At 28.6% G+C, this 72,089-nt stretch overlaps 4 protein-coding genes across 6 annotated transcripts in view; 3 read left to right on the top strand and 1 right to left on the bottom strand.

The window, feature by feature from the left end:
• Positions 1–18,841, top strand: part of LOC129958209 (acetylcholinesterase-1-like) — a 20,165-nt gene extending 1,324 nt beyond the window's left edge. Inside the window, exons 2-8 of one of the 3 annotated variants that reach the window (XM_056070490.1) lie at positions 627–757; positions 6,532–7,069; positions 11,636–11,947; positions 13,758–14,119; positions 15,657–15,925; positions 18,425–18,569; positions 18,684–18,838. In XM_056070490.1, coding sequence (XP_055926465.1) covers positions 6,535–7,069; positions 11,636–11,947; positions 13,758–14,119; positions 15,657–15,925; positions 18,425–18,566 — 1,620 coding nt within the window. In that variant the 5' untranslated portion in view covers positions 627–757; positions 6,532–6,534 and the 3' untranslated portion in view covers positions 18,567–18,569; positions 18,684–18,838. Of the gene's footprint in view, positions 1–626; positions 758–6,531; positions 7,070–11,635; positions 11,948–13,757; positions 14,120–15,656; positions 15,930–18,424; positions 18,570–18,683 lie in introns of those variants that run through there. The other 2 variants (XM_056070498.1, XM_056070506.1) reach the window with 2 other exon arrangements.
• A 9,915-nt stretch (positions 18,842–28,756) lies between these two features.
• LOC129957424 (flavin reductase (NADPH)-like) lies at positions 28,757–37,714 on the top strand. The gene is made up of 5 exons (XM_056069739.1): positions 28,757–28,922; positions 30,216–30,374; positions 35,183–35,272; positions 36,982–37,113; positions 37,270–37,714. The coding sequence occupies exons 1-5, from the start codon at positions 28,838–28,840 to the stop codon at positions 37,416–37,418; spliced, it is 615 nt and encodes a 204-aa protein (XP_055925714.1). The 5' UTR covers positions 28,757–28,837; the 3' UTR covers positions 37,419–37,714.
• On the top strand, positions 28,992–30,085 carry LOC129957416 (methylglutaconyl-CoA hydratase, mitochondrial-like). The gene has a single exon (XM_056069727.1). It carries the CDS (start codon positions 29,064–29,066, stop codon positions 29,961–29,963), a length of 900 nt encoding a protein of 299 aa, XP_055925702.1. The 5' UTR covers positions 28,992–29,063; the 3' UTR covers positions 29,964–30,085.
• A 4,636-nt stretch (positions 37,715–42,350) lies between the features above and the next one.
• Positions 42,351–49,863, bottom strand: LOC129961938 (ADP-ribosylation factor-like protein 2). Its single transcript, XM_056075582.1, has 5 exons — positions 49,719–49,863; positions 47,276–47,386; positions 47,023–47,185; positions 45,979–46,059; positions 42,351–44,403 (listed from the first exon to the last, which is right to left on the bottom strand). The coding sequence occupies exons 1-5, from the start codon at positions 49,781–49,783 to the stop codon at positions 44,269–44,271; spliced, it is 555 nt and encodes a 184-aa protein (XP_055931557.1). The 5' UTR covers positions 49,784–49,863; the 3' UTR covers positions 42,351–44,268.
• Between the last annotated feature and the right edge of the window lie 22,226 nt (positions 49,864–72,089).

Raw genomic sequence — 72,089 nt, 5'->3', positions numbered from 1 at the left:
ATTTTAATATCAAATGTTTTTGAACCAAATGTTTTCTCAAATCAAACTGTAAAAAATTTACAATTCAGAAAAGATTGCAAAATATCTACGTCATGATACATATTGAATTAAAACAATAATGTAATTTGATATTTTGAAAGATTAAATGAAATAACCTGAAAATGAAATTAAATCTTCAAAAGCAGCATCAAGAAATATATTAAAGACATTATTTAGAAAAACACACTGTTACAATTTTCCACATAATAAATTTGAGGAGGTGTAAACTTTCTTTTCCTTTTTTTCCAGTCGAAACATCTAATTAAAAAAAAAACGAATTATTTTAAGTGTGAAATTATTATGAAACTTAAAATCTTCTAATTAAATGTAATATGTTCATTACTTTACAACAAGAATCAATTAGAAGTTTATGCTAGAAAGTAACTTAGTAAATAATTCGTTGTACAAATTGTAGGAAGATGGCAACAATATTTTCTTCCCGTAATGCATGTGTAATGACGTTTGTCTTCTGAAGTTAGGTGAAATAATATTCTGTTTAATCTACCGAATGATATGTCGGTATGAATCAGCTTTGTTTGTTTCAGCAGTTGTTGCTTATTAATGTTACAGATTTTTCTGCTTTTCAGTCAGAATGCAGCTGCGTTTTGTTTACTCTCGAAATTCCTTGAAAACTTATCGAATGAACTAAAAATCACTTTATTCAATAAGCTCGAGCTAAGGAATATATTTTAAAGTGAGCGTACAAGAAACACCTCAGGTAAGCGAAAACTATTTTAGAATATAAATGCAGTAAATATATTAAAAGAAATAAACTCTATTAATAGCATAAGCTCTTATATATATATAAAGAGCTCATGCTATTAATAGAGTTTATTTGCGAAATGTATAAATATATATTATGTTAGGAAGATATTGCAAAATCTTGTTTACTTTTGATTAATTTTCGTATTTCGAAAAGTTGACACTATGCATAAATTAATCAATAAAGCCGTATCATTCTTCTCAAAATTATACTGTTTTCATCATGCAAAAACTTGACTGCATATTCACACGTCGGCGACTGATAAATGAAAGTTGATATACATTTCCAGTTTTTGATATGATATAAGTTTCCAATAGTCCAGTTGATATGCATTTCTGAAAATTCTTTGTGTAAATTATTTCGATGAATTTATCTGGAACTTTTTTAAAAAGGAATATGCAAAAAAAAAATTAGACTAGAATTTGTTTCGGTGTAAAGTCAAAATGGCCATCTTGGTTTTTTAGTTAAAATGCTTTTATTGAAACACTGATTTATCGCACAGCTTGTTCTTTTAAAATTTTGGACTTTGAAGAGGTTTCAGGAAATTTTGAGTAACCGATTATTTTCTGTTCATTCTGTAATAGAAAGAAAGTTCCTTTTTTAAAAGAGATCAAGGGGGTTGAAACCCAATACAGAACCAAGGGCGGTCGGAGATAAATAACAACAGTGCAAGGCAATTGCAAGCAATCCCCCGTAAGCCATTTTTAGCTACGTATCTATAATTTCTGCAATCTAAATGTCAAAGAAACTTTTATTTAGAAATATGCATGTCTTATTTCATAGATGATTTAATATTATTATGATGAGAATTTTTAAGCATTTTTTTTTTTTGCCTTTTTAATATCAGGATCTTTTATTATCTTATTACTTTCAATTTTCTGCTAAAGGTTCCTGTTTAATTGATGTGACTACAGAAGCCACTAATCGCTACTGAGATTTGATCAATCGTATATACGTCTTTAAAAAGTTTTAGTTAAGAAAAACTTGACTTGCCAGCAAACAGTGCCATTTTCTAAGAAATATAGATGTAGATAGAAATGAAATATCACTTTTTTTACTTTCTTGTACGCAGTATAGAGAAAGTATAGTGACTGACTGAATTTAGATAGTTTTGTTGAGTTCCAGTGCAAATGCACTTCTATTCAGAATGAGAAAAATTTTGGAACCTGATTAGACACGCCTGGGGAAAAGTGCAAATCAGCGAATTAGATTTGATCATGGAACGAGTGAGGTGACGATGGCATGTGGGTGAAGATGAAAGTAATTGTGATATTGTGAAATGATTAAGCAGGAAGATGAGCAGAATACCATGTGAAAAAGAAAAGAGCGTTAGGGCGGTTTGAGTGAAAAAGAAAGTATAATAATCGACAAAAAAATTCGAACTCGAGATTTTGGGAAATGTCCATCTGTTTATGATAAGAATAGCTAAAAATGCTTTCAATTAGACGGTTGAAAATTGGTATATGGTTCCTCACCAACTTTGTCGATTTCTATCAAATTTAGAGTAAAATCAGTTCAGAAGAAGTCCATCTGTTCGGATATGAATGTTCACGATAACTACAAAACGAAGAAATCAAGACAGATAGAATTCGGTATCCATATTTACCATCTATTGTGTAGACGCTTGTCAAATTTTGAGTCAAATAAATTATGGGTTGACTGTCTGTCGGTCTGTACTCTCAAAATATGTAAACGTAATAATTCAAACGCATGATTTAAATATATCAAATTTGATATGTATTTTGTGGCCACAAGTGCAGTTTTGTGTCAAATTTTTGCTACAGTCGGTTGCGAAAAGCGTGTATAAAACACAAATTCGTTTTTTGTGTATTATTAACGTATGCCGGAGATTAATCGCCAAATAAAACGCCTAGGATGATATGATTATGATATGCTTTAGTAAAAATGCTAAATTCACGTCAAAAGCTACTATTTCACTACTATTGTATGCCAATGTCATGTAAGATTATATGATTTATAAAGAGTAAAAATATTGTAACGGAAAAAATATTCCATTTCAAGATTTTAAATAATCTCCAATGCTTTAGAGATCATTCCCGTTCAAAAACCGAAGCAGTTAAAAGATGAAATTTGGTACAAAGTTTTCATACAAAATTTGATACAAAGAAATTTTGGAAGAAATCTTAAAAGTAATTCCATCTGCCTGTCTATATGCATCTCAGAATATTTTAGGAAAAGGTCGTTTATCCATTTGATCGAAGTAAAACCAGAAAAGCAGATTTCATTTTAAATATTTCTTTTTTTTCTAATAAGAAAAATGTTTGCCACTAGATATGTATTTATTTCATCTTTCAGTGGATTTTTTAATGTTCAGCAGTAATCATCTAAATTCTTATAAACGAGATTAAACAGCGTAGTAAAATAATTAACAAAGGGAGGGCACGGGGTTAAAATCTGGGATCGGGATGTGATTTAGTATAATGATAGTATACATTTAGAATGTTCATTCATGAAAATATTGAAACGCAATGGCCAGTCAATTTCGAGAAAATGGTCCTCAAACTTTTGATAAAGCTTATATAGTGATAACTTGACTCCCGTCCCGATGATTGCGAGGGCATGGTTGTCTAGGTAACCGTTTCGTATGCGGAAGGTCAGGATTCGAACCTGGTTAGAATTTTTTTTATCTTATTAACTTTTATTCAATTAAAAATTTACAAATATTCTTAATTAATATGTTTTTAATTTTTTTCATCCAAAATAAATATTTTTTATCAAAATACATAATAATAAAATTAAAATTTTAAAAGAAAAAATTATAAATGCAGATGTATTTTTAAACAAAATAAAATTATTTAAATTTAATTAACTACTTACAAATAGTTTAAATTAATATGCTACTTATTTTTATGCAAGGATAAATGTTTATTATTTTAATACTTAAATTGTAATTTAATATTTAAAAAATAGTAATAACTATAACATAAATGGTGATAATTATTAATTATAAATACTCACATCGTAAAAAAAAATTATTCTATATTTCTAAAAAATTATCCTATGTATATTTAATTTCGATTATATGCAAGAATCAGAATGGTAATTATAGTAAAAACATTGGAAACAAAATATGTTTCGACATCTTGCACAACTGATAAATGATGATTGTCCACAAGAGGAAGGTTTCTTTCAGAGATCTATGGTAAAACAAACTTTATTTGCATTTAAAAATCTCTCTCTTTCATCAGAAAATTGAACTGCGTACCATGCTTATCTTATCATCTTATTAAAAATTGGTGATGACAATTGATTGTGTACAAATGATTGAATTTTTACCCTATCTTCGCAAGAATTTATTTCTTGATCATGTTCGATTAAATAAGAATTTTTTATACGCTTAATACGCTTTGAACCATCTGCCTACGCATTCAATAAATTAACACCTGCTCTCTACTGTTTCTTTTGATTACTGCTGATGGGGATGTTTGCTTACATATTTAACAAATATCAGTTACTCCCTTCAACTTTTTATATAAATACAGATTCGTTGAGTTAGAATTGATAATTTATTATTATTAAAATCAAAGAATTTGAAAATTAATTTTTTGAGAATGATGCAAGCAAGCTAAATTATCTGTAGCCATTAATATAACGTTTTTAATTATTTTTCCTTTAAACATTAAATTATAATTTCAGTATTAAAAGAATAAACATTTATCCTTGCATAAAAATAAGTAGCATGTTAATTAACACTATCTGTAAATAGTTAATTAAATTTAAATAATTTTATTTTGTTTGAAAAATGCATCGGTATTTATATTTTTTTTCTTTTAAAATTTTAATTTTATTATTATGTATTTCGATAATAAATATTTATTTTGGATGAAAAAAATTAAAAACATATTAATTAAGAATATTTGTAAATTTTTAATTGAATAAAAGTTATTAAGATTAAAAAAAATTCTAACCAGGTTCGAACCCTGATCTCCCGCATACGAAACGGTTACCTAGACAACCATGCCATCGGGATCATCAGGACGGGAGTCAAGTTATCACTATATAAGCTTTACCAAAAGTTTAAGGACCATTTTCTCGAAATTGACTGGCCATTGCGTTTTAATATTTTCATGAATGAACATTCTAAATGTATACTGTCATTATACTAAATCTCATCCCGTTCTCAGATTTCAACCCCATGTCCTCCTCTTGTATCAATCCCTATTATCTTCAAGGCAATTAAAATTAACTGAAATCTAATAGATTTTATCAAAATTCTTATATTAAAAAATTCATCATCAAAGATTTAATAACTATCTTATTTACTGATTATTTAATTACTCAAAATCAATTAAAAATTGCATAATTTTAGCTCTGCAGTAATCATTACTACTTAATATAGGACTTAATAGTACTTCTATGGTGATTTTTACGAACATCCACAATATGTTATTATCGAATCCATAATCTAATCTATTTCTCTTGGTCTATATAAACAATATTTCAATTCAAAGAATGCTTATTCAGTAATTTTTTTAAAAAAATACAGTTTACCTACTGTTTATGAATACGTATCTAATTTTATTTTTGATAGCTGTATAGGTGATTCAAAAAGTAAGGTAACAAGTCAACTAAGAGAAAAGGATTATTCCTGGAATCTAAAAGACAGACAAAATTAGAAAGGCATTCTTACATATCATTTTTATATATAATCATCATAATTATTGAAACATTTGTGTCACCGGTGAACTAGCCGATTTAAACCGATATGAAAGAAATCAGAGTTTAGATCACGCTGTCAATTAACGACGGTTTTCAGAACTTCGTCATCGGTTCTGAAATGCTTTTTTTTTTAAGTGTTAGATGATACAAAATGTTCCATTTCTTGTAACGATACAATGCAGGAAAAAAAAAAACATCCACTTGATTAAGACTTAAATGTTGAAGAGTCAATTCCACCCAGGTGGCTTTATTGCCGTCTGAGAGTTGCTGCAGTCACAGCAAAAATACCTCTTCGATTTGGTCAGTTATTTGTGCACTGTATTCAATACGCTACCAATAGAGAAGAATTCATATAATTTCTCCATGCTGTCATCTGTGGTAGATGGGCTTGGCCGCTACTTTTGCTGGTCTGGCATATTTTCCCTGCCTAGCTCAAATTCCTCGCACAAAACTACACTTGTTTTCTTCACATCATATTCACTATATAACTTCCATTGACTGGCTATAAATTTCTGCTGGGGCAGTTTTTTAAAACGACAAATCTTATTAAACTATACCCTTTAACTGCCAACCATGTTTCTGTCAACACTGCATTCTTCTAACAGAAATTTCGGAGCTTTATTGCACAACTCGCCTCTTTTGCCGATGATGCTTGATTGTCTATATTATTTGTCATGGAATTTAATTCTAATTTTGAATTAGTGCAATCGTGAGAACTCTTGTCGCCTATTTTTTTAGTACTTATGTAATAAAGAATAAAACTTCCAATTCAGAATTTCTTCTTATGAAAAAACGTCAATCCAACTTTCTTTATCTTGATTTAAATGACATGAACAAATTGATAAGTATTATTCAGTATTTATCAATTATTTATTCTATAATAAATAATTTAAGTAACCATCTACTTAAAAATTAAATAACTGTTTGTTTATAAAAGAAAAAATACACATTTGCAGTTTTCAAGGTGTATTAGATATATTCATTTATAATTTCTGTTATTATTTCTTGTAGCTAATTCATTTCTTGTTTTTCCTTTCTGCACTGCATAGAAAATGCTGCATTTGTTTCTCCTCATCGTCGTTGTTGGTATAATTTCCGGACAGAACAATCAGCCGGAAATCAACACACCTTTTGGGAAGATCATCGGAAAATTGGTTTATTTTTACAACATTCCAGTAAATACATTTCAAAGCATACCCTATGCTAAACCACCAACGGGCGAGCTTCGCTTCAAAAAACCCCAACCCATAGAACCATGGCGAGAACCTCTTCTTGCTCATAAATTGCCTCCAGGTTGCGTTCAATATTCAGCGAATCCTTCCCAATGGTATGACGATCTACCTGGCAAAACACAGGATTGCTTATACTTGAACATTTGGACACCTCATACTGCCGGATTAGAAGAAAAGAAAACTGTCATGTTTTGGATTCACGGTGGAGCTTTCCGAATAGGTTCTAGTCGGCTGGATTATTATGATGGCACTGTCTTAACAGCTTTGGGAGATGTTGTAGTCGTCACGATGAATTATCGCTTAACTGCCGAAGGTTTCTTGTATTCTGGAACTGATGACGCTCCTGGTAATATGGGTAAGTATAATAATTTGAAGTAACAACATTTGCTTTCATTGAATAAGATTTCAGAAAAATCCGATCGTACAAAAATATTTAAAATTATTTTTCTCTTGTGTTCATTCCATTAAAATAACCATATTTCAAATATAAAAACATGAATCATTGTGATGTTGGCGCCTTTACATGACCTCTGTTAAGAACGAATACTATTCAATGAAATTCAATGAATATCTGTGTTTGTAACATAGAATATTTTATACATAACTATAAATAAATCAAAATATTTCAGAATTATACTAGATGTTTCAAATTTTCAATCGTGCTATACCCATATGATCTATGGTGGAAACAAAGTAAGATAAAGTGTATGAAAGATAACAGTCAATTTGTTAGGTATGGAATGATTGATATAATTTCTTTGATTTTAAATATTTAATGTCTGCATAGTAATTTCAGAAATGTTCTGAAGCAAATGATTTTTTTATCAAAAAAGTTATTAAAGACTTGGGTATGAACGTCTTTTAAGTCAATTTAAGAAATTTAAGAATTTTTTTTTAGCTAAATAATTTTATGATTTTTGACAAATAATCATAAATTATCAAATTTAGTGCAAGATAGACATTTACAGAAACTAATAAATAAACATTGAAATGAAAAAATTTTGAGAACTCTACGAATTTGATATATAATTTTAAATTAACTTGATATGATAGAAAAAAAATTCCATACCCCTAAAAGCACATCTTTGTAAACATTTTGCTGTAAATATATAAAAATATAAAATTTGAAAATATAATTGATCCGGAAAAAAAAACAGAAATAATATGGCAACGCCGTTTGATTCTTAAATATTTTATAGCTGCATCATATGTTACACAATCTCAGTCAATTTCGTATCTATAATGTAGAATAATTTACTGAACCTCCTCTATATTCAATTTTGACAGGTTTTTTGTTTCTTGGGTAATGGATAGTGGATTGCTTCTTTAAATGTAGCTAATATAACGATTAAGTGCTTCATATCGGAAGGATTTAACATTTTGCAATCCAAAGAAAATGTATGTCATGGAACTGATTGCCAAAGCGATTGACAAATTTATTAAATGGCTGTCAGTTACTTTGCAAAGGCATAAAACAATCAACTACTAAAATTTTTGAATCATATTTTGTAGTATTTCTTATTTGCAGAATAATTTTTTGTATAATCATGTAAATTTTTCATTCATTCATTTCAGTCACTGTATTTATAAATTATCGAGTTTATATGCATGAGAAAGTAGGGGGCCTAAAGACGGTCAGATGATTGACAGATGTGATTCAAAATTTCAAATAAATCTCTATTTTAGATTCTAAACATGTATACCAAATTTTATTTGTATAGCTTTTTACATTTTGTAATTATTGAGTCCAGTTGTATTCAAACAGTCAGACAGATTTCTCAACATTTCATCGAAATCTTCAAATATGGTGAAAAGATCGTATATGAAAGTTCATTTGTCTGTCTCAAAGCCATTTTTAGTTATTTTTGTCAATCACAGACAAATTGGCTGACTGGCAGACAGCCATATTACCAAAAATATATCTTAGTTCCAATATTAATTTTAAAAAGCTGGCGATATTTCCTCACCATATAATTCCCCCTTTCCAAAAAAAAGTGAAAATCATGCTATTCTGAAAGCTTTTTATTGTTTCATATCCTAAAATTATTTGAAAGAAAGGATTTGAAACAGCTATGTTATAAATCTTGCTCTTTCGATTGGCATCAAGATTTTTGTGTATTTCTAACTAGGAATTTTTATCTTGTTTATTAAGGGCACAGACTTGTTGATTAAGAGCTATAAGACACTTTTGAGAATTATTCAGTCAGGGTTATGAAATTTTTATGCATATTTATTAAAATAAAAATGCGTCAATTTTTTCAAAACATTTAAAATCGAAATATAATATTTTTTTTAAAATTTAAAAGATATATAATTTTTAAAAATTTTAAAATATTCCATGCGTCTTAATTTTTAATTTTTTCTATTATTTTTTTTATTTCCCAATGTAAATTTATTTGGAACAAAACTACGCATGATTTTGTAATTCCAATTAAATGCTGATTTTTTAGAAATATTTTTATGCATACTTACTGAATTTTTATAGGAATTTCATGTTTTTTTTAAACTAAAATTGACTTTTAACGAGCTAAAAAAAAGCGAAACATAAAATGTATATTCCAATTTCTTTTAATATTTGACCGAAATCTTTATTGGCAATTCCATTTAATTTCTTCAAAAATTAAGACACCTGGAACATTTCTAAGATATTTAAATCTACACTCATGTCCAAAATTAAGGTCACAAACATAAAATCTGCGAAAAAGGAAAAACTATTCACTGTGTTGCCACGAAATTTGGCACAGAGGTACACTACAATGGAAGAAAGAACACAGACACATAACAACAGGGAAAAGATTTTAATTAGGAATTAAGAAACAGGATATATCAAAAAGTGTTGCATTATGAATCAGAGAAAAAGCATTTATCTCGGGAAAAGCCTGTCTAATATGGAATGTAACCACCGTGCACTGCTATACTGGCTTCACAACGAGCTTTCATACTGTTTATGAGGGTGTCAATAAATGCTTGGAGCAACAAAGCCCACTCTTCCAAAAGCGCGGCTTTTAACTCTTGGAGGGTATTAGGAGGGGGGTTGCGCTGTGCAATGGTTATTCCGAGACCATCCCAAACATGTTCAATAGGATTGTCATCCGGAGTCCTCGAGGGCCAGTCCATACGTTGAATATCCTCTTCCTCAAGAAAATCCTCAACGATCTGGGCTCTATGTGGAAACGCGTTTTCATCCATAAACATGAAGTCTGGGCCAAAAGCACCCCGGAACAACCTCACATAGACTTCAAGGATCTCGGGATGAGATATATATCCCTATAGTGATGTACATCGACAGTACCCGCAGTGTAGTGGTGTACGACTGCCCAACATTATGCCACCCGAGATAAAGATTACTCTGCCACCAAATCTGTCGATTTCTTTTACGTAAGAGGGATGATGTCGAGTTTCTCGCTCTCTCCAGATGAAAATTTCACGAGTGTCCCTCTGTGTAGTAAATCTCATCACTGAAAAGAATACGCCCCCATTCTTGCTGTGCCCAAGACTGATGCGTTCGGCCCCACAACAACCGCGCTTTTCTGTTGGATGCAGTCAAATGGACGCACTTAACTGGTCGCGGTTCATAAAGGGCCCTCTCTGCTAGACGTCTGTATACTGTTTGTCTGGAAATTCTTATTCCAGACGCAGCAGCAAGGTCACGAGCAAGTTTAGGAGCCTTTGTCAGCCTATACCGTCGTGTGCTTAATGCCAACTAGCGATCCTGTGCAGGCATCTTTGCTCTGTGACGGCCTTGGCCGGCCTTCCTGGTTACAGTACCACTTGTTTGGAATTGATTCCACAACCTGGATACCACTTTCGGTGCCACTTGTAACCATCGAGACATCTCCGCTTGAGACTGCCCAGCCTCAAGCCTGCCAACGGCTCTCCATCTCAAGGAATCGTCTAAACAATTATGAGAACTCATTCCCACTTGAAACAGGTTAAATGTTTTGTTTTAATGCAATATTCACAAAATTGCAGGCAAAAATCCCAGATGCCTAAACGGTCTAATTTCAGTAGTTCCCCCAAAACTAATGCTAAATAACATTTTTTCTCACAAAAAAAAGGTTAATATCGTGTTAGCGGTCCTTCACGATATATTAAATATAATTTGTTTAAATTTTATAGGTAGCCATTTAGAATTTCTTTGAAAAACATGTTTGTGACCTTAATTTTGGACATGAGTGTAATTACAATATCATTTTGAGAAAAGTCATTGAGATGTACTTTTTTTCCTCTTAACCCTTCAAATATTTATTTTATTGAATCACATATCTCATAATACCATTTTAATTGAATATAAACTTATATTTTGTGATGAAACGATAAAACGATTGCACGTTTTCGTGCAACTTTTGCAATTCAATTTTGCTTATGTTATTGCTTTTGAAATAACAATTGTTACTGCTTTTGAAATAACAATTGTTATTGCTTTTGAAATAACAATTTTTGCTTATTTCAAATCCTACTATCCTCTTAAGCATTTTAATGCAAAATAAGAATTGTCGTCAATTTATCATAGAATTTTTGTCAACATTTCAATATATTTGAAATATATTTTTAAAAATTGCAACAATCATTTAACGCTAGGAATTCCAAATTTTAATTGCTTATAATTCATCAATCATTTGCTCAAACTTACAAACTTATAAGATTTATAATTATTTTAATCAGAATTTAAATATTTATATAAAATTGGATGTTGGTATTTGAAAAATAAATTTGTGTAAATCTAATTATGAAAATGAGCTTCTCATGGATATCTTTGATAAAGGACATATTTCAGTATTCTACATGTGTTTACAATTTTACTGTATGATTATTTGTTTCAGCTTAACGGACAGAATTTGGATACTTTTTTAACAAATTGCATCTTATATGTTTATTGTATATCTTATCTCGTATTTTATGTTTTCAACCATTTTTCCAGGTTTATTAGATATTTTGGAAGCTTTAAAATGGGTTAAATGCAATATAAAATTCTTTGGAGGAGATGAAAATAATATCACTCTTTTTGGACAAAGCGCTGGAGCCATAACGATCGGAATGTTCATGACTTCGCCTCTGGCTCGAGGCCTTTTTGTTCGGGCCATTTTACAAAGTGGATCACCAGCAAATCTGGATGCTGAGGACAATAGCAAAGATTTCAATTTAAGCCAAAAAATATCGGAAGCTGTGGGTTGCGCATCTGATGGAAATTCGCTGAAAAACAATCCTAAAGAAATTTTACGCTGTCTGAGAGGTGAGATTTTACATTCTCTTTTTAGTAAATAGGAACTCCTTTGATTGTGTAACTATTACTAGTGAGCTCAAAAATCTTACTAAAGCAACAGAAGTTTCATAATGGACTATTGAGATCTGAAAACCAAAAACTATTTCTAAACCATTATTTCTACTTGAAGAGTAGAAATTTGAACCAAATTTGAAACAGGAAATCTCTTCACTACTTAGCTGATAACTTAAAAAGGAATTTTCAAAATTTTTTTTTATTTTTAAATATTTAGAAATGAATTAAAATGTTAACATCATTTTTCAAACACGTCAAGCATATTATAGCATAAAATTATTTTTACTATCAACTTACTTTTAACTTTACTTTATATCAACTTAATTAAAAATTAGATTTTAATTGCTACAGTTTTATTTCCATTAAAATTTTTCGCTTATGAATTTTTCCAAAATTAATTTTAAACACAAATTACCAGCAAATCTTAGCGTTTTATTGCTTAAAGAATTTCAATTTCAAGTTTTACTTAAATTAAAAATTTTCACTGGCCTTTTTCTTCTTTTTTTTTTTTCATGTTGAATTTATTATTAAAAATGTTTTCTTAAGACATTAATTCTAAAATCTGAATTTCTATTTTCTTTTTTATGCATAGGTTAATAATTTCAAGACTTATTCTTTCTGTGAATTGCGTTATATAAGTATCTTTACGCACATAATACAATACTTTTCACAGCAAAGTCAAATGACGAAATGGTGAAAGAAACAATCCCAAAGTCTTATAGTACAACAAAATTTCGAAATAAAAACTCGAAATCCAAGTTTTTATTCTTTTTTAAAATTTTCATAATGTTCAAAGTTCTCTTATCATGTGCGTACAATTTTTTGAAGACTCTGCAAAACAATTTTTTTTTCAACTTTTGCAAAAATTCTTCAAAAATAATTGATAAATTCTTCATTACAAGATATTTAAAGAACATGCTAACAATTCTTATACAAAACAATATTTCCATCTTAACAATTTTTAATTAAAAGCATAATTTCAGATTTTTTCATCGTATTCTGTTATCAAACATCTCATATTTAAATGAAGCTAATGATCCCAAAATTTAAGTAATCACATTTAAGTTATTAAATAAGTACTCTTAATTTTTTTAATGAAAAACACATGGCTGCTGTACTATTTCTTCTCATACTTTTTGTTAGACCTGATTTTCAATTAAATAATTATATGTTATTGTAAAACATTTAAAAAAACAAATAGATTTGGAATTATTTCACATTTAAAAGTAAACTTTTCTTCCAGATTAATTAATAAATTTTTTTTTACCATGTTTCCTCATAAGACCATGTTTACCATGTTTCCTCATGTGTGTGTGTGTGTGTGTGTGTGTGTGTGTGTGTGTGTGTGTGTGTGTGTGTGTGTGTGTGTGTGTGTGTGTGTGTGTGTTTTATTTACTTGTCAAAATTTACTTAGTGATCTATTCATCCGGTTTGATGAAATATTTCAGATAATTTTTGATTTCGTCTTGCATTCTTCTCCTTTTTCCTCGGCGTAATCACAAATTATTACATATTCAAACCAATAAAAACACTTTCGCAATTATCACTGCTACACACGCAACCTTGCGGTTTGCGTCATTGTCTATGAAAGATCACGAATCACTCTTATTCGTAGCACAATACTTTACTGCTATTTCCTTATGCTCTATTATCGCCCTAGAATATTTCTACACAATTATGTTTCTTCAATATTTCAGAAATAACAATAGGATATGAAATAAAATATTTAATTATTGATATTTCCCTTTTATTTTATGTCTTACAGATAAAGATGCCCTAGAACTCGCCAGAATTGAACTAAATGTGAGTGACAATCCTCAACGTGGTCTGTATCCAAGATATGGAGATGATATTTTGCCTTTTAATGCTCGTGAAGCTCTAATCAAAGGCAAATTTGAAAATATTGATATCCTTATCGGTAATAATCATGATGAAGGTTCACTTTTGATTACTAAAGCAATGAGAGATACATTTGGACTTTTCGGTGAAAAGAATCCCAAGATCAATAAGACGTTCGGTGAACAAATAATAAGAAATAATTTCAAAAGTTTTGCAGATACAGATGCGGTAGTAAACCATTACTTAGGAAACTTAAATGAAGATGACTATGACAAAATCCTTTATCAGGTATGTCATAATCTATACATACATTTTAAAACTTTTATTAATTTGTCATTTTTTTAAAATTTTAAATCGGGATTATGACATATAATCATATATAAAACCACTTTAATTAATTTTTATTTTGTAATATAGAAATCACTTTATTTGGTAAGAAATGGGTTTTCATTTTTAAAGGATATTAAGTACGCGTTTATTCGCGGAAGCTGTTGAGATTTATATGTATACATATCTAAGAAGAGAGAGCAAAAAATTGAGTCAAAAAGTGGATCGATACATATTGGGTACATTCATATCACCAACATTCGGCAGAGATGTTCCATTTTAAAGAAGATAAGTATATGTTAATCTACAGAAAATACTTTTGAGATAAATAGTAAACGGAAAATGTGGGAAGAGGTGCGGATTCTGCTGCTCGAGAATACAAAACCGTACATTCTCGATCACTTCATACTTTTCCCCTGGAGTGATAGTTCACGAAAAACTAACTTCAATGTGAAAAGCAGGCCAATTTTGGTATAGTGTGGACTAGTGCAGAGAGTTGAGTATCCAACCAATGCTAATAGTCAGTTCATTTTTATTATTTTCCATTTGAATAGGAAATTTTTTGAAAGTAGGTGTCGGGACAATGTTGTGATGCGTAGAGAGGGAATACTTGCAGTGTATTCTAGTAAAAGACCTAGAATTTCACCTTGAAATTGGAATAAACGTGAGTTGAATTACCATCTTAAATAGTTGGACGAATAAATGGGTGGATGAGGAGTTCCATTATTCTCATTGATTAGGAGCAACAATGGAAAACTTTTACATTAATTTAATTTATTTTTTCTGGTTCTTTGATACAGACAATTGAAGTTTTAATGGCGAATGGCTAAGACTTATTATATACTCTTGTATCGCAGGAGCCTAGTAACTAAGTCTCAACTTCGAGAACTTATATCATGAAATAACGGCTGTGTATACGGGTTCCGTGCACATTAAATCTGTAGAGAGTCAATCATCCTCTCACCGAATCCTACAGGTAGGAAGTTTAAACTCAGATGCCATTCTCGTCAAATGATTAAGATCGGCCCCAGAATGTAATACTTCAAAATGGGACGTTAATCTAGTTAAATTAGACTTGAGTATTGCACAAAAATTCGAGCTATAGTTAAGTTGATCATCTTAATATTATAATATTCTACGCATTATTTCACTAGAATTATTCATTGAAATTTCAATGTAAAGGGAAAACTGTATCGATATCAGGCATATCAGCAATAAGCATTTCAATACTCATTCAATACAATACAAAATTTATTAAAACATAGTATAGCTTGATACAGCTCATCAAAAGGTGACTAGATTAGGCACCCAACGCAGAATTGAGTTTCAGCTATGAAAGATTTGGGATTTGCTATTCTATCGTAAATCCTGATATTTAAGAAAATGATTGGAAAAAAATATATCCGTAATTTTACATTTTCTCCTTTTGTTTTATATAGAAGGTTTTCATTTTATATTCATTGTTTCCCCCCTCCCTAAAATTATATTATTTTAACAGGTGCACACAGCAAGTGGGGACTATGCAAGAGTATGCCCATCAGTTTACATGGCTGAAAGCGTTGCTAAGAAAGAAAATACAGTGCTATACTATTATTTCGTCCATAGAACATCCTCTGCACCTTGGGCACCTTGGGTGGGTGTCCCGCATTCCGATGAAATTCAGTACGTCTTTGGGTTCCCATTGAGATATCCGTCTAATTATACTGAAAGTGAACAACTTTTGAGCCTTCAAATGATTAAAGTGTGGACATCTTTCGCCAAAAGTGGGTAAGATCCAGAGAATATTGGAATTATGTTCCAAAGTTATTTAAAAGCCTTTCGACTTTCTGAATTTTTTTTATATTTGTTACATTAACACATGTAATTTTTTTAATACAAGTTGATTTGAGGATCACTTGATTCGCCGGGGATATAGGTTATATCTAATTTTAATTAAATCACTTACATATAATTGCTTTCCAGTAATTCCTTCGAATAAACAGGCATTAAATCTGTGCTATTTTAATTGCCTTACATATATTCTATTCATTGGGTAAATGAATCTTTTTAATGGGGACCAGTCTAATTGCACCACAGCGTTATTGAAAACGCGAATGTCCGTTCATCTATCTCCTAACTTGCGCTGAACTAAGCTAGTTTTACGATTTCATTTATTTATTATAAACTATACAGATATTCTTCTTCTCTGGTTTTCAATAATGGAAAGAAAATCACGTGATTAAATATTTGATGAAGAATGAAAACGATTTGAATTTCAGGTTAATAATCATTAAATATTCGAATTTCAAGGTAACTAGGGTAATCAGATTTTTTAAAAAAAATTCCAAATCTAGGAAAAATTAACACGCCTGTAAAATTGGTATCATTAAAAAGACAATTTCATAAATTTTGAAACTAACATTTTATTCTTTTGTCATTACCTCTTTAGATTATCATGTTTATATACCATTCCTTTGTCGAATTAGGTTTAAAATTTGATATGAATCTACGCTTAAAATGATAAATTTGTATAAAATTTCATATATCTGGCTTTCATCGTTTTGCAACATTATATATTATTGCCTTCGGACAGACAGTTTTCCTTTGAATGAATTTCATTTATATTTTTATAGAAAGACTTATGCCAAAATTCATCTGTCTAACTCTTATCATTTTTGAGTTATCATATTCAGAGACAAACATAATTCTCAAAAACATGTGTTTCTTGGAATGTCTGAAGCGTGGATATTTATCAAAATCTCGAGTTCAAATTTTTTTGTCGATTACGATACTTTCTCATTGTACACTTCACACATAAAAAAACTAAAAAAAAATGATTTAAAAAAATAATTTAACTTTTTTTTTAAGATGCATCGAATGCAGGTCTGAAACAAAACACAAAATATTGCGATTCATGTCTAATTCCTACATGCTAAAGAATTCAATAGAAATCACATTATTGTCTAAAGTAACAAAATTGATTTATCCAAACTAGAAATAATAAATAACCAAAAGTTTAAATTGCATAAAATATAATATAATAAAATAAACAAAATTGAACTTACTCCTGTATACAGGTGATTTTCTTCTTTTGATTTTTAGTACAAATCCTTTTGGCATATATTTAAATACATTTGGTAGGCTTTGTTTGCATTTATATTTGATTTCCAAACTTATTTAATATTTGAAATATTTTGTTTGCTAAATTAGTAATTTTATTTTTTTAACGGAGGATTCTATTGTTAATGTGTTATGTATTTTAATTTTTGTCTTCTGAAAACCTCGATTTTTTTTGGAATTTTAAGGTTACAAGAGGCCAATACTTGAACGAAAGTCAGACCCCTCATAGAAAAAATCTCTGCTGCTGACCCTTGATAAAGTCTTCAGGGTTCATTTTTTAGTTCAATTTTTATTCTATTTTATGCAATTTAAACTTATTGAAAATTATTGAAAACTTAAGTTATTGATTATTTCTAGTTTGGATGATTTCATTTATGTTTTAGATATAGCAACATTGGCGCACCCTAGAAGCAAAGTATCTTCCTCTTAAATTCTGTTTTTCCCTCGGGAAATTTTTTTTCTTAATAAGTTAGTTTCTTAAAATATTGCTTTTAGATTTATGGTTTACATTTCCATAAATCTGATTTATGCGATTTTTATAAGCTTAGAATGTGTTATATCTACATTCTCGACTCTTAATTAATCAAGATTTATCTATGTAAAAGAGAAGCCTGGAAACTTTTAATGCACTGCCTAGAATTTACATGAAAAAAAATTAGACATTGCCTTGATTTTGAAAAAAGAAATCTTTATCTGTTTACGCGTGTTAATCATTTACAAATTAATTCAAAATAATATTTTATAGACAAAAACTTACTATTTTATGATGATGTATTCTCATCAACATGCTACAGTACAATATTTATTGAAGGATAATTTTTTTTTTTTTAATTTAGTGATGAAGGACAATTTTATTATCTTCCGCCAATCTCCATTATCGTCATTAATTCCATAATAAGAGTGCACAGTTTATGGCCTGAAATAAGAAATATCCCTTTGATGTGATGATAGAAATAAACTTTCTACATAGCAGTATAAACGAATTTATTCCTGGCACATTGCCAAATAGTATTAGAACCAAATTTTGTAATAAGCGTAAGTTTAGATTAATCATTATGAATTGTATAATTTTGACATTGTATTTGAACAGAAGAAGTAATTATAAATACATTTCTAAACATAAAGTTTTCCGTATTTACAAATCAATATTTTAATAAACTTTTGTAGGCCGAAGGATCTATTGAAATCCTGGCCGCAATATACAAGACAGCATCATTATTACTTTACTTTTGGTAACAGCCTAAAATATGAAGGAACAGGACCGCATTTAAGAAACTGTGAATTCTTTCGACCTTATTTTGGATTTTGAGTGGTAAGTATCATTGAACAGTCTGATTTCTTAAATTACTATGTTTTTCTAAACGTTATTGTTTCCGTTTTTTGTTTTTGTTTAATAATTTGAAAGAGAAATTTTTTATTTTGCAAGACTTGAGAAGACTCAACAAAACAGCTTGCTTTTAATAAACAAGACAGAAAGACTGAAAAGAGGAAAACAAAATCCATGCCTTGGCTTATTTTGCATATTATTTAACTGTTCAATAAACTATTTATTTGTACTGAAATACTGTATTATTAATGTGTGTTTTTTATACTTAAAAAATCGTAAGAAAGCACCGAAATGTAATTTATCTATGGCATTATGTTGATTCTCAGATTTAGAAATTTCTTCTATTCAATATAACATTCTACATGTATTAGAAAAGAATTAAATAAAAAAAATCATATCAAAGATATATATTATCATAAAATAAAGTTGTAAAAGCTATGACTGTATAATCCATGATTTTATTAATAAAATACATTTTTGCTAGTATTATTTTTAAATTTCTACTACAAATAACTGTTATATCAATTAGACTTCTAATTTTAGGGTTAAAAATTGGATCGATTCTGATCCAAGTAAAATACCTATTAAATAAAATAATTTATGAGCAAAAATAAGCACCTAACTCTTAAACTCTAAAATATCTTGCCTCATACTTTGATTAGCGGCTTGAAATTAATTAATCAGTATTTTACCGGTTATATTATGAATATAAGAAATATTCATAGATTGGCTGAATGTTTTTTTTTTAAATAAGTATGTTTGTATAACACTGGAGAATCGATGGCTGTCGAACTAAAAAATTAAGAAAAATATCGCACTAAATTTGAAGTAGCTCTAGATACGATTATATCTGCTTTCATTTGAATCAACTTTATATAAAATTCAGCTTTGTGAAACAAGCTAAAGGCTTGCATTGCAATTACTTTCCATTAGTAACTTTGATTATCATTATTAGATAGTGTATATGTGTGGGTGGGTGTGTACATGTGTGTGTGAATAGGAGAGACCATTAGATTTAGACGAAACCTTAAGTTTACCAAATTCTGCACAGATATTAGACATTAGAAAATAAAAATATTTGGTTCGGAGCGATTTATTTAAATTTTTATTCAAATTTCAGTTAATTAAAAGCCAAGGAAAAATGTTCCATTTTTGTACATAACTTCCGAAAGTATAACAGCTCAAAATTATTTTCACATCATCTTAAAATTGAAAAATTTTATGATTTCTATTTTGCTTATTTAATAATTAAATTTTTCTGAATTTCGACGATTTTTTTTGCATTATTTTCAATTATAAGTTTTATATGATGAAATTCAAATTCGCTTTTATTCTTTCAGTATGTATTAAATCTCATGTGGTTGCTTTCAATTTTTGAAAGCTAAAGAAGAAAGATTTTGTTTTTTAATTTCGTAATTCACATGGAAAATCAGAAAATGGAATTAAATTACTAGTAAATGCAACATATATACAATTTGAAGTATATTTTCCAGCTACTTAAATTTTAAAAGCACTGTGATATCATAGACTTGATTCCATTAGGAAGGCTTATGTATATAATAAGCAGATTTAAGCTTTTTAAAATATCACAGTTTTAAATTTAATGCTTACAGATACTTCGTTGAAAGGAACATGAACAACAAATTATATATAAAATACGTAATTGAAATTCATCAATAAGTATTATAGAACCAACTGAACGTCATAAGTAGTATAATGATATAAATTTTGTTTTAAAAGTATAAAATAAATTTGCAATACATTCAGTGGAAGATGAATATTTTCAAAAAGAAAATGCAATTTTTTCAACACCTTTAACTCTATCAAAAACACAAAAGATTGCTTTGACCTTCAAAAATTATAGAGGTGAACTAGGACTAAGAAAAGTGTGATTTAAATTTTACATTACAATAATCAAACTTTTAAAGGTTTTAATAATTTTTTAGAATTTTTTTTCCAAATTAACTGAATATTAAAAAGGCTTTGCATTATGCGAAAGCGAATCGATTTGAATTCAGTTATTCATTTTTTAGTTTAATATACTAATACAGTGAACGTATGTCACTGTCTTTTATATGTGATATTAACGGTTATCTTATTTGTCACACGCAACTTTTTTTAGAGTACATCAGCAGAGCATATGAGATAGTAGAAATGATGTAATTCTCTTGGAAGAAAAATAATAATATGTTGATATTATTATTTTTTTATATTTCTATCATTGTTTTAATGATTATTTTTCAAAACTATTTGTAAATTATTTATAAATATGTTTTATGTATATTTTATTCGATTTCAGAAGAAAAAATATCTGAAAACTTTGCAAATAACCATTGTGATTCAATCCGTCCTTCCGTTTCATTTTATTTTAAACATTACGGACAACCAATAACAACGCTTCTAGTTTAAAAGAAGCTATTGGCTAAATTTGGCATTAGCAAGTGAACGGCCGATTAACTACATCAGGGCCGCTAGTTGTTTTATCCATTTTGAAAATATTGTTCTCAGTATTTTATTAATTGAAGATTGTTGTTCTGGTTGTTCTTTTTTAAACGATAGTAGAATTGGATATAATAAAAAGAACATTAGACAACAATAAGCTTCGTTAGTCACAACATTACATTTAAAACATTAGACAACCTTCACAAAAGCGTATAAAAATTATAACTATTAATGAATATAAGAATTGATAATATAATATAAGTTTGCTTTCGAATCATTAAACAAAAAGCAAGAACTTTAGAGCACGCACAAAATAATTATTCGATGTTGAAATCTACTTAATTCTTCATCTTCATATACCAAAGGATGTCAAATCGGCAATCCAAACAAACTAGATGACTACTAAGATAAATATTGCAATGAATTATCCCCAATTATTAACCAATTTCTAATTTTTACTTGAGAATTAAAATATTTATTGAATTTATTTATTTAAATATGAATTTTTATTTCTTGAGATTATTCTAATTTCTAAACTCTGCTTTATGAATCTTTAAAGAGAAAATTCAAAGGAATCAGAGCAGTGATTGCTCTGGATCCTTTGAATTCTGAAATTAAGAATTCCTTCAACCTGAATTGACAATTTTCGTGGTAACATAGCTCGTTATGCCAGCAGGATCTCAAATGGATGCCGCGCAAAAAAAAATTTTAGCTTAAAAAAATGCCCTAAGTTAACCAGAGGAATGGGAATATAGTAAGTCATTCAAAAAAGAAAAGGAATTTTTAAAACTGGAAAGAACAAATATAAAAAGAAAAAATAATATCAGATACTAGTAACTTCGCATTTTCCTTGACACCATGAATTTTTTTTAAAATTTCACTCACCGTTCATCCATTTCTCAGCAATCAATTATATGCCGAAATATTAAAGAAACTGTAAAATTAGGTTAAAAGGAACGAAAGAGTTCTAAGAAATTCGTTGAACAGAAAACTTTTTTTATTAAAATGTAGTTTTGCGAAATAAAATAGCAGACGATCTTTGTTGCGATAATAAATTTTTAAAAATTCATTTGTGAACAAACGAAAATTTTTCAGAAAAAAAAAAGAACTTTTCGAAATTCGTTTTAAAAAAAATAACAAAATTCTATAATTGTTTAAATAAATCTTTTAGTCTCACAAATCAATTTTTTCAGTCACAAAAAATCATCTTTTATTTATTCTTTTACCTTAAAGTTCGTGTAGTATACGTACAACTCAACAATGAAAAACATTAGCTAAAGCGTTTCTAGTAAAATTACTTCACTTGATCATTTGGGTTACAATACTAGAGATCAATGGGCACATTAAAGTAAATTTAAACTTCTTTCGATGACGAATTTGAGACGGAATTATCTTTGGCTGAAGAATATACAGTAAAACAACATAGATAAAATTAGATTATCACAATTGAAAAATTATATAAAGAGAAACGAAATACTACTTCCGCGAACATCAAAGCGTTCGATAATAATCTATATTAAAACTTGCATTCACGGTCGACTGAAATGACAATTCTTTAAATTTAAAAAAAATTTAAAAGTTTGACTTTTTTTTTTTTTTTTTTTTTGGAATAAGTACAACAGCATTCAAGAAAACGCATACCTAATTTACACTTATTTGAAAGATACAGAAAAGGTAACGGATCTAGGAAAAATTTTTCAAGCATAAATTTTCTTCTTTCGCACCTCAAAGTTGATTAATTCAGAAAAGAAAATTAAATTAATTCAATCTACCTTTTGTTCTCTTCCTATAGAACTATTCGGAATTCAGAAAAAAAATTATATGCCTGCATCAAACTTAGTCTTTTATGAATCTGGAAGAGTGACATGCATTCTTTAGATGAAGATTCGTTTAACTCAGTTTTGCAGAAAGTCTTTTAAAAATTTTGACTCTGAAAATTTAAGACCGATGAAAAACAGAATTAAAAAATGCATAAACGTCTATATATCCAAATTCTCACAGAGAGTAAAAAAATTATATTTCAAAATTGTTATTCTACTGTTTCAAGTAGTTTTATAATGATCTACTTTTGTTTTTAAAAAGAAGCTTTAAAAGAGAACAAAATTATAGCTATTGGTCATCAAAACATTAAATTTCAAGATCTTTGGTATTTAATATTTTGCTTTTCTCATGGTGTTGATTTTGTCCCTTTTTGTTAGTGAAAGACAGTCATCATTGGTTCAAAATTTCATTAAAAAATAAATACTCTGAGGATTTCTTTTTGAAAATCTAAGCGATAGTTTTTATTTGGACAATTGTATGATGCCTCTTCGAGATTTTTCAAAACTGGAACTCTTTACTCAAGCAGCTACTGAAAACAAGCATATTTTGATCTTAGGAGATGGGAACGGATTGAAATTACTTCCTTTCCCTCTTCAAATTTTATACTATGAGCTTTAAGTTCAATATGGCACAAAATTTTTAGTATACTGAAAACTGATTCCGATATTTTAAAACGTGATCAAACAGGAAAGTTAACTAAAAATAAAATTCCTTCTATTGTTATACTTTCTTAGATTCAACAGTTGTGTCCACTCCAATTCTAATAAGATTTTGTTTCATTTTTCTTTAAATAAGGAAGACAAAAGTACCTTGGAATTCTGAAGTAAATGATAAAATCAAGGAAAAAAATCTTAAATCGTTTAAAATTTTGCATTTGCCTGAAAAAGATTTTTTTAGATGGTTAGGTATCACAGAACTGCATTGTCTAAGTTTGTATATTTTTGCGGATGGAAGTCAGATGGTTAATTCAGCATATACTTTTCTTGAGGTTGAAAATAAAATTGATAACCCAAAAGACCCCTATCTCCGCCCAGTTTTTGCATCAGAAATGATGAATCGTAGTTGTCACGATAGTATTGAGGTGATAATTATAATAAAGTTTTAATGAACATCACTAATAACTGTACAATTCCTCTCTTGGGAAGTGCCTCCTGTCATCGGAGGGTAGGATCCCATACCTCACTTTATTCAATAAGTAAGCGAGAGCCAACTACCATACAGGAAGTTCCTCATCTCCATATCTAGATTCTGTGGTAACTCCTAGTGGAGTAGTTAAAAATGGTAAGTATACTTAAGCCATCCCGATATTAAACCATTCGATAGCCTATCGGAAGGTACATAGTTAAAATGGATTATCAGAAAACTAAGACAGCAATAGGCGATATCTGTGATTGAATCCTTATGATTATCACTGTCCACGGTACAAACCTTCCTTTAGGAGGCCTGTCCCATCAGCAGCAGTAACTGACTCGACTTATGCCTGGATGACGAGAACTTACCAACACAGCGGAGGCTTGTCATCCCCATTCTAGAGGTAACACTGTAGGATACTAAAAATGATAATCACAAATAAAAATCTTACCATGCCTGAACATCCAGGGAAATATGAAGATCTGACATCTATGACAACATTGTTGAGCAAAAAAGTGCAAAATGGTCCCCATTACAATGCTACTCATACGCTTACCATCCATGAAATGATTCCGATCCTACATCGTTATGGACACGGCTCAGGCCTATACCATCACTATGCACACCGAGGAAGTGAGAATCTGTCAATGTATACTGCACCTTCTTAACTCTATATATGAGGTGTTCCCCATTGGTACTAAGAATGGTAAAATAAATGCTTAATTACATTATATATTAAAATAACATAAAACGCCATTAGATCACTATTCTACGTCTTGAGATAATGTAGTTTACTGTTGATGCCAGGACGTTCGATTTTGTGAAATAAGCCTTGTAAATCCACGATTTCAAAAGTTACTTTTAAACGGATTCGAAGACAAAACACAGGGTTGACATCATCCATACCAAATAATTGAGATTAAAAATGTACATATGATATCTGAAAATTGACAGCAAATTTCAGATGATCAAAATCTCACAATTCATATTATTTATTTTCCAGTAATTATTATATTTTTGTCCTGCCATCAAAAAATGGCAGGATGAAACATCAGTAGCAAAACTGAAAACGATTTCAGATTCCCTTCAGCAATGATATACATTGTGAAATAATTCTAAAATATCTTTTAAAAATTAAGGAAAATTGAAGGAAAAATTATCATAGAAAATATTAAATTTTTAAATTTTAAGATGGTGTAAAAATTATTTTTGTGCCATCATTTTTTCGGAAATTATTGTGGCAAAATACAAAATTTCGTTTATATGAAATTATATTATTATTTCGTTCATTTAAAAATCTAATGCATATATATGCGCCAAGTTTGGTAGTTCAGGGTCAAATTATCTTAAAAATACTAACACATGCACGCACGCATACACATATATATAATTACACATTCATTTTTATTAAAAGTAGAGGCTTTTGACGTTTTCTTCATTTTAATATCAGGCCTATGAGAGATCTTGAAAAGTCAAACTGAATCACATTGGAATCCCCATAATCCAAATTCTGATACATAGAAAATCTCCTTATACCGATTTTTTTCCAGGAATCTAGGATTTTCAATAGAAAAGTAGTTTCCATATCATGATTAACTATCAATTTATGTATCCTGTATCGAACAAAAATGCTTCTTAAAAAAATTATTAATACTGTTGATTTCGTTCATAAAAAAGAATACAAAATAAATAAGGTGAAATTTTTGTTTCCAATGATTCTTATTTTAAAAGAAATTCACAGAATTTGCGAATCACTTCGTCAAGTATGAGTGATTCTGGATGCACAATTTGAGAGAATTGGAATTCCCTCCCCCCTTCTAAACTAGATTTTGGCAATCAAGATAAGAGACGAGTACTTGAAACTCGAGCTGTTTCGAGAAATCATTCCCAAATGTGGAAATAAAGAAACAACATATAGATATATTTGTGGAGTTCAGTACATACAAACTCATAATATGAACGATCCCGAAAAAGGGTTCGAAATGACCATGAGAGGAAAGGAAGATGCATTTACAAAAAGGTTCTCAAGGAACTGGGAATAATTTGAATAGCTGAAATGGAGGATAAAGGGCTTCGGGGACCTTACTGCGACAAATCATAGAATGTTGCAATTAATTAATAATAATAAAAAAAAAAACATAGATGGATTTCTGTTTTTGTGGTTAACAGGATTGAAAGGATTGGTTGGTTTTATTTATAAAATTTGATTCCATGTTCAAGAGCTGTATTCGAAAAATCCCTGTTATTTTCATATCGATTAAACGCTCTCGGAAACCTCCTGCTTGCAAACTATATTAATAGCATTAATTTAGCAATATTAAACTACTTTGATGAACTGTTCCCTACCACCAAATGTAGGTACTATTTTTAATCATACATAAAACTTACATTACTGTCGAAATCGTTCCTATTCCTGTGTCTGGAGACTATATTAAGGTTTTCATTTTGCGATATCTATCGAAAACGGAGGAAGGGGAGGGGGAAAGCAGTGAGAGTCAGACGATCACTGATGTCGCATTTGGTGTTATTAACTTTCAAGTAAAAAATAGCTAAATCTATACAGTGATTGCAATTGGAGGACTTTGACAAGGCATTTTCTTAAAGAGAATGTATAATGTAGCTATGAAATAAGAATGGAAATGGGGAATATGCGATCAATTTTATATTTAGAATGTCATGAAATTTCATACGAAGTAAAAATTTATGAAAGTGGACCAAAAGGTGGGTCTAGAGGATGCTTCTTGACTTTACTTATTATTTTGAATATGTAGATGATTGAATCTCAGTTTTCTATTAAGAGTATTAATTATTAGTATAAAGTGATATTTTGAATAGCAGTTCTTGTAGTATTTGTTATTCTGAATCCTATTTGGGAAAATGAATTATAAAAAAATTATAATGAATGAATTATGACAAAGCAAGGATAACTTCAGGGAAAACAACTTCCCAAAAATATTTTAAAATATTTGATGCAATATTGAAAAACACTGTACAAATTGAGAAATATCAAATGTCATATCAACAATATATTGCATGACATATTCAAAACATCGGAATATTTAAAAGTATTGTTAGGGTAAAATTCTGTCATAAAAATATTAATTTTAGTTTAATAATTCATTTTATTTTTTTAATAAAATTATTGGAAATTTTTAAAATTAAAAGCCGAATCCTGTAAAGTAATGGATAACACTGTGCATGAAAAATTCCTGCATTGAATAACGTTAAACAATTTTGCAAAAACTATATTATAATTTGCATGTATAACAACGTTGTGACGACAGTACTGTAAATTCGCTATTTTATAATACGGTATAATATGTTTTTATTAATTTTTATGTATTTTACCTAGACAGCCTAGATATTTTATAGATATATTGATGCTTCTTTGCCGTGATTTAAAAACCATCCGTTTTTTAATAAATTGTCTCATCTCAAATTTCATTTATTAATTAATTCAATTTAAAAGAAAATATAGGAGTTAGAATTTACTTTTTCAGAAATTTTTTATTTCCACTTTTATTATAAATATGCTAAAGTTTATATATAAGTTATTATGTTTGAATAAAACAAGAGCTTTGAGGAGTAAGTTTTTTTCTCAGAAACCATTATTTCAATTTTATTTAATATTGCCCTATTAGCACAATGTGTTCTCGATGATATTGTGAATTAGAAAATATTTAAGAGATCAACCAAAAGAATTACAGTACACTCCCGATTATCCGCGGAATTGGGTGGCGCGGCCGCCGCAGATAACAAAAATCGCGGATAATCCGAAAAAAGCTAAAAACGGGTATAGCAAAAGAGAAAACAGTCATTCCAACTTTGAAAAATCGTTTTATGTACAATAAAAAGTAATATAAACAGCAGGAAATGTTTAACTAACGCTTAATATTTTAGTATATCACTCAAAACTAACCTAAAATGCATTTTGTTAATGAAAACAGAAAAGTGCTTTGTACTTTCGAGAGGCGTCAAGGATACACAGAAAAATTAATACATATGTACTGTTTTAATACTGTAATGCATTATGTAATTGCAAAAGCATAACTGTAAAATTACACCTTTTTGAAGAAATCAGTGCATTTGTGTTTGATTCTTGCTTTGGAAGCATTTTATCTTTGCTTGAAAGCAAAAAAAAAAAAAAAAAAAAAAACTTAGTGCAGCAGGCGCGGATAATCGGGAGTCTACTGTAGTATATTTTCTTATACTCCAATAGGTAATTTAATTTTGGGCTCATTTATGATAATATTCAGGTTGAGGGTGGAACTCTGAATCACTGATCAGTATAGGGATTGTTTAGAAAGCTGATTAGAAAGTCTATTTTCTTAAACATTTTCTTTCACAAAGTTTATTCGTTTGAACAAATCGAATCTGATTCTTTATGGATTGAATTCTTTGTTTAAGATCTGTAACCGAACTTGTAACTATTAAGTTCAGATCCATGACCCTGAATTTAATCACATCTCTGTTAGTTATTGGATGAATGGTATCTGCGATTTTTCGATACTGTATATTTTATACTGTTCTTTAAATATTTGTCATTCATTTCAAATCTATAGTTTTCGTACATTTCTAATGTATTTATTTTGCTATCAACAAGGTTAGAAATTTAATCGCATTTGATAAAGATGTAACGCAATAACTGTTTCAGAATTTTGGTCAATATTAGTTGTGAGTTTTCAATAAATTTCGAAAAAAAAAAAGGGGAAAAAAAAAAAAGAAGAGAAAGACCTTTTTTTCGTAATGGGACACATCATAATCATAACCGCAACTTTTTGTGATTGCAGTATCAACAAATCATTGGCAGCTAGCTAACGCCTTTGTCAGTGGAAACGGAAATTGGTCACTGTCATATAATGCCTGCTGTATTAAAAAAAGTCGTAATATTTGGTGCATCCGGTAATACTGGATTGGCTACGGTTGAAGCTGCTCTAAAAAAAGGTAATATAATTTTGTACTTTTATTATTATTCGTCAAATTATCTTTATTGTCCCATAGAGGGCAGCAGTTTATACCGGTCACGTGTGTACTGTTTATCAGTATAAGTAAACAATATTGATCATTAATGATATATTGTTCAAAATGTTGCTTCTTAAAACATTTCCAATTTTAAAACCTGCCTATTATCTCAAGAATTATTTACCTTTTATAAAAACCGTGCGTAACTTAAGTGTTTCTGATTATAAGGGATTTATTTTACAACGTCATTCTGGTGAACGCGAAGGCATTATTACTTTGGGTTTGAATCGCCCTGAAACGAAAAATGCTTTAGGAAAGCAAACCATTGCTTCATTATTTGAAGTAATAGATAGTATTAAATATGATAAAGATGCTCGTGTTCTTGTCATACATAGTTTAGTTAAAGGTGTCTTCTGCGCTGGGGCTGATTTAAAAGAACGTGCAGTCATGCCAGAGGCGGAAGTTGGACCTTTTGTTGCCAAAATTCGTCAGTCGATCACAGATTTGCAGGATTTACCCATTCCCACTATTGCTGCCCTTGATGGGCATGCTCTAGGGGGAGGATTAGAAATGGCACTGGCTTGTGATATGCGTGTTACAGCTTCATCTGCGAAAATGGGACTTGTGGAAACTAAACTTGCTATAATACCAGGTGGTGGTGGAACCCAAAGACTTGCAAGAATTGTTGGACCTGCTATTGCTAAAGAATTAATTTTTACTGCTCGTATTATTGATGGGAACCAAGCTTTTAAAATAGGTCTAGCAAACCATGTTGTGGAACAGAATTCTGATGGCGATAGTGCTTTTAAGAAGGCTTTAGAACTTGCTGAAGAAATTAAAAGCCAAGGACCCATTGCTGTTCGATTGGCAAAATTGGCAATTGATAGAGGTTTGGATGTTGACTTGCGAAGTGGATTAGCATTTGAGCAAGCTTATTATGCACAAACTATTGGAACTAAAGATCGTGTTGAAGGCTTAAAGGCTTTTAAAGAAAAGAGACCTCCAAAATATACTGCTGAATAGAAATGTGCCAAATTGCAGTTACCCATTTAATATTTAAATGCAATTTCATATTTTGTATAAATATATTTTTTTAATATGTATTGATTTTTTTTCTTAATAAAGTTGAAATTTATGCATGTAAATCTTTTCAGTTGTTCTTTCTTGAAATATTATAAAATTCCTACTTTTGTTAGGAATTATAAAGCTTATTTAATATACACACATCATTCCATTTTCTCTATTCTTAACATTTTTCTGTGGAAATATGTTTAGGTTATGAAGTCACAGCATTTGTAAGAGACAAGGCAAAACTTGGCCAAGTAACTCCTCAAAATATTATTCAAGGTGATGTTCTTAATAAAGATGATGTCAATAAAGCTGTTGAAAATCAGGATGGTGTTATTATTGCTTTGGGTACAAGGAATGACCTAAGTAAGTTATTTTTATTTTAAAATGTTGTATCTTATTCACTCTATTTTTAACATTATATTATAATTTTTTATGCAGATTTTAAAATATTCATTTTTTTAGGGAAATTGTGCCACTGTGTGATAAAACGAAAATATTCTGAATTTTTACAGCATTTTGAAATTGCTTGATTTCTGTTGCTGTACATGTTTTGATTCTTGTAACTAATTAAATGTTGTTATTTTTGTGCTATTATGGATTGTAATATTTCTTAACTGATCATGCAACAAATTGTAATATCAGTTTAAAATATACCATTAAATGAATAGTTAATAAAGAATGTGGCTAGGAATTGATTTGGCAGCAATAATAAATATTTTAATATGCTTTTATAATGTATGCATATATATATATAATAAGCATAATTTTTGAAGCAGAGTCATAGATGAAGAAAGAGAAGAAGATTTTGAATTATTAAGAACATACAGCACAAAATGAAATGAGGAAAAGCTCATGAAAATTTTATCCCTGTGAATATATACTGTTAGATTTTAATTGGGATTTCCATCACGTCTCAATCACAGGCATGGAAATTGTAGGGATTTTTAGAAGAATTTTTGTAAGTCAGCAATATTTTATCCCTTCACTCGGAGTGTGGGAACCTGTCGGTTTTTAGCCGATTCAGCAATTTTACAAAGCTTCTGTTGAATTAATTAAATAGAAAAAGTGGAATGGAATCAGAAAATAAGGAATCTTTTAGAATGAAGTTAATATGGGCTGAATTAAGATAAAACTTTGGAAATTAATTAGGATTTAATTTAGATTTTAAAATATATATATGTAGATATATAATATATGTTACAAAGTTATTTCAATATGAGATTTTCAGTATTTTGTAAAAACATTTTAAATGAAAGAATGATATGAAACAAATTTGATTACCAGAAGATATAATAAAATTATAGTAATATATTTTCATATTGCTACACTAGTAATATTTGTTTTTAAAAAATTGACTTTTCTTTGTGTTTAATATTGCTCAGAAAGTTGTTTAAAAGTTTGATAGAAACTAAGCAAAAGTCTTCAAATGCCTTATTTAAATGAAAATTTTAATAATCATTTCGTAAGGATAAGGGGGAAAAAATAGAGAGAGAGAGAGAGAGAAATTGTTAAAAATTTATTTGGAGATACTTGGGCTTAAAGATTTTTATGGATTGATAATGTCCATTATGATTTAATTTTTTTTTTCTCTTAAACTCATCTAAGTGCATGTTTTTTTTCTCTTATTTTACCTCATACTAATAGCCTCCTCAAAGTGCATGACATTTGTACCTACAAAATCTTTAATTTTTATTGCTTAATACCAAAAATTTATTTATATTATCACAATTTTATAAAATTATTAGCTAAATAAGGTAGAAAAATAGAAATAAAGCATCTTTTTAATTAAAAATTTCTTAACATTACAGATTCATCATAGAATGTTAAAATAATTATAAATTGAGCAAATTGGTTTTGGTGGCAAAATAAACTTCTGGGTAGATATTGGATATCAAAATATTAAATTAAACATAAAAAATATGAGTATTAAAATTTTTGCTCAGACTCATTGTTTCAACAAGTTATAGTGTTCTGGCAATTATCTTTGCATTTTACCTTACTATAGTCTAAATAGTAATAACCGCCATAGAAAAAATCAGTACAATTTGTCAGCACTTTTTTTAATTGGAACTTTGACAGAATTTGTGTACATTTTCTGTAAGTATGTTTACAGAAATAAAAAAAACATTTTCAGATTATTAATTTGTTCAAGTTCCTTTATGATAGAAAGCAGTATTAAACATTAGCCAATGTCTTTAAATATCTTACTTTTGGTTTAGAAGTCTATGAATTTGTCAATACCTGAAGAAAAACTTGAACTTATTCTGATTTTCTGTTTTCTTTCTTGCTTTTCTTTTTTTTTTTTTTTTTTTTTTTTCTTCTAGTAAATATAAGTTTGCTATTTATTAGAATGGTATTAAACTGAAATATAACAGTTAGGGACATAGCACAAAGGCTGTTATCTCCTCTCTTTGTATTATGTAAAAACTCTCCAATAACTTTGTTTCTGTTATTCTTGCAATATTATAGATGCATACATTTTATCAATATAATTAACCTCTTCATTAATCACAATATAATATATTTTGAAATGTAATTTTTTTTTGTCTGCAAATTTGTGTTTTTATCTGATGATTCCATCTTTGTGAAGAATCTAGAGAAGAATTAATACTTTTCCCATTTAGGTAGCTACATGGGATTGTCAAATGTAAGATTACTTCTAGTTCATACCAGTGATTCTTAACATTTCACCACATCAATTGATTTAACACATCATTTATTAAGTCCCCATTCTGACACATATATGGCAACATTGTTGAAAGACCCATGTAATTTCTCGGTAGTACTAAGCTTCAAACAATATGTGTCAAAATTTCTTGACATTTTGACCGTTAGTTTAGAGGTTACAGTTGTTTTAGTGACCCCAGTTTTGTAATTTTCAAGACAATGGATAGAAAGGAATTTCGTGTGTTGATTAAGCACTGTTTTTTGATAGAGGAAAATATTGTTAAAGCCAAACAGTGGCTTGATATGCATTATGGGGACTCTGCACCAGGGAAATCTATTATTGACTGGTATTCTAAATTTAAACGCGGTTCTACAAGCACCGATGATGCTGAATGCTCTGGTCGCCCAAAAGCGGCAGTTGTTCTTGAAAACATAAAAAAAATATCCACAAAATAGTTTGGAACTGTTCAAGTGAAATAAAAAGGATTTCTTGCATCGGTATGTGACAATAGATGAAACATGGATTACCACTACATGCCTGAATCAAGAAGATCATCAGCTGAGTGGACAGCAACTGGTAAAAATCGTCCAAAGCGACCAAAAGCTCAAAAGTCGCGTGGCAAAATTATGGCATTTGTATTTTGGAATGTGCAGAGAATTTCATTCATCGACTATTGTAAGAAAGGCAAAACTATCAATAGTGAATACTACATGGTATTATTGGATTGATCGAGTGCAGAAATCAAGAAAAAATGGTCCCACAAACAAAAGAAAAAAGTGCTGTTTCACCAGGGCAATGTCCTGTGTCACAAATCGATGAAAACAATGGTTAAATTGGATTAATTATATTTTGAACTGTTTCCCCATCCACTGTACTCTCCAGATTTGGCCCCCAGCGACTACTGAGTTCTTGCAGACATGAAAAAGATGCTCCAGGAAAAGAAATTTGGCTCAAATTGCTGAAACTGAGGCCTATTTTGAGAGCAAAGACAAATTGTTTTACATGAAGGGCATTGAAAAGTTAGAGAAGCGTTGGAATGAATGCATCACTCTTGAAGGAGAGTATGTTGATGAATAAAGTGGAATTTCTTTTAAAAAAATTGTTTTTCTTAATTAGACCGGAGACTTATTGAGTGATGTGTTATTATTCAAAGTAAAATTGCTTTCTGACTGTATTCCTAAATAAATTTCTGAGTTAAGATAATGTATAAGTTTTGCTGGTAAAAAATAAATTTAATAAAATAAATTCTGTTCTGCTGGTTATTTATCTATATAACCAGCATGATAGAATTTTTATTTGATTATTATATATAGTATATTTCTAATGGAAGCAATATTTATCCCTAATTACTGCTTCTAGTAGTAAAGTATTTCATCATTGGTAAAATGTCTCATCTATGGTGGAGTTCCTTTGTTCATTGAATCTTTTTGTCTACTGAAAAAAAGTAATTGCTTTAGTCACACTGATTTAAAACATATTTTTTTTCCCTCCTATTTCTAAAAATAATTCATTCATAGATCTTGTAAAATGTGTATTAAACAATTATGGTAAGACAAAATTTAAATTACATAAATAGTTGAAGTGGAAAATCTTTTGACTTTAGGTGTGACGATCTGACAGATTGGAATTTTTTTCTGGTACTTTGTCTACTGACACAGAAATTTCATTTATTCCCATGTCTTAAAAGTTTGTGAAGATAGCTAAAAGAATCATTCGACATAGTTACAAATACAAAATATAGCTAAGCAATTTGAACAAACATCTACTCCTAAAGGAGGATTAACTTAATGAGAATTTATTGTTGGTTTTTATTTATTATTAGTTAACGTAATGAGAAAATTATTGGTTTTAAAATTGAATACCTAGTGATTCTTTTTTTAATTAAAACTGTTTGAATTTGTTATTAACAATAATAATGAGATCTAATAAAGTTATCTAATCATATTGCAAAATAATCTGGAGTAACCATATTTTTTGACTATATCTTAGGAAAAAATATTAAGAAGACTAGCTTAATAGCTTTTTTTATTGAAAAATTAAAGAAAGAACATAACAAGGGAAGGATATAATATAATTTAATAATTAATATTGTCTGTCTCAATTTTATAAGAAGAAAATAAACAAGAATATATAATTTTTTCTCAACTAATAGCTTGTTTCTGATTTTTTCCCCATATCTTTTAAGGACATGCAGTTTCATGTTCATAACAATTATATATTTGTTTTCTATTTACATATTGCTTTTGATGAAATTTAATTACTTTTATTAAAATGCTCCTTATAATTTCTGTTATTTATTTTCAATCTATGTCAAAGAAGAAAAAAAACACTGATATTTAAAAGATCTCTTTAATTCTAAAGTGAATACAATTATATTACAGTTGCAAAAAGAAGAAATAAATAATTAGGCAAGGAATTTATATGTATTATCTTAAAATCACAAAAATGACAGTGTCTTTACTTATATCTGTAATAATTCAAAATTGTTATGAATTTAAATTAGGTCCCACAACAGTGATGTCTGATGGAACTAAAAATATTTTGGAAGCAATGAAGGAGCACAATGTGAAAAGAGTTACCTGCTGTATTTCATGTAAGTTCTCCTTCATATGTTAAAGAAGTTTTTCTAATGATAGCAAAAATTTAACTTACAAGCTAAGTTTTAATTAAATAATAAGTAATTAATAAGTTTTAATTTAATTAATAAGTAATTAAATAAAACTTAACTTGCAAGTTAAATTTTATTTAAATTTTGGATTAAAGTATGAAAATATGAAATTACTGTTGCAATGAAACTTATTCCATATGCCATGTACAATCATGCTTTATTTCCTTTATTCTCAATTGCTCGTCCCCACCTTTGAAAGCAGGGATTTGAACAAAATTAGACTGAGAACTCACGAGTTGGAAAATGGTTTCATTGAATCATATATGTTTTACTATTGATTTATTTTCTTCTTTGACAGAAATAATTCAAGGAATAATGCAATCTGTCTTATTCTTTATAAAAACTGTTATAATATTTCTCCCCAAAACAAATTATTCAGTCAAATATATTTTTTCTCTTTGGTTCAAATTAAGTCTAAAATATGATTTAGTAATGTTTGCTTCAGGGATAAATGGCATAATGCACATATTGTGTTTGTTTCCTTTTCCTGGAAAAAGAAAATGAATCCAAATAAACAATGGATATTGATTTTTTTTAATGACCTTAAAAGTAATACTTTTTGATTGTGAAGATGAGCTTTATCATGTAGCATGCAGTTATTTTTTTTTTTTCAATTAAAAAGAAGATGAATGAAGGGGGCAATAAAATTAAGTAGTTTGTAGCATATTCTAACAGACAGGAAACAAGAAATGATTCAATATAATTTTGAGGGGTAGGAGTCATGAAAAAGAAGGGGGGAAATCACTGATTTATTTTTTTCAATGTGATTTATTCCTTGCAAATGTATTTTATATATCTGCTACTAAAGCATTTTTCAACAGCAGCATGTGCTATGGCATACAGTTTTTATTATTAATATTAAAACAATGATAAAGCATTAGCAATTGTAATTACCTTTCATTATTTTAAAATTATGCACTGAGTCTAAAATTTATTTTGCTTTAGCAGTTTAATTTAAAAATAATTAATATTAGATATAATAAATGAACCTTTGAATAATATTATATAATATTAAAATAAGTACAGATGAGTTACTGATTCATCTTATATTTATTATTTTAGACTCATTTAAAAATATTTTTAAATGAGTATTAATTGACCAAAGAAGCCTTAATTTTAGAAGTATTTATGCAAATGTGAAACAGACACACATACCATCCACAAAATATGGCAGCAAGATAATTGATAATTAATATAACTTTTCTTCTTCCAGTGATTTTTTACTCAGAGACCTATTTATCCTAAAATAAATCTACTGCCCAGATTGGGATTAAAGGCAGCATTTCTTTTCTTTAACCATAATAGTTGTTTATAATTAGAATTAATGTTTAGTCAGAAAACAGAAATTTGTTAGGGAAGTGGAAATTCATTAGATTTTTATTATAGATTTTTCTTTCCTTTTTGGCTTCATATTTTCAAAGGCCAATATCTATAGCATATTTTTGACAAATAGTAATAGCACTATTTGAAAATATAATGATTTATATTATCTGTGTTTTCATTTCCTATTGATTATTTATTTAGAAATAAGATTAGCAAATCATATAATTTTTATAAATTTTTTTTTTAATTTCACGATTAGTTTTATTAAAAACTGTCGCCATTATAGAAGTTTTCATTTCTTTTTTTTTCAGCTTTCCTTTTTTGGGAAAGAGAAAAAGTGCCCAAACCATATATTCCTATTACCGAAGATCACGAGAGAATGCTGCAAGCATTAAAAGAATGTGACAGAGACTGGGTAGCTGTGCTTCCTCCACACATTGCTGGTAAATATGCAATAAAATAAAACTGAAAAGTTTCTCCACTGGTTGGTTTGAAAACCATAAAAATAATAGATACTTCTTGTACGTTTATGTAAGCATTTGTTACAACAAAAAAAGTTATTTTATGTGTAATTAATACTTATTTTATTCCATTTACAGAAGAGCCACCAAGAGGAAATTATGTAATAAAAAATGAAGCTGCTGTTGATAGAGTTATTTCTAAGTATGATTTGGCTGAAATCTTAGTGAATTGTTTAACTACTGAAGAGCACTTTGGCCACTATGTTGGAATTGGATATCCCCAGTGATTTATCTGGGTTGATATAATTTCTTCATTTATGTTAAAGCATATTGGTTGCTTTTGTTTTGTTATAGTTTGCTTTTGTGTGCATATAAATTAGATTTTTCTTTATTTGAGATACTAGTGTTTCTACTTTTGTTAGAAATTGATATATATTTTGGAATAGAAACATTGATTTATTATGGATTAAGTCAAAGTATAGATTTTGTTTTATACAAACATATTTTTCTAAAGAAATTTATATAATGTATATCACATATAAAAATATATATTTGTAATAAATATATAAAATTATTAATTCCATTATTTCCATTTTTGAATTTGTTTTTATTCTCTGTATGTATATATAATTTACAAACTTACTTAATCAATATTTATCTTATGAAAGTTTATATAATTGCTGAGAATGTGTCTGAAAGGAATAGAATTACAAATTATCTTGTTTTTTCCCTTTTGACATCAAGATGTTTGTTAATTTGATAACCAATGAAATTAACAGAAAATAGATTCCTATACTTTAAAAAAAAAAAAAAAAATCTAGGAATCTGTTTTTACATTTGTCATTTTAGTCCTTCATACATAAATTCATCCTTTAAGTTGAATATTGAATTTCTTCCTCATTTGAAATTAAAATGTTTAATTTTTTTAAGAAAAATTATATAAACATTCTAAAACTGATTTATTATCAATTATACCCTAAATTATTGCTCAATTTTACAATAAAGAAAGCTTATAAATTTTTTGAACAAGGTAAGAATAAGTTCTAATCAGTTCTATCTGCAGGACATTTATGGAAATAAATGATATTCATTCATTTGGTTTTAGAGTTGTCCACATGAACTTTAATTGCAGAATCTTTAATGAGTTTAATTGAAATAATATTTGAGGTCAAGCAGTTTGATCTTAATTTTGATCATTCATTATATCGATTTAGTCTTAAGAATAAAATATTGCATATAAACTTTTCCAATTTAGAAAGATGAAAATTTTGCCAAAAGCCAGCTACTGAATGGCATGAAGAAAAGTACAAGCATTTTGTCTTTGAATTTCAACAAAGTTGCTCATTTTCCTTCAATTGTACTCAGATAAGACAGAAAATATCAGTTTTTCTCTTTATATGAAATTTGAATAAAACTATAAGATAGTTTGTCAGAAGGTTATATTCTAAAAGAAAGGTCAGAAGATTATTGACTAAAAAGAAGAAATATCTTCTGTTCTGTATGTGTGTAGGGGTTGGGTATTTTGAACCAATTTGAAACATCATTCAAGTACATTTATAATTTACTAAATGATGCTAATTAAGAAGTTAGTTATTGTTTTTTTAACCAAGTTAGTGTTTTTGATATAGTTCAATATACAACAAAACCAAAACCAGGATCTTGCTGCAACCTAACTTGACAATAATAAGTATACTGAATTTACAAACTATGTGATCTTTGTATTTGCATATCATGCCATATAGTTATTTTAAATTTACTTTACCTTCTCTTTTTCCAGCATAAACTATAAACAGACTTTCTAAATATTGGCTGTTGTTCCAGTTGTAGAATTTAAGTATTTAATGAAGCTAGAATATAATAATAAAAATCTCAATTTTAGTGGATGTATAAATCATGTATTATTTGGATATTGTGCCTATGTTCCTAACATATCCCAATGAGCAAAGATTCAGTATGTCATGCTGAAAATTCCCATTACAAATAAAATCGGAAAAAAAGATGCTTTAAAATGTCTACATTGTGTCTGGTTAAGTAAATTGAAACCTTAATATATATTTCATCAATTACTAGGGATTGAATTTGTTGCTTTTTCTTGAATATGTTTTCCACTAACATATTATTCATTAATGTATATAGATATAAAATATCTTAACAGGTCTGATTCTGGACAAAATGTTTCATTTTGTGCAGTGCCACTGTATTTCTAGGTTTAAAAGAAAATTTATTCAGGAATGCTCATTTATTCTAAGTAATTTCTAAAACAAAACTTTTTGATGTATATTTATGTTGAGCTTTAAAATGTGACTAAAAAACATGTTAAAGGGAAATTATTGATGATAATTTAATTTTAGAAGAAATTTGATTATATAAGATCCAAATTATAGATTTTAAATTACATGCTTTGATGTCAAATATTATTTGCAGAAAACAATTTCAGTGCAGTTTTAATGACTGAATATTGCACATCCTATTCCATTTTTTAAATGATTAGCTTGGTTTGCACAATATATGTACAGAAATTACATAATTTCTGCACATATTTAATAAGATTCAAGATAGCCTAAAATATACTGTAGCTAATATCATGTTCTATATACACTGTCTATCAAAGACTACGTCAGGATCTTTGTCTATATAAGTGTTATCAGTATAACTGTGTACGCGTAAATAAATTATCTACTGTACATTGTCAAAAGTTCTGCATGTTTCTTAAATTAACCTGAAAGATACAACTTATATATATTACATAATATATGTATAATATACATACATATATATTATGTATACATAATGTATATGAACATATTATTGAGAGGAACTAAGAACTGCAATTAAATTTAATGCAAAATGTTGTAAATGGCTTTGACAACATGCCAATTAATCCAATGGTATACTTATTTTTTTTTAGAGACATGATAGTACATAAATGTACCAGATGACTTGGTTGATCTAAAACATACAAAAATATGTATAAGTTCATGATTACATAACAAAATTAACTGCCACACAGAATGCTGGAAGTATCTTTGAATTTGAAATAAGAAATGATTCAAACAACGAACAAAATTCAGTGAGAAATGTGCCTTGCAAATATGTTCTTAAACTACTTTAAATTGATGTTATAACTCACGAAATGTATTGCCGTTCATATTAAAGTCAAAAATTTTCGATTTTGAGAACTATATCCATCATTATTTCTAATTCATTCATTTTTTTCTTATACATGTGGTAGTAAGAACTGAAACCAAAATATAGCATCTTTATCGTTGTATTAATTTTAGAAGTCATGTTCAAAGCAAAAATTTATAGAATCCAGATATTCGGTGATGGAGTGTGACAGCATGAATAGTATGCTATAGTCATTAAAAACAAAAATTTAAAAAAAACACGGCAATCTGCAATATGCACAATTGGATGAACATCTTCAAGGTGGCCGACTCCATTAGGAGGGGTGGGGGATATTCTGTGCAGAAACTTCGATGCAAAGTAAAATAATAGGCAATAAAGAAATTAAAATTCAACTAACTGAAGGTAAAATATTTCTCCTTCTATGGGGAGGGAAGGAGGACCAGTCTATCAATATTTTTTAGATATGAGGATTCAGGAAATTAAGCAGGGAACTAATCTAAAATAAATCTATGCTTATGGTCATTAAAACTCTCCTGAATTTTCAAAATCTTATATTCTATCATTTCCAATAGAAATATAGCAAGTTGGTTCAATTTGATAAAATTAAAATATCACAAGAGCTTTAGTTGTAAAATAAATGCCTGCCAAGTTCAAAGAACTCAAGAATCTAAATCTGGAGTTAAGCTAGGAAAGTGACTAAATGCAAGTGATTTTCCTCAGATACATAATTAAAATATCATAAAAATAAATGCATGTTCTTGCAATAATTGTGAATTATACTGGCAAGATAGTTTATGTGTATAATACCAAAAGCAACGTTAAAGTTATTAGCAAGTGAAATGCATTAAATTAATATAATTAATAATTTTTCAGTGCTGATTCCCCAATGTATTAACAATATTGGCACTATTTTTCAGTCAGTGCTAATATTGTTAATACATAATTTGATTTTTTTTTATATATATAAATACAAGCTTAGGATATAAACAAATAAATCCACTCAAATAATTATCACTGATTCAAAAAGAAGTTATAGAAATAGTTTACACTTTGACAAATAAAAGTTACTAAATCAACAAAACATTTTTTGATGGACTGTTGCAGCAAACAAGAACTTTCAATTTATTATTTGAATCAATAATCTAAACATCTGTAAACTTACCATGAATGTTACAAGTGTGTAAAACAATTTTTACTTTTTATTTTTTTCTATAACAATTCAAAAGTTTAAATGGGCCATATCTTACAACAGTTTTGGATTTGGTGACTTTTACAAGAAATATTAAGATATCTTCAATATGAACTTAAAGTATACAGTGAAAGGGGGGGGGGGGTACTCATCCCAAAACAAAACAAGAAAGATCTATAAAAATCAAAATAATGTTCATTACATTCTTCAATAATAAAGGTATTAACCACAAAAAGTTATTATGAATATTTTGAAATGTTTGGTAGCAAAAATTCGTTTAGAATATTAGGATGAAAATATATGGTATGTTAGCAAGGCAAAAAATAAAATCTGTTAGTTTATCATGTTATTTTATCCTCATCTAACATTCTGCAATTTCTCTTTAGTTCTCAAATATAATAAAAGGGATGTTACTATGATTATAATTTGACCATAAGAAAATTCAATGTATGCTTCAAGGGTGATTTCAAAACGTTAGTTATAACAGGCATTCAAATAATTATTAAATTGTTGAAGCAAGCACAATGAAACTACACAAATTTATTTTAAATAAAAGAAAACAATTTCTGTTTCATTTACGGACCTAATATTAAAGAATATTTTCACTTGTTGATTATTTCCTATGTAAATTAATTTTTAAACTAACTATAAAATAGTCTTTCATAAAATTTTATTCCAAAATGCATGTGACATCTAAATAACACAAAGCTGCTTTTAACATAGAAAAAAAGTACACAAAAAACATAAATTATACATGAATAAACAACTGATGTTTAAGTTCATGCAATGTTATAAAATGAATCCAAGAGACATGCACATAAAATAAAAAAACAGAATCGTAAATATATATATATATATTTACAAAAACCTTTCTTTAGTGATCAGATATATAGTGTAAATATATTTTCTATTATTAATTAACAATAATTTTACATAAAGCTAATCTTTTTTGTATATAGTTTAAAAGTTTTGTAATGTTTCTTGTTTGATTGCATAATATTATGATAACTTGAAAACGAGTAGTAAAACGCAAGTAAGACAATCAAATAAACTTTATAAAATAATAAGGAAAAACTGAACTTAAATTTCTGATTTCTTTTTCCATAGATAACTGCATTTCATTATTTGATATTTGTATCTATTTGACATTCTCAATAAATAAAGGAAATGCAATGTAGTATAACAAATTAAGTTCTATAAAAAATATTCTAAAGATATAAATCTTCCTACTAAGTACAATAGAATTGAAATAGTGTCATTGTTTCAGGTTAAAAAGATATAAAGCTAAAATTGATGGCAGGAGAGAAAAATTTCAAAACTTTCAGCATAATAGCACACCAAGCTCAGTCTGCCATCTCTTATAAGTGTATATGAACACACCATGAGAAAAAGAAATTACAAAACAGCCCTAGCAAGTGCTACTATAAAACCATATCAAAAACATGTGATACAGATTTCTTCAAAACATGCAAATACATTAGTGTGTTCAATATTTGACCCAAATTCTGTGAATTAATAAAATTCTCAAACATTACTCAATTGCTATACCACAGATGAGGAATATTTTACAAACTACATTTTTTCCTAATAAATGCTCTAGGTGAGCTACTTAAGACATGTAACATACATAGTCACAAACCAATGTACTTTGTACTTCATCTGGAGTGTATTCATTACTGATAATATTTTCTACACTAGTTGCATGTAGGCAAATTGTATACAGAATGTTCACATGCATACAAAAAAACTATGCAAATATAGCTCAAATGCTTTTCATTATATTTCATAGCATAAAGTTTTATATTAGAATTACAGAAAAAGCCCAGAATAACAGTATAAATCAAATCTTTTCAAAAACGTTGAAAACTGTTAATTAACTTGGCATGATTTTCTAAAAAAGTTTCAATATTTGTTATAATTAATTTCAATTTACACTGCTAATCATTCAAATAAAAAAAAAACATATACATTATATCTTCAAACAGAGAAGCTCTGAGTGTCACACAAAAACGTGTTTAAAATGTAAAAATTTTACAGAATTTCTAGAAACAAAGTTAAAGATGAAATTAAATCTCTAAAATTTTTAATTGTTAAAGAAAGTAAACAAAATAGAAAGGAAAAAAAAGCTTCAATATCTGAATTCAAATACTCTTTGCCACCATAAAAAATTATTATTTTTATTATTATTAAAACAATTTCCTTCACACTGGATCAAATAAAAAAAGTACTTCTTTTAATATATGTCTGGAATTTGATATTAACTTAGTATGCAAAGTATTAATATTCTGATAAGTATGCAAAGAAATTAAAATGCATGAACAGGCATAATAAAAATAAATTTAGAATATTGAAATATGCAGACTGGCAAACACTTGCTATCCTGAAGAGATTCAAATTTTAATCAGTAACATCAATATATTTTGAGTTAATAAAAATATTTATAACCAATGAAATAACTAAAGCGAAACATCTTAAACTTTTCACAAATGTAAATGTATTACATATAGTTTAATAATCAACTTACTTAAAGTAGTTGGTAACAAAAATTAGAATCATTATGTTGATTATGCAAAACATGTTTAAAAACAGGTACAGCCAAATCTTGAATTAATAAATTATTTATAAGATTTTCGATATTATTTATCACCACCAACTTAAGAAAAGTAGTAAATACATTCTGCAGAAGTCATAATCTGAATATATACATGCCTGTGTCATATCAACTGCAGGTTAAATTACAATAGGTTGGTACTTCAGATCATCACAGCTTGGAATATTCAATATTCTTTTGAAATATAAAAAGGGCAGCATTTATGCGATCAATCAAGTGTGAATATTCTGGCAGCGATATCATCCAGAATCCAGTCTATTCCAAGTAACAGATTTTCTCCAGTTACTGCACTGCAAGGAATTATACGCCAGTGGTGAGTCTTGATTTGATCTAATTCCAATAGCTAAATAAAAAGAAAAGACAAATGAAAACAAAGTTAAATCTATTTTACTTCCAAAAAACTAATTAGCAAATTTAATACTTTATTTGCTTCAAAAAATTAAGTATGCAGATTCCAAAAAAATTTTGATTGCTGAATTTGAAAATATAAATGAAATTTTGGATTTTTATTTTTATCCAGGTTTACCAGATATTTTAATTATTATTAAAATTAGCTTAAAAAATATACCTAATGTAATACAGGTTACTTTCGGAACAGGAAGTAATAAACCATGAAAACACAATTAATTGGATTATATACAATATAATTCTTCTAACCATGAAAACACAATATAATTTGGATATATATTTCTTTATTACTCTCTTTATATGAATCACCAGATCGTCATCTATGACATCCTATAGTCTGCTAACACTGATTTCCTTATGTACCATCTTTTCATACCAGTGAGTCCTGTTTGATATATTTGTAATATTCATTACTAATAGAATGTCAGATTATTCAAAACACACAAAAAAAAAAAAGCAACTGTCTTGGGGTCCTTTAACCCCCAAGCTTTTGAGGGCAGAGAGCATTATTTTAGTAACATTTCTAACCAATAACCATTTACAAGCATTATTTTAGAAACATTTCTAACTAATAATCATTTACAAGTTTTATATTAAATTCTTTTAAAATTCTAAAAAGAAATGATGCTTTATAATTTTAAAATTTGCAAATATGCCAAACTTTATTATTAAAATTATTTAAATTGTGTTTGGTCATTTTTTTCAAAAAAAAAAATTAATTTCAATTGTGCTTATAGTATATATATATACACTAAACTTCACTTCTTAGAAAGTGATATGTAACTAAGCAATCTGCTTTTCAGTTTGTCAAAATTTGCTACCCAAATTTATATACATGCAGAATAAATTTAAATTAAAAATAAAATTGGTTTTGAAAGTTTAGAATCGAAAAGTGGAGCCTGAGATTTACATTAGTACTACTGGACTCTTTAGGGCTTAATCCAGCTCTTATAAAACCATTACTGTTAGGAGAAAAGCTCAATGAGACAATGTAAAAAATGTGATTTGAAAGATCAAATTTTATACAGCAATCTTTTCCTTTTAGTCATTATTACAACACAGATATGCAGCTTGCTCTATCCTTATTATCATGCATACAATGTGTAGCTTGCAGGTTTTTCTCACATGCAGAATGATATTTTACCCCATAAATGAAACAAAAATTGCAAATATTATTCACACACTTCTGAAGCACAGTAATATAATTACACTTAATGATAAATTGGAGGAAAAAAATAGAAATGTCAGATTTCCCATAGGGAATAAATTTGACAAATGCAAAATGATGCAATCTCTTTCTATGTATTTATACAATATATCCATTGCAGTCTGAATTATAAGACATTGACAAGAGAACTTATGAACAAGGTGAAGGAATAAATGCAAATTAAGTGTTTATATATTATAAATATATAATTAATAAGTAAAATAAATGATAAGATTACATATAAATATATATTTATTTTTAAAATTTTAAAAGCTAAAATTAAATTCCAAATTTTCCCTTTACCTCTTTTATGTCTTCAGCAGTAAGAGCCCCAGGCAAATCTTGTTTGTTGGCAAACACTAATAATGTAGCACCAGACAATCGCTAAAATGAATGACCCATATTTAATTAAAAACAAATTATTAATATCCTGAATTCTGTAAGAATAAAAAATGAGCCAATGTTTTACAGCATCTTAATCCTTAAAGATTAATTTTGCTAAAAGAAAAATTTTAAAACTTTGAGCAAATTATAAAAAGTAGATTACACATTGAATGTCAAGGTTTTATATAAAATAAATTTCTTTTTTCATAATGTTTATTATAATAATAAAAAAATTAATAAGTTTTGTTAATAAGTTAAGTAAGTTTTTTTGTTAAATAAGTTTTGTTTTTTTGTTTTTTTCAGAAACTGTAGAAATTAGAGAATAATATTTCAACAACCAAATGAGGTCACTGAATTCTTTAAGCTGTGAAATGATTATTTCCTTTGGGAAATATTTCCAAAGAAAACAGCAAAATCAAAAAATAGCAAAGAAAAAATATAAAAATCTAACATTAATAAAAGGAAGATTAGGATGATTTTTTTTTTTTATGATACAAATTGAGAACACTTGGTTTGGCAAATTAATTCCTCCAGTATGCAATTTATTTTTACAATCTGGCATCTACAACATTCAGTATACAAGCGAAATTACTGAAATAGATATAAATATTATTTTTATGTGGTGTGTGTTATTTGTGTGTTATTTTTATTATATAGTAAAGTCAAGCAGAATAAGTTCTCAATTTTTATTTGGCTTATGACATATAAGATGAAGAAATTTTAAAGAAATTTATAAACAAATATAAGTTGTTTCAGAACCATAGAGTAAAACCATAAAGTAAAATTTTTTTAATTTGATTGCAGATGCTTGGTTTTCACAGTAAACTAAAAGTTTTGAAAGCTGTAGAAAACTAAGCATCAATGATTATTGAAAAGTCTATGATAGGCTAAATGATTTACTGTTGTAATACTAATTAAAATAATTAGTTTTTATGAACCATATATTTAATTTCTAAAAATTACCTCCTCCAATAACAGAGTATGCAATTCATCTTTACAATCTTGTAGCCTACGGCGATCTGCACTGTCTACAACCCAAATAAGTCCATCTGTACTCTCAAAATAATTCCTCCAATAGGATCTTAAAGACTTCTGTCCACCAACATCCCACATATTGAGCTTAAAACTGAAGAAAATAGTAATAATACAAGTAAATAAAAACCAGCATTCTCAACTATATTCAATATATGAATTGGAAAAAAAACTGAACACTCACCCTCTATGTTCTAGGGTTTTTATATTGAAACCTAAGGTTGGAGATATAACACTAATATCTTCACCATTAAATTTCTTTAATATTGTAGTTTTACCAGCATTATCAAGTCCTCTTAAAATCAATTAAGGTATACAAGATAAAACAATAATTTTGAGTTACATTCTAAAAAGAGTATTATAAACACAAAATAATTTAATAAATATTAATTAAAAACAACACAAACAAGTAATATTTTAAAACAATAAAATTACTATTAAATCAATTTAAACATTTGTGTCTTTATATCATGATATTATATTTATATATTATGTAATGCTTCTTTATATTTATATATTAAGCCATATCGATAAAAAAGCTGAATGTTGCACAAATTGTATAGTAAAAAGAAATTAATTAAATTCATTATTATTATTATTCTCATTAATATAATTAATTTTCTGAAAAAGATTTTTTTTAATTGACTATCTCTATGACCAATATGCGAACAAAAAATATATAAAAATATAAAAATTAATACATTTTAAAAAGAAATATGCTTTTCCTTAAATTTAAAACCATGTTTTATACTCATTTTATTTGTTTAAATTTATTAAAAATCTTGAATTACTATGGAAAATTCAGGATATATCCACACACTACTACTAGGCACCCAATCGATTGCTACTAGTCGTACTTAAAAAGCTATTTAGTGCAAGAGGCTGTTATTCTTCTTCATATCTGATGAAATTATAGCTATGGTTGTCATATATATAGTATTAGTTATAGTCTTACTCCATTTGTTAAAATTTAGCTTTAAAGTGAGAAGAAAACTGAAAAATTTCTTGCTCAAGAGATTTTGATGATGAAAGTACTTTCTCCTTTTATTCAGATAATATCTGGATTTTCTTCTACCATATATGGATTTATTATTCTAGTTCATCCTCATTTCAAACTAAATTATCCATAAAATATGAAGTGATGATAAATTCAGTATGTAAAGCAGAGACAGATTAGAAAATATTTAATCGTTTATTAACACAGCAATTATACTAATCCACAAGCAAATGTAAAATATCAATTAGTAAAGTATTTGTACTGCAAAGAAAAAGTTAAATTTAACAACAGAACATAGCCTTTATTATTTTGAAGAATTAATTGATTTTAGCATTATTCAGGTTTAGGCATATAAACCAAAATATATTTTAAAAACAAAATAAAAAAATTAAAATGCTTTAATTTTCAGCATTAATCCTAATTTAAAATTAATATAGGTAGAGTATTAAATAAAAAAAAAATGATAACAATTACATTTTAGGAAAGAAACCACAGACAAAAATGCAGAAAATTTTTTGGATATCAATAATTATGAAACAAAAAAAAAGTAACTTTAAATATATAAATGTTTTATTATTCTAATCTTCAAATTTGTATTGTTACAGGTGTTTGTTTTGTGAGCTACTTTGTGCATTCTAAAAAAGTTTATTTTCATGAATAGTATTTAGGGAAAAAGATTATTAAAAAATAATTTATTTCAAATTATATCAAAAACGACACATATATACTAAAATATATATATATGAAAAGTATATAGTACTAAAGAATAAAATCAAATATGCACCTATCACAAAAGATAAGAAATTTTCAATACAATATTGCCTAATTTTTAAGAAAATGTAGCTGGCTTTCAACCTCAGACAGATATATGGATTTCCTGGAAAAGGGGAAAATATGAAATAAAGAGTGATTTGAGATAGAAAGATAGCAAAAAATACTATAAAACTGATGTCTTCTAACTTAAAATAGACTCGTTTGATAACTCATAATGTTTACTTTTCAGCCATATATTCTCAACAACCAGGAAATATCTAAACTTACCAAAAAAGATAAGTATTAACATCATTTTGTACTTTCTTTCTAACTATACATGTTATACAGATATACAAAAAGAAACAAACGTTTGTTAAAAATTCTTTTTTAAAGAGCACGATGAGAAACAAACATCAATTATGAAATGAGAACAAAACCTTAAAGTATATATTTACATAGAGAAAAGTACACAAGAAAATAAACTAATATTCTCAAAATGTACGTTTAATTTATGATAATTTAATGCAAGGAAACTTATAGAAAGAAGAATTTTAATGGAATCATTAATAACTGGTCATCATATTAGTATAGTAAACAAAAAAAGGGCATATGGCAATAATTTAAAAATTCTTTGTAGATGAAAAGTACAAAAACTATATCCAATGTCACTCGACACTATTTCAAAAAAAAAAAAAAAAAGTTCTTTCAAGTTAGAATTACATGCACCAGTATATTTTCAATATTTATATAACGGTAGTTCTTATTTACTAGTTTCAAATAAAAGGTGAATTGAGCAAAACAATTTGACAGTTACATATGGTTCTTTTTTGTTCAACAGTAAAATAAAAGCAACAAAAATCGAAACTATAAAGGATACAACATAAGAAGTCGCATTTCTTTTTCTTTTTGTTTCATTTTCTTCAAAATTGTCAATAAACCCATTCTATATTATTTGACATGAGCAATGTATATATTTATCGCAAATAAAATTCGGTTTCCCTAGTTTTGTTTTGACTACTGAAAAGAGGTGACGGTTACAAACAATAATTCCTGATTTCGGTTTTACTGAAAAAGTGTAAAGAGAATTTCTTATACTTTTTCGGAAAACTAAAATAGTTTGAAATTTTTTAAAGGGTATAGTTAGCCTTAACTTTTAATTATTTTATATATTTATTATTCTAAGAATTTCAATCATTTAAATTAAGATTGTATATTATCGATCTGAATAGCTCGTTTCAAGTTAAGTGTGCAAAGTTTGGCAATTATTGGAATTTGGAGCATCTTCCTATTATTGGAGTTAAAAGTGTTTTCATCATTTAGCCCTGTTATGGACAAAATACTCTACCGTTGGTGTCGCATGAAAGTTTGTAAAGAGAGGGATCAGCTCAGATGTCGATCTCGTCATCTGACTGAGCTCAAAATTACGATGTCCATCTCAAAATAATCTAATCTCATTCGCGTTGCTTCCAAAAAGGATTCAATAGAGTTAAACTATGCTACTAAAAATTTCTGAGATGCTAGAAAATTCAAGATGCACTCAACAAATTGAAAATTGGACAATCAAATTGCATTTTCATCATTCTTTATTAATTACAAGAGCATCATCACCATGATGATTAATTCTCTCAGGTTTGCGAACTTACTAAAATTGATGATGAAAAAATAAATACAGTAATCAAATAAAACTCAAGTTAGCTTTAAGAAAAAACTCAGAACCTCTGCGTATTGTACTATTTCCGTGTTCATGACCATATGAAGCTCATAATTTGTTAACCATCTTATTTGGAAAATTATTTATTGATATGGTGAATATTTAACTATGTAAGGTATTTTTATTTTGAAACGACCCAATTATTTATAAAATATTAACATGTTTGATATAATGCCAAGAAAATAGTTTTTTTGTAATTACACCTGAGCGTTATTGAAGTTTCTGAAGAAAAAGAAGAAACCAAATGCCTTTGTACAACTTGCATAAAAATTTGATATACATCATTTCATCATTTGATATTATCATATTCATTTATTTGTAATAAGCGGTTGGGCCGAACAATTAATTAGCCGGAATTGATGATTGCTAAAATTTTCAGTTAAATATTTTCTACTGTTTCTCTTAGTGATTTCATCAGCAAATTATTTTTAAACTTCAAACTTTGGCAGACATGTAAAATGGGCCATTTTAGAAATATTACATTATTCTGTTCATTGTGCTATATATATATCCTTTAATCTTTATTTTATCTTAGCTGAAATTTGAACTTTAATTTGAAATGAAAATAATTAAATTGCGAATAATATAAAGAATTTCTTATGGTTGCTATTTAAAATTGGATGCACTGTAAAAAGTTTTCATCATTGTTTAATTTTAAAGTTAAACTTAATTGCAAGTATAAAAAAAATTTCAAAGAAGTTTTTTTAAAAGCACGAGTAAAGCAAAAACTACTTATCATGATATAATAAAATGTATCTTCATATTAACAATGGATTGAAATATTTTTAGTAACAATGAAAATAATTCGGATTTCTTGAATAAGTTTTAAAATACTTTTTAAATCAATCAAAAAGTAGACAAACAACTGAATATCAATTTAATTGATATCATTGATAAAAATTTAAAAATTTTTTATCAATGATAAATTAATAATTAAATAATTTTTAAATTTCGAAACGATGTAAGATTCTTTTCTGTTTTATAAGATTTATTGCAGTTTTGAGAAAAAAATGTCAAAATTTCATTTAATTTTTAAGTGATTAAAATTCTAATCAACATTTAAAAATATCTCTAAAGTATGCATTTTCATTTCCCAATAAATATCTGCATCAAATTTGAAGCTCTTTATTCAATGTTTTCTGCCCACTTAACAAGGAAAAAAAAATTAATGAACACCCACTTTTCTATAAGGTTTTATCATATTAAATATATAAATATTATTGTCTCTGGTCCCATTGTTGCTATCATTCATAGATCCAGCATTTAATGGGGAAAGGTATCTCCCTCCCACATTGGGAACATATTGTCTAACAGTATGTCATGTATAGCGACATAACATACACATATGCATCGTTATTAGTAGTACAGATAATATTTTTTAGAAAAATAAGTGTGGGTGTGATGGGTTTTAATGCATCAGTCCACTTGGATTAGCATAATCTTTTTATTCTTGATTGACAAAGGATGATGCGGATGATTTTTACAAGTGAGAATTCAATGATGAAAAAGGAATTTATATTACATGAAGATGGGCTGTTGATGTTGTTCAAAGGATCTTTCCCACCTACGCGTGGTACACTGGACATTTTCAGAGGAATTCTTCTACGCAAGAATTCCAGTTTCGGCCTTTTTTCAGAGTATCACGTCTTCTTGATTTCCGGTCGCACCCTTCTCGGCGGACATCCATTCTCTCCCCTCGTCTAGTCTGAACTCTGAACTCTGCCCTCCGACTGCTGGCTATCACCGGAAGAACGCAGAGCGCCCATTCGTGGAGTTAATTAACCACATAAGTTATATAATTTTAATTTTAATTCGTTTTATGCATAATCAAGAGAAAAATAATCGTAAATGAATATCAGTATTTTCAACACGTCTTAGTCTGCATAATATATATATATATATATATATATATATATATATATATATATATATATATATATATATATATATATATATATATATATATATATAATTATGCATCCAATGCATTTTTTTTTCATTGTGCGTGAATGTAACTAATCCATTTCTTGGTCTTCTATAATAAATTGTTTGAACTTAGGTTCTATAAGTTAGCAAATTTAATTTTTTTTAATAATTGAATTAATACAAATAATGAAATGTGTGACTCAGCTAATTACCCTAAATGGCCAGTGTTTAACACAACAAAAGCAAAGGAAAAATAGAAATACAAAGATTTCAACTCATTTCTTCAAAAATTATTTTTTTCTCCTGCAAGGTACGCATATGTTACTTTGTTCACAAAAACAGGAATACCACATTTCTCTCCCCCCCCCATACTGTTTTCTCTGAAAGAGTATCCAGAAATCTTTGCAATAAGATCGAGGCCGTTTTGCCCTCCCGACAACATTACAATCATGATCAAATAAATGTCTGCAAACGCATAAATCTAAAAAAAAGACGGACGCAACTCTTTCTACCAAATTTGGATTTTTTTATTAAATACATCATTTTCTGTCTTCTTGTAAGGGTTTTAACAATCCAAAGAAGACTCTCACTTACTTTAGAAAGACCAGTTAGCTTGGCCATCAGTGTTTTGACAATAAAATGTAGATGTTAAAAAAGCACATCGTTTAGCTACGTCTCGCAAGGATTGAACACTTCTAGTAAAGAAGGGTGTATCCATTCTTCCTCGCCGCAGGACATCGAAAATCGTGTTACACCAAAAAATGATATTTTGCCATTTTATTTACTTAATTTTTAAAAGCATTGGAAATTTCTAAAATTCTATGAAATTTTAGAGCATGGTCTTTCCTTTCTAGAGTTCTTTCTCTTTCTCACGCCATCTTGTGGACACGTATTGTCTTGTCGTAATTAGGTTTGTATGTAATTGTGGTTGATTCCAATTATTGAGACATGTTAGAAAAATAATTTTATTTACTTTTAAACTTAAGAAATTAAACAATTGATTTTTTACTACACACTTCACCGAGGCGATTGCGCGAGTGTTCTGAATAAAAAGGTGAGAGTAGCTTTTTATAAGTATAGCGCGTGTCAATACCCAGATGATGGGCAGTACGCCAGTTACATCACACACAGCCTCAACGGAACCTGTAGTTTACAGATTCATATTGATATGTGATTTATGATAGGTATTCACCATAGTCTTAAGTGTTAGAGGACTGATTTGCGGTTAGGCAAGCTGGCGACCTGTCAGTCAACCACGAATTAAAAGTAACCGGATTACAGCTTTAATTTTCCTTTGATTTAGTTCTCAATTCGGCAATGGTATTTAACATTCATTGTAGAATTGTAAGTGTTTTGCTTTATGCTCTAGCAACTTCATAAACCAGTCTTCATCATCTTCTCTTACTCTTAATAAGTTTTTGTGAAAGAAATTTGAAAATCATGATGAAGGTGTATTAAAAACAACCATTTGAGATATAGAAATTTAGTTTTTCTCTCCTCCCCGCCTCCCTTCGTCGGACTGAAAGAGAAAGTATTACAATTGTTAAAAAAAAAAAAATTCGACCTCAAGTTTTTGACAAATCACCACGTTTCAGACTTCCATGAAACCATAAAACACAATTTTTTAATTCTCCCAATTAATCTTTCATTCGTTCTATCTGTGAACTTTCCCCATTGAGATAGAAGAATTATATTTTGTATTTGATTCTAAAACCATTTTTGAAGATTTCTATCAAGATTTGGACGAAATCCGACTAAACAAACCTTTCTACTTATTCGTGTGTATATAGGCAAATATATTACAAATATATTCGCATGCCCAAATATATTCAACATTAATACCTAGATGGGTGACATTTGATAAATAGTTTTATCACCAGAATTACAGAGGAGAATTAAGATTAAATCACACTGCCACATCACGTAGGCATGTCTGTCTTTGTTTTCCTCGATAAAGGGAAAAATTACATTAAAATACATTAGTATTAAATAAAAATTATGCTATTGTTTCTTACGGCACTTGCTACGGACAAGCCCGCTGTTCGAAGATAGCCGATTTAAGCCTGAGGGGAGCGTCTCTTTTTTTTATAGTAGCGCCAACTAGGGCCAAGAGTACGACTTAGCTACTCACGCATCACTCATTCGCTTGCACAACCCCTATTTACAGGAGGGCACATTCGCACATTTCATAGATAGAACAACAACCATGCCCAAACCGAGACTCGCACCCGGGACGCCCAGATCACGGGGAAGACGCGCTACCCCTTTGCCAGGACGCCGGCATAAAAATTATATTTCAGTATTAGTGAAACAACTTCATTTAAATCCTAATTATTTCTCAGTTTTTCTCTTAATTTAGCCCATATTAATTTTAGCCCATATTAAATAATGGTCTCTTATTTCCTGATTCACTTCCACCTTTTTATTTAATTAATTCTACACGCGCTCCATAAAACTGCTCACTTCAGCATTTTCTCACGCTCCGAGTGAAGAGATAAAAAACCTTAAGGCTTTCAACGTTCTTTTCAAGATGCCTATATTTCTCTTTTCTAAGATTACACATATCATAAAAATCCCTATCAAATCTCATAGGAAAAAAACAACTGAAGGGGAAAATTTCGGTCTCTTTTGCACTTCCGTCACGAGGTAAACGGACATCGGTTTTGGCATCGTTTCTTCATCGTTGTATATAAAATGTCTTCTTCCGTGAAATAAATTGAAATTTTAAAATCTTCAAAAGTTTCTTCTATTCGTTCAAGTAACAGTTAAAATATGTTTACACGCACATAGTCAAGTCAATGCTTAGCAGTGGCGGAGATTGACTAGAACAGCCTAGAGCCGCTGGACAGAAAGATGATGCAAGCAAGTCTATTAAGAAATATTATTAATCTAACAATCAAATGAATAAATATGTAAAAAGTATAAGTTCTGTAAATCTGGGGGCACGACAATGCCCCCGCCAAGTCGAGAAAAAACAAGCGGCACGCCGTAACATCCTTTTCTCGAAGCAGTTCAGGCCATTTTTGACCCCCTATAACTTCGTTGTGAATAAAACTAGAAGCCTGAATTTTCAGAATCCAAGCAGGCATTATATACATACGGTATGTTTCAAATTTACTTAAATTTGAACCAGCAGTTTAAAAATTATAACTAGTCAAAGTTTGTGAATTTTGTCACTGACTGACTGACTGAACTCATCAAAACTCTAAGGCACTTCTAGCAGACATAGAAGCTTCAAATTTAGAATACAATTAGTGTTTAGTGTACAAATCAAGGAAAAACTAAAATATGCGTGAAATAATGGGCGAATTGATAAATTTCTCGAAGTTTCGAGCATTATCTATTTTGTCGGCAAATTCGTCGCCAAGTCGCCAAATGATCGCCATATTTGTCACCGAGCTCTGGGATCACTGGCTCGGCATCCGACAGCATTCAATACAGATTAATGTAAAACGGTCTTTCTTATGATGACACTATTCTCGCTGGGAAGCAAAATTACAGGCTTGTAACAATATCTAATTTGAAATAATTCAATTTGAAGCAGTGGAAGCTACAAACGCAATGGGTGATTTTCAGAGAATCAATCTGGTAGAAGAAAAGTAAACTGATCTTCAAAGTATGATCGCAAAACTTAATGTCGAAAAAAGAGTCTTCAAATATGATCACAAATAAAATGGACACAACTGATAATAACGCTGACGTTTTACGCTGGTTTGTGAGTGGAACTGGGGGCACTGGAAAGAGCTTTTTAATAAAAACTCTGAAAGTTTGGATTAAGACGTATTTAAAAAAAAGTGGCAGTTAGTGCTCCAACAGGAATAGCTGCATTCAATGTGAAAGGATTGATTATACATAGACTATTGCAGCTGCCTGTAGAACACAAGCAAATACCGAAGTACAAGCCACTTTCTGATAAAGTGCACCAAGTTCTGAGATCAGATTTGAAAGAAGTAGTGTTGTTTATCATAGACGAAGTGTCGATGATATCCAATGTTACTTTAACATATATTCATTTACGCTTATCTGAAATATTCGACACAAGTGATGATCAGAGTGGGTGGTTTGGAAAAAAACATCTTGTACTTTTCGGAGATCTCTTACAGCTTCCGCCGATAAGAGAAAAGTCACCTTTTGAAAAACTATCAACTGCTGAAACTAACAAATTGTTAGGTTCCCTCAGTATACCGAATCTGTCGATTGAATTGTTCATATACGATGAACTTACAATTAACATGCGACGGCTCAATGATTCTAACTTTGTTGAAATGCTAAATAGAATAAGATTAGGTGTGACTACAGAAAAAGACCGCGACTTACTCTCGATTATATTAATAACTCTCAAATCCAATTCAAATGAAAACAGATTAATTGAAATAATTGAACACCTCTTGAAACTTCCTGATGATACCGTTTGCTTATTACCTACAAAAAACATGTGTCAGCAATTAAATACTGCAATGCTTAAATCTCTTCCACATCCCGAAATAAAACTTACGGCTGTAGATACCATAGATTGCCCCAGATACCTAACAAAAAGAGCTCGTGAATGCATAAAAAAATATGAAGACGATGCTTCTATGACTGCAGGCCTCGAAGAGAACATAATTATAAAAATAGGAGCAAAAGTCATGTCAAGGCGAAATATTGAAGTGAGTCTTGGTTTAGTTAATGGTTCTATCGGTATAGTGCAAAGAGTAAAGGTTGTTCCGGAAAATACAAAAATAAATAAGAAAATATACATTACATTTAATAAAGAACATGTTTACGAGCTTAGTCTGGTCAAAACTAAATTTGAAATTATTAATAGAGCTTATGTTCGTATTAACATCCGGTCAAGCTTACGTGGCACTTTCGAGAGTTACAAGTCTGGATGGCTTACATCTAATTAATGTCGACTTTGGAAGTATTATAGCGTAGGAATCCTCAATTTGTGAATACAAGAGACTAAGAAGCATTTACCGTCCAGACTTGTCAAAATTATAACATCAAAGCTTACGAGAAAAACCCATAGAGACAGGGAGTGGGCTTTAAGAAAAATGTAGCTGAAGCTCAAGAAGTAGTACCGGAAAAGAAAAAGAGGAAGACAACATACAAAAAGAAATGAGATGCCCTCAAAAACATAACTTGTAAAAAAAACCAAGTCTCGCAACTCAGTTCTTCTTTCGTAAAAAGTTGTGAGATCCATTTAATACCAAGTCGGTCAATTTATTCAGTCCCTACTTAAGGGTGCTTCTGTCTTAAGTTATTACGTAATTAGCTAACTTAACAACATCTTATAGTAACCATATCAATATTAAAAATCTTTTATGGTTAAAATAAATAGATTGACTTGGCAATCGCACTAAACAATCTAATTTAATATAATATGTTAATGTAATCTAATTTAATGTAAAGATACATTGGGATTTCATGCGATGGGGTCTCATCCCGAAGTTCACCGAGAAGCCAAGTCAATCTATGCGATGGCCAAGTCACTCTATTTATTTTAACCATAAAAGATTTTTAATATTGATATGGTTACTATAAGATGTTGTTAAGTTAGCTAATTACGTAATAACTTAAGACAGAAGCACCCTTAAGTAGGGACTGAATAAATTGACCGACTTGGTATTAAATGGATCTCACAACATTTTACGATAGAAGAACTGAGTTGCGAGACTTGGTTTTTTTTACAAGTTATTTTTTTGATGGCATTATAAATTATTAGGACATATGTCTATATTAAATTATTTAAGTCATTATCAAGTAAAGCATAATTAATTATTTTTCAATATATTGGGATATTAATTATTCATTTAACTGTTTATATTGTATTTCACTTAACAGATCTTGTAAAATGATAATTTTAATATGGTATTTATTTGAAGTTATTTATCTTTATGCAATCCATTATAATAAAACAATACTTTTATTTGTCACTTTTATTAATAATTATGATAAATTGCTCAAGAATTTTTATTACTTTAATCAGTTTGTATTACGATACACATAATTAAAAAATAAATTTAAACATATATATTTTTTCATAATCACTAATATAAAAGATTAAACAAAAATCAATCATTAGTTAAATTATAAATATGTTATGTCTCGGTTAAATTATAAATATGTTAAAATGAGAAACTAGTTTGACCAGTTTTTGAAATTATATAAAAAAAAAGGCATGATAACGTGCTCGGCCTAAATGCGCCTCTGATTGCCAGTAATATACAGCGTACGGCATCCAGATCACCTGACCTTGATGGCTAATTAACAGAGAAAGAAAAACCCATTTCACGAAAGTGAAACAACTGAGTGATTAATCATATTTATAATTTTTAATTAAATCAGAACTGACGTTAGGTAAAACGGGATATCGGGCAGCTGAAATTACTATCTTGAATATCACGTTAAACAGATTCTACTAAAATATTGAAGACTACATTTATTATTATTATTATTATTATTTATTTTGCTTGTTTAAATATATCCCACAAATATTTATTTCTGTAAAACCATATAAACTTTCCTCACTCCACAATTTACTTTATCACTGACCAAATTTTGCTTTAAAAATCAAGCGTGGCATACAACACATATTTTTATTCTTTGCACGATTTTTATCATAGATACAATTCAATGAAAAACTAAAACTAGCTGTGATCTAGCTAATGCTAATTACATATAAATAACTCTACATCTTTAAGGTATTCATAAGACAGTTACCCCTCTCCTGCAAAAGTATTCGATGTGAATTGAATGACGTCAGAGCGACAGCATTCAGATGGTAACTAAAATTGAATGATCATCATTGATCTCTAAAGTAAGAGGACCCTACCATCATTGGAGTGCAGATAATTCGAACCTACAACCTTAATATACTCACTAAAATATGAGTATCAATCATTGAACCAGAAGCTTTCCATTCCCAAATTTAAGGAACTCTCGGGAGGTTTCTTTAAAAGTAAATAAGACATTAATTTTGCTTTAAAAATTATTTTGTGCAGCACTTATCAAATTATCATAGAAATTCGCTTTGCAAAAATAAAAGTAATTTTCATTTTAACAATTTAACAGTTAATTTTTTCCAATTCTGCCTGTAATAGATTCTATCTGTGATATATCGATTTTAAAACACACATAAGCGATCTCGAATCTTTAAATATCGAATTGAAAGATTTCTGTAAAAATATCCGATGCGTGCAAATTTCGATATAAAGCAATATCGAAATGTAGAAATATGCATTTCAAATTTTTCATCACTTTCTAACAAAAACAAAAAAAAAGCTAATGTACATTTATTTGTTATACAGGACGATTTAAAATAATTAAAATAACAAGAACATTTATTAAAAAAATTACGGAGAGCAATGACTTTTCCAAAATTATTGATAGCCCACTTTAAAAAATTTCATACTTTTTGGCTGCATCTTTATCTTTCATCACTCTTACTGCATCTTTTGATAATCTGATCTTCTCTTTTAAACTCTTAATTCTTAGAAATTTAAAGGTAAAATGAATTTAATGTAAACATTCTCATTCCAACTCAAGATTTCGACGAATCTTTAAGTTTCAAATCTCCTTGAATCTTAAGAATACATTTTGGTAATTACTTCTGTCTGTCGCTCTACCTATCTGTCTTCTCCTCAAAAACGATTTAAGCTAGATGGATTAAATATGGTATTTGGACTTTACATAAACTTTGTGGATTTCTATCAGATTTTAAACAAAATTTCTCTGTTCGGCTGTCTGAATAAAAATGAACACGATATCCAAAGATGGAAAAAGCTAAATAGATAAAATTTGGTAACCCATATCTAATTTGGAAACAGACCCGTCAAGAAATTGAATGTCTGTCTATCTGTACTTTTATATGTATATAAATGTAGTAAATCAGCAACATAACAACTTAAATAAATGGAATTTGGTGCATGATCTTGTGATAACAAGTGTAGTTTTATTTTAAAATTAAAAATTTTGTCAAATTTTGATTTTAATTATTCGGAAAAAAATGTGAACTCGAATTTTCTGGCATTTGTGTATTAATCGCATGCCAGCAATTAATCACCAAAATTCTCACGCGTTAGATTTAGTCCACTAGTTGATATTTTGTATCTATTGTTCGTCAGTATCATGCAATTAAACTACAGGTACAGATTTTCTTTATTTTACTGCAAAGCACATAATTTTCATATGGGGACTCTGAAACGAACTCTCATATTTGGAAATAAAAATATGAGCTTTCATGATGTTCACGTTTTTTCCCCAAGATCTACAATTTTATGCTGGGAAGAATTAGGATAATGCTTTTATTTAGAAATATGCGAGAAAGTTTAAGGAAAACCATCTCCCCTGGTTCATGTTTGTCCTTAATAAGAATTTTTTGTATGGATATTAGTATTCAGTCTTTTATTTTATTTTATTTTTCACAGAAATTGCACAGGAATGAAAAATTTCTTCCTTTACTGTGATTTTAGAAAAAAAAAATGTTAATTTTGTCCTATTTAGAATCAATAATCTTTCAGAGTATTTTATTTTCTCACACTGAAAAATAAGCTTTTATAAATAAAAAAAGAGTGTTAAAAAACAAACTTTGCGAATTACATTTCTTTGATTAGAATTTTTTTCTTACAAAATATTTAACAAGTTTTTTATTGTGCTTTTGAAAAGTTTCGCGCAATTTAAATCTTCCTTATAATGAAGGGGTTTCTCAAATTTCAAAATTTTTCTGAGCAGTAATTATCATCAAAAAATGAAATAAAACAATAAAACATGAGCTCCGCTGTTTAAAAGCCCTCTTTATGTAAAAAAAAAATGTGATTTTTAGCATTTTTTATTGAATTTATTCTTCTTTTGTCTAAGAAATTAAAAAAAATGATAAAAAATATTTTAAGTTAATTGTGAACAAATCTGCATCCATTGAACGCTTCCTATTTACATAAAACTAACATTTTTATTTTATTATTTTTAATTAATTTTTTACTCCCGTAAAAAGATATTTTGTGAAGAATTTTTTTACAAATAAAAATGAGCTTTACTTTATTCTAAAAAAATATTATAGCCCTTTAATAAAAAAATAATTATCTAAAATATTTTAAAGGAAAAAGTAAAGTCAAAGCGGTATTCATTTGATGAATTATGAGTTTTTATAGCTAATTCTCATATTACCACGGTATGAAAGAATCAGAAATTCGAAACCAAAGCCAGGTTTAAACGGATTGAATCTTAAAAACTTTCTCTGATTTTGATTTATTTAGTAAAAGAAAAAAATTTTTTGAACGACGAATTATTTTAATGAAAAACTAATTACGAGTACCATCAATAGATTAAAAATGATTTCGGTATAACCAAGAGAGGAGATTTTAATTTCACACTTTGCATATAATATTGTTACAAACCTGTAATGTTGCTTCCGCTTCCAATCACGATTAGTTCAATCACTGGAAAAACCTTTTTACGATCAGGCTCTGTTGGGCTCCAATTCTTAAGTTTAATGCCAGCTTTATAATCAAATATATGAACATGATAATAAGTTGAAAATGAATTTTAATGTCATAAGTTTTGGAAACAGAGTACGAAACATTCAAAAAGGTGATAATAAAAGTCACTTTAGCGTTTGTTAATCATAATGCAAATTTTCGGTTTTGTAAATTTCTTTCACTTTTTTCATTTTTTATTCATCTGATCAGATTCTCCTATTTTGATTAATAAACAAAAGAATAAAATGACACAGTTGGCATTTCTCCCTAAAATATAAACTCCATGTTATATCATTTTTGTTTAGTTAAATTAGTTTACGTTAGGAATGTGGCCTCTCCATTTGACGAATAATATAATTTTATTGTTTATGTTTTTTTTTTTCCCTTTTGATTGCTTGTTTCGTCAATCATTTCTTCCTATTTTTTATAATCTAATACATCATAATTATGCATTAATAAACTGTAAAATAAAATGATACTTCTGGCATTTCTTCCTAAAATATATACCCAGCACTATATCATTTTTGTTTGATTAAGTTACTTTAGGAATGTAACCCTTCCTTTTGACGAATAATAAAATTTTATTATCGACGTTTTTTTTTTTTTTTTTTCCTTTTAGTTTCCTGGTTTCATCAATCATTTCTTCAATATTAATATAATCTAACACACCACCATTATGTATTAATAAATAGTAAATAAAAACTTTCGAATTTCTCTCCAAGCCAATGAAATAATGGTGAATCGCTTCGTCGGCTTTCGATTTCTCTCGGAATATATCATGATTATATTTCGATATTAGGCGATAGAAGAATAATTTAAAAATTTCTAAGGCTACAATTTTATGATATCATAAGTTGCATGAACCTTTTAAAAATATTTCCATAATTTGTAAAGCAAACGAGATTACATGTCAATCAAAATTCATGTTTGATACATTATACCTGAAAATTTTGACTGGGAAACTTTTTGCAGTTTCGGAAGTTTGGAGAAGAGGTTATTCTTTTCTCTTCTTCTGACCACAAAATTACTTTGTTTTCTCAAAGCAGCCCTGATGTTACCTCTAAATAGGAATTTAATAATAACTTCAAGAGTGTTTGTAGAATAGAGAATATTTGAAGAATTTGCAATAGGCATGAAATGTGCTCTTAATGATAAAAAGTAAAAACAACTTTCGTGGCATAAAAGGTGATAATGTTTCAAACAAAAGATATTGAAAAATAAGAATTTTTTACTGAACCTCCTATTTGACCCAAGGCCAAATTTATGATCGTCTTACTGCTAGAGAATTTGAAATTTATTTGAACTATCATATGATATATCTTCTTTCAGAAAAATATATAGTAGCCGGATATCTTCCTTAAGTTATATGATGGCCAGGAAAGGTGAATTTTTGACAGAAATATTGATTTCTATTTTATCTCTAATTCATAAAATATTTGAACTTTTCTTTTAAAAAAACTTCTTTTTTAGCTTGATTATGTGATTTTTTAAAATATTTATTATGTTTTTTATATCTGTAAAATTACAGGATTTCTAATCATAAATGCATAAAAATTGTTTAAATAATTAATAGAATTTCTTATATTCTTAAGAAAAGAGTTTTATGAGCAAAATATAAAGCACATTTAATTTATTGCTATTATTACTCATATTTTGAAGAATTTGAATTATGGTATAAACTTTGAATTAGATTATGTATATTTTATAAAAATTTCAATATTTACAAAAAGATTTTTTTTAAATTTAAATTTGATGTTATTCTCAATACTATTTCAATGTTCAAAGATTGGCTAATAATTCATGTTAATCAAAGAATAATACATTAAGATATATTTACAAGTTTATGGAGAAATATTTTTATAAATTTTTGAGTAAAAGATTTACATTCAAAACAACTTTTCAACGAGTTTTTTCCCTCTCTTGTTTCTTAATTATGAAATAGGTTGTTGTGTTTGTTTCTTATGGCACTTGCCACGGACAAGCCCGCTGTTCAAAGGCAGCCGATTTAAGCCTAAGGGGGAGCGCCTCTTGTTTTTATCATAGAGCCAACTTGGGCCAAGAGTACGACTTGATTACTCACGCATCGCTCATTCGCTTGCACAACCCCTTTTTACAGTAGGGCATATTTACACATCTCAGAGATAGAACAAGATGAACAACCATGCCCAAACCGGGACTCGAACCCGGGACGCCCAGATCACGGGGAAGATGCGCTACCCCTGTGCCTGGACGCCGGCATTATGAAATATTAATCCCTATATGGGAAACTAGACTAAGTTGACGATATTGACAGTTGGTCATTTTTAATACGATCATATTGTGATATAAATTGCTTTTCTTTACTTGCATTATTAAAATAACTATATAATGTTTTGTACCTACTTGGATAAATTTTTATTTTAATACAATCAAAATTATTTTGTCATTTAAAAAATAATTCAAAAGTATCATTTTACTCCGGTACCAGGCAAGATGACAGTTACGGACTATGAAAGTGGATTAAAATGATACTACTGATAAATATCGAATACATTTTTCTTTTTAGAAAATATAAGATAGAATACTAATTAATTAAACATCGTTATTTTTTAAAAGCATGTATTGAACGAGCTAATGCGCTCAAAACTCTTGTTCATACCGTCAGCACTTTTTCACTATCAAACATAAATCTCCTTCCTTTTAAGTTTGAGCACACTTCATCTTAATCTTTTTAGGAATCTTCTTTTTATTTTTCACTTTTTTTAAAACTTGCGCATCCGTCGTATATAGATTTGCAACTCTCTATATAATCGTTTGACGGAGGACCAAAGTAGATCTTATCATATGTAAAACACCGTGCTATGGCTTCTTTGGAATTTTGAGTTGACGCCATGAGTGTCGGAAGTTTAGACTTCCAAGTTTTTTTTAATGAAAATTAAAATTTTAATTTCTTCGCAACAACTCCTTTCATTGCAACCTGGCTTTCGTTTGCTTGTTATTTTAAACTTTCCTGTTTCGCTTTTTGTTTATCTTTCAGATCCAACATCGAATTTATAGCGAGCTTCTTAAAATATTTTCTATCGGTCTATATGCTACAGAAGTTTATGAGAGACTGAAGTTTATACGCATATATAGTCCTATGTAATATGTAAAAAATTGTGTGAAAATCTGAAATCATCAAATTTAGCAAATAACGAAATATCTTATTTGTTAGTAAATGTGTTCACATATTGGAGGTCTTGAAAATTAAAATACTTTTACACACACAACATAAAATATCATTTAATAAACAATGAAATGACAACAGTGGTTAACAATGCGTGGGCATTTGGTTTAACCCTTTAAAGGGCCATTTTTTTTCTAGTCATATTATGTTAAAATAATTTTAGGTTTGAAATTAGAATAAGAAAAGGGATTCATTTAGCTTACTAGATAAATTTAATTTGGTTGATTAATTAATTTGGTTAATTAATAATTAAGTGACACATCAAGATACATCATTTTGTGTGAGATAAAGAACTGAAGCCTCTAAGTTTCTGTCTTTCTAAAATAATTTGTCAGAACTTATGCCAACCTACATAATTTCATACAAAGATTGATAAATTTGGTGGGAAGCATACTTCCCACGGCCTTAGAAAGGGTTAAATTGTGTAAAGCTCTAGTAATATCCATAGAATCGTGAAGATCGAGTAGTATATATCTGCAGCAGTTCCCCCTGCTTATTTTTTATACTTATTTTCCTAAAGTTATTTTATAAAAAAAAACGGCGGAAACTTAAATCTCTTATATTTTTTTTTTCAGAAGATTTTATCCTTTTAATTTAATTAAGTACAATTTAGCTTAATTATATTAACGTCTCGTTTTAAAACAAAACTAGGGCTATTTTGGGACGGATCCCCTAAATTTTGAACCTCTGTCAGATGACGAGGAGGATACCTGAGCTGGCACTCCCCCTCCTAGCTTCCCCGCCACATCAGCGGGAGGTCATTTGGATCTGTTCTTCTGTGGAATCGGGTCTCGAAACGGAAACTCTCCGGTTCTGAAGCTGAGACTTTACCACCAGGCCACTGTGGCCTCTTTAATTAAGTGCAAAGATTTAACTTTAATTAAGTACAATTAGATTAAAGTTGTTTAATTAAAAAAAGTTATTTTATCTCTTTTTGTTTAATTCAAATGCAATTAAAAAATCATATTTACGTTTTTCTAATTTATTTACATCATATGCAGTATATTACGGATAGATATAATTTATAAACATAATTATCGCTGTATATCATTTATAAATATATTCATAAACACTTCAAACACTATAACATACTTTATACTTCAAAATAACTTCAAGTTTACCAGATGCTTTTATGTTGAAAATTATGTAAAACATTAATTAGTAACTTGTTAAGAAATAAACAAGATTATGTCGGAATAATCAGCTTATATTTAAAGAAAAACAAACCGTCGCATACCTATTAAAGTATCCTTTTTTTGCTTGATTACCGGATTAAAAACTACTAATTGAAGGTTTTATTTATGTTACTGAAGTGAAAAAATTAATATAAGCTTTAATAATCTTCTGAAGTTAAAGTCCTTTAATCTAGTTTCACTATTAGCTTCCTTCATTTGGTCCTGAGAGAAAAAGTGTTGCCATATCCGTCCGACATTATCTTGCGTGCTAGCTTTTAAAAAGGAAATGTCATTTCGAAACTCAGCAGGAGAATTTCTGTTTAATGAATTCAATTCCAGTAGAATGTTCAGCAAGTTTAATTTAAACATTTTGTTCTTCACAATCTATGAATTTAGGTCGAGATTGCGCATTTTTTTTTATTTCATTGTGTATAAAATTACAAAAAGAAACATTATCATCATCAAAAAATTCATCGGAATGCAGATGGATCTTTACGTTTTATACTTCAGAGTCCGAAAAAGATAATTTTGAAATTATATCTGTCTGTGAATGTGTACGTGCAAGAAATTTAGTATGTGAAAATAAAACTTCAAAATTGTAGATATATGATATATCAAATTTTTAATGTTATGTTATTTCATTATATTATAACTCCATATTTACCTACTTTTTTATGAGCGATATTTTATTTTTATTTCAAAAAGAATTTTTTTATTGCTTTGATAGGGAAATGGGAGTATATTGGTATTGTTTGCCAACGGATTCTAAAACCCTCTGCTCTTTTGCGCATGTGTTAGGATGGGTTTAATTCGTCAAAATAGGAGTGAGAGGAAAGACTAACGGAGGCAGTGTTTACATTTAACAATAACGTAAAATCGAATTACTCGTAAATTGAATTAAATTAAAATAATAGGGTCAGAAACGACAAAATACTCGCATACACTTCAAGAGAGAGAGAGAAGAACTGAACGAAAAAGTATCTAATACGGCGAAAATCAAAGGCAAGAATGATGAAGAATGCCGGAAATCCGCTCATCCTTCCGCGTCTCACCCCTTAGTGAGATAGAATCGTTGAAAAGTAATCGTCTGAGGGTATTGAAACGAAAAGCAAGACGGTTTTGAGACGAAGAACTTCAAGTTCGGTTCAAATTCCATTTCTCCGAAATGCTGGTTCATTATTAGCAGGCAAAGAGCTCGGAAAATCTTTCCTCTGATATCATATGGTAGTTCAGAGAGCAGGTGTTGTCTTTGTCATCTGGCAGCAATTTTAAATTGGAAGTCTATCCCTAAACAGACAAGTATTTTTCAAAAGAAAATAATTATATAGCTCAAGTAAACCACCTACTTTGCTAATTAAATATTTACTTCTGTATTATTCTGTAATATTCATAAAGACTAAAAAGCAAACGATAATTTTTAAAAAAATTAAGTTTTTTAGTACATCAGTTAAATTGTGTTTATATATAAAAAAATTATTAAATTTATTTCCTCTCTGATAAAAATAAATTTCTTATAAGTCAATTATAAATCAGCATTTATATCTTCTTGTTATTAAACAATATGACAATGTCTCCGTTCAAATTAGAGATATTAGTGCCTTCTCGCCTTATTTTTTAATAACCGTCTTTCAAAACCAGTTGGCTGGGATATATGGTTGCTGAAAATTTCAATCAAATATTTGTATAATTTAAGGACTTCCTCAGCAAAATATTTTAAACTTCTATTTTGATAGACATATAACTCGGTCTAATTGAAAAACCTTAAAAGCTCTGTTTAATGTGTTAGGCATTTCAATAATTTTACGCCTATATTTTTATACGTCCAGTTACATCGCAGAAATGAACTAAAATATTTAAAAGCGAACTCGCTTAAAAAATTTATCCCCGTTGCTAGATTTTGAAATTAAATCTTAACTGTAAGAACAAAATTTAAAAAAAAATTTAAGCATACACAAAATTGAAATCTACTCAACATTTAAAAATAAGCCGAATCTTCATATCAATATTTTAAGACAACAACTGTAGTCAAATTTTGTTCTGTAACCAGCGCGTCTAAAACCCGTATTCAATTTTTAGATACCTGTTGCTAAATATGTTATTGCCAGATACCTGTTGCCTGCCTGTACAGGAGATTAATCTCCAAAATGTCGTCAAACGTCACATGATAGATTCAGTAAAAATGCTACTTTCACACTATAGATCAATATTTCGTTACTAATATTCACCAAAGTCATACGAGATATATTTAAGGTTCGCAATTTTATCCGAGGAGAGAGTTACACCTTTATTAGAGAGTATGTGAGCAAATTTTGGGGAGACCACTGACGCTGGTTTTTTATTAGCCTTATAATTTATACATATAGGTAATAAACTGGATCCTTCTTCTTTAACTTTCATCAATAGAAGAAAATCACGTGATTAAATATTTAATGTAAGAAGGAAGGCAGTGTGAATTTTAGGGCTATCCTGTAATGCAATTTATAATTAGATATTAGGTTAAAAAAATATTAAAAATGCCAAAATTCAGGACATTATTTTTTTTAATTTTGAAACGGTGTAAAACGTTTTCGGTAGTCATTCACAGAAAAAAGTCAAAATTATTTAATTTTTAATTAATTAAAATCTTAGTAAAAATTTCAAAAAAAATTCGCTCTTAGGTGTGTATTTCATATTTTTAAGGTATATATATACCTTAAAAATATCAAATATATATAAATACTAATGATATATATATATATATATATATATATATATATATATATATATATACACTCGCACCAAATATGAGAGTTGTTGGTCAAGTGGTCAGATTTATTGTTAATCAAGATAAACATTAGTAAAATTGTCTTTGACATTTTAATTTTTATTTTTATGTCAAATCTGCGAAAGAAATCTAGAATTATCATGCTAAATTACATTAGAATTCCTATACACCAAATTCCAATGCATATAAAGTTCCAAATTCCAATACATATACACCAAATTCCAATACATAGTGAGGTTTTCAATTTAAATTCAAAATTGCTTTTGAGAATTTTATAATAATACGGTCTCTAAACGGAAATATTTGAGTGTAAAATAGAAATTCAACTTAATAAAAAGTCACGGAAAAGGTGGTGAAAAAATAAAAAGCCACAAGAAAGTATAAAGGTTCGACAAATAGGAACAGCAATTTTCAGAAATCGTTGTTACATGTATATTTTTTTATAAAAGAAAATTTCATTTTTACTTATAAAAATATCTTTCATAATTTTTAGAACACACGTTTAACTAATTATAAACAAAGGTTGATATAAGCTTAAATACGAAAATACTATCAAAATTTCAATTGATTTGTTTTCAAATGCAATATACTCTCGAGTATCCGATTCGTGACTATCCGGCCTGGTTTTTCAAAAACTAAAATCTGTAAGTTTTATTCTTAGCCTATAGTTACCTTTTCATATCTGTATATCGTTTATCAGTGAAAAATAAAATTATTTTGAGTCAACTTTCTTAACATTAATCTTTTGTTTATGTTTCCAGCATTTAAGTTAGGTGCCACATAATGTATGCTAAAATATGAACAGTTTATATCCTTTAACTTACTTTTTATCTGATCAATTCTTAAAACGTACAATGTAGTATATAAACATATATATAAACTACCAGTGCACAGCCTTTTATTTTAACTCGTCACGTTACCGACAACGGCTTCTATGATTCACCAGGCCAAGCCGCGTTCATATTCTACGTGGCTTGAGATAAATAAAGGGCTTCCTACTCAATAAGAAGCGAGAAAATACATATTAGAACAGTGAGTTTTGGTATAAAAACTTTTTCTTCTGGTATTGGGAGCAAAGAAATGAGTTCATAGAATTGCAGCCTATACGACTTTTGTTATCCGGCCTGCCCTTCTGCCATATTAGGCCGGGAACTCGGGAGTGCACTGTATTAAGAAGTTATTTCAAATTTTCGTCTTCGTATATGAATAAATAAAATGTATCTGACTTAATAGGAATAAACCTAATAGAATTATTAATAGACTAGTCACTTTTAGAGACCTGTTTGCTCGGTCTCTATATATATCAATATCAAGGGATATTGATTATATTTCATTTCATTTAAATCGTTTAGTTTTAACTTTATATCCAAGATACCGTCAAATTGCCAGAAATTAAATTTGTTTTACTTTAGATGTCGTACATATGCTCTGTATATGAATCTTTCTAAGCACTATTAAAAAGTATAAATGTTCTGTTCATCTGTTCGTCTAAATTTCGACGAATTGTAACTCCTTTTTTTTATTCGTTCCGTAAAACTGCATACATATTTTCAAAAATACTTCTTATTTAGCTTTCAATAGTGGAAGATAATCGCATGTTTTAATATTTGATAAAACAATAACAGCAGTTTGAATTTAAGAACAACAATTTAATCTATTATTGGAAATTAGGTAAAAAAAAAATATTTTCAAGAATTGGCAAAATTCAGGAAATATTTGAACGATTATAAAATTGGTATCATTAAAAAGACAATTTTTAAAAATTTCGACACGGTATAAAATTTTATTATTCGGAAATATGTAGAAAAGTTTTAGCGGAAAAAAAGCAGAAATTCAAGTTAATTTTTAATTAATTAAAAATATAAAAATTATTACCAAGGTACACATTCCGATCTTCCAATATATACATGGACTAAATTTGGTAACAAATCAATTAACACACAATTGCTTTTGATAAGAAAATATGGGAAAATATGTATTAAACTTTTTTTGTAAATCGAAATTTCTCTATATAGAAATTGTTTTCCATTACTCTTCAAATTCTATACAGATATGTTCGATTATATTTTGATTAATTTTTCATTCTGAAACTAAATTTAAACTATTTTGGAACTCACTATTTTGAACCGCAATCAGATGATAGATAATGTTTCAACAAGTACTACCTCTCCAGATTTCCAAAATATATTAAACCACATTAGCGAGACAATGTAGGACCCTGATGGATATGACATATATCGAATTCTCTTTCTTGGCGGTTCTTTTATGGAATTCGATTCTACAGCTTCGTTTTCATATCCTCGCGATTCCTGATTTTGTACTTTATAAAATTGCATTGAAAAATCTTTTCATATCATTTTTTTTAATTGCAAGGAAATATCATATTAATGCAAATAATTTATGATTTATAAGAGTAATATAAACATGTAACTATGATTCGACCAAGAAAGTATACATCAATAATTTTGAATCAATTTATTTCTCAGTGGATTGACATTTAATGAGCAACGAGAACACATTTTGAATACACAAAGGAAAATGTCTATAAATAAAAAAAAAAAGTGGCATTATTTTAAAACATTCCAAATTTTAAACAAATTAATAGATAAGAATAAAATATCGTTGCCAACGGATTCTAAAATCCTCTGCTCTTTTGCGCATGCGTTAGGATGGGTTTTAATTCGGCAAAATAGGGGTGAAAGAAAAGAGAAAAGGAGGAGATGTTTACATTTAAAAATAAAGTAAATTCCAGAAATTGCACACATCCTTCCGTATGTCACCCCTTACTGAGATCGAAACGTCAAAAATGGTCCTCTCAGAATACTGAAACGAACAGTATTTCTATATTCTTAATAAAAAGTAAATCTTTTTCCATCTTTCATCTTATGCCTTTTTGATGAAAGCAAATCGATTGGCAGATTTATTTCTGAAAATGAATAAATTGTATCAATTTTCAACATTTGAAATATCATGGCATGAAAATATGGCAGATAGTATAAGTTGTTTAAT

This window comes from Argiope bruennichi, chromosome 2 (assembly GCF_947563725.1).
Source record: "Argiope bruennichi chromosome 2, qqArgBrue1.1, whole genome shotgun sequence".
NCBI lineage: Eukaryota > Metazoa > Arthropoda > Arachnida > Araneae > Araneidae > Argiope > Argiope bruennichi.
This window is presented reverse-complemented; position numbering and strand designations above follow the sequence as displayed.

Coding starts and splice junctions, on each gene's coding strand:
- LOC129957416 (XM_056069727.1), top strand. CDS start 29,064: ATGTTGCTTCTTAAAACATTTCCAATTTTAAAACCTGCCTATTATCTC.
- LOC129961938 (XM_056075582.1), bottom strand. CDS start 49,783: ATGGGTTTATTGACAATTTTGAAGAAAATGAAACAAAAAGAAAAAGAA. Junction 47,186..47,275: donor AAAACCCTAGAACATAGAGG/GTGAGTGTTCAG, acceptor TATTTTCTTCAG/TTTTAAGCTCAATATGTGGG. Junction 46,060..47,022: donor ATACTCTGTTATTGGAGGAG/GTAATTTTTAGA, acceptor CATTCATTTTAG/CGATTGTCTGGTGCTACATT.
- LOC129957424 (XM_056069739.1), top strand. CDS start 28,838: ATGCCTGCTGTATTAAAAAAAGTCGTAATATTTGGTGCATCCGGTAAT. Junction 30,375..35,182: donor GGGTACAAGGAATGACCTAA/GTAAGTTATTTT, acceptor AATTTAAATTAG/GTCCCACAACAGTGATGTCT. Junction 37,114..37,269: donor GCTTCCTCCACACATTGCTG/GTAAATATGCAA, acceptor TTCCATTTACAG/AAGAGCCACCAAGAGGAAAT.